General features: G+C 36.0%; 1 long non-coding RNA gene across 1 annotated transcript; it reads right to left on the reverse strand.

The window, feature by feature from the left end:
* Positions 1–29,974: 29,974 nt before the first annotated feature.
* Positions 29,975–60,137, reverse strand: LOC136359943 (uncharacterized). Its single transcript, XR_010743384.1, has 3 exons — positions 59,977–60,137; positions 39,492–39,544; positions 29,975–30,378 (listed from the first exon to the last, which is right to left on the reverse strand). It is a non-coding gene; the product is annotated as an uncharacterized lncRNA (long non-coding RNA).
* Positions 60,138–65,651: the final 5,514 nt, after the last annotated feature.

Below are 65,651 nucleotides of genomic sequence, written 5' to 3' on the forward strand. Positions count from 1 at the left end.
ATAGTTATCGATTTGAATGAATGATCAGTTTTTTCAGCAAGCTTCCAGTTTAGTCAGTATACAGGTCATTTAACATCACAGTCAGTTTTAAAACACAAAGTATGAAATTAATTCTTTGGACATAAAAGTACTCAAAGAATTTTCAGAACATGGGATTTCAGTGTGCTTCAGAAACACTGTCAGAAAAAAAATGCCCTTAGTTTCTCTTTCAACTGGCTTTTTGTTATGCAAAAACAGTTTTCACCTAATTAAATTGTTTTTTTAAAGTTTCTAATTCATTAAACTGCTAAGTCCTTGAGCCACAAGAATGTTCCACACCTCCTTTTTCAGGCACTGCCCTCCTATGTTACTTTTAAGTTATTTATAAATACAGCTCTCTCCTACAGCCTCTACCAGCAGGGCACCTTCACATGTTAGAATTTAATGAGGCTCAGGCACAAGTCATGAGTCCCTGAAGAAAAGTGTTACCTGATCTGCTTCATTTATTTCTACCAATAATCATACCATTACCTACAGCTTCTGTTTTTAATTAGTGGTATCTAATGATTAACACTGGCCAATTTGCATCCAATTATGTCCCCTGAAAAATTAGAAGTGGATGAAAAGGCTGAATGCAATTAATCATTCTGCAATGTGAATTTGCTTAAATATCAAGGATGAATGTGTTGTACTTTCCTAAATAAGTTTTTATTGAAAACATACACTGTCTGGTTATGAAGCAATAGCATGACACTTCCCATGACAGTATGAAATCTGTATTTTTAACTTTGCAGAATTACCAAATGCATTCAAATATATCCTTTTAATAACAACAAGAAAAAATATGATGTGGCCAATATCTAATTACTCTCTGGATTCAGGCATTACCAAAAGAATTACATGCAATAAGCAAGATAACATTTCATAACAAATAAAAAGATCTTAGCTTTGTCTAAGAGAAAGTTTGAGTTTAATATGCAATCCTTAGAATCTAATTACTACTTATTTTCTTCTATTTTTTAGAAGTTTGGCTCTAGAAAATACTCTATTCCAGCCTCAAGGCAAACATTCAGTACTACTTAGCTATGGAAAATTTTGAATCTCTGTAACATCTTTAAGAAATCTTAAAAATCACAGGAAAAAATTTATTTAAGAAAAAAAAAATCACAAAAAAAACCAAACTCCACGAAGAGCACCACCACAACACAGCACAAAACCAATTTATTAGCTTTCTCCTATTTTCAGACACCAAACTTGATCTGTCAATTTCCCAGATGATGACAACAAAGTGCTTTTTGTGAAGAGTGCTCCCTCTTCTATCTAAAAAACTCTGAAGCAGCTTCACATAAATAGAGAACTTTTTTTTCATCTATGATGGTGAAATTGTTTTGTCCCTAGGATACCTGTGAGATAAAATAACCTGACACTCCTTTCAAAGGTTAGTACTTGTGGAGCAACTTGCAAGTATATAACCCTCTAAGCGTAAACTTACAGAACAAGATTTATTACACTACACATCATCATCACAAATCTTTCATTTAAAGCACAATTCCTTCAAGATATTATTGAAATGTTTAAAATACAGTAAAGTTGATAGAAACCTTTTGGAAGAAGATAATCAGGAAAACCGAGTTTAAGACAAGTGAAGATCCTAAATGACATTCAATGTATCTTTTCTGACCTTCAACATATATAAAGCAAATTCCCTGGCCAACACCACTGTATTTTTGCCCAAGAAAAACCAAAATAGTAGGCATCCAAATAAAGTATCAATTTCAGTGGTACACAAACTAAAGTTTCTACATGCATTCCCCTCCTTTTTCATATCTCCTCTGTTGTTCTTCCTCTGCTTCAAACTTTTTTTCCAGTTCTTAGCTTCTTCTGGTCAGGCTTTTTATGTTGCTCCTCATATTACCTGAGGCATTACTTTCTTCCCTTTATTACTGTGCTCTTCTATCCCACTTTCTGTTTAGGACACAGGTCCACTTTTAATCTGCCAATATTTTGCACTTCAGGAAGATGAACAAAACTTACAGGGGAGAAAGATTATACTGCAGATTATAAATGTTTGTGGTTTGATTCAGGCTTGGAAGAACTGTTAGACTTCATTTTGCAAAAAATATTTTTATTTAAAATGTTAAGTTCTTTTTAACTAAGCTCTGGTATTCATTATGCCAGACATTCCACAAACAATTTGTTTTCAATGTATATGGTGTTTGTCATCTGTAACCCCAGCCAGCAACCAAGCCCCAAATAGTGACTCACTCACTCACAAACAGGATCAGGGAGACAACTGGAAGGGTAAAAGCCAGAGAACTCATAGACTGATATAAAAACAGTTAAATATGGAAATCAAAAGCTGAGCACCCAAGCAAAGCCAAACAAGGAATGAATTCCCTGCTTCCCATGGCAGGGAATGCTCAGCCATCTCCAGGAGAGCAGGGCCCCATCTCATCTAATGGTGACTTGGGAAGACAAACACCATCACCCTCCCTTTCTCCCTCTTCCTCCACTTTATATGCTGAGCATGATGTGACATGGTCTGGAATATCCCTCAGGTCGGGTTGGGTCACCTGTCCTGGCTGTGTCCCCTCCCATGCACCCCCGGCTCCTCCCCAGCCTGGCAGCAGGAGAAGCAGAAAAGCCCCGGCTCTGTGCAGCCCCTGCTCAGCAACAGCAGAAACATCTCCACATTATCAGCCCTGTGTTCAGCACAAATCCAAAACACAGCCCATGCCAGCCTCTGCAACAAAAATTAACTCCATTCCAGCCAAAACCGGTGCATATCTCTGCTTCCACTTCAGGCAAAATCATCAAAACCAGCTACAAGATGCTATTTTGAAAAGTATGGCTTACTGGAGCAAGTGCTTTAGTTTTGAACACCGGATTAATTCATAGAAGATGTACTGAAAAACATTGTAACAATACTTCAATTTTCACCATCTGCAAGGTGCCCAAAAGGTTAGAAACAAGATCTAAAAAATATACTGCACACATTTTTCCCCCTCAAGGATCATCAACTTCCAATTACAGTGGATTCATTATTGTAGAGTGTTGGGTTACACTTCATGAAGCAACCTGCAGGGACTACTAGCAGACCTACAGCTTCAGTCCTAAGAGACTATCAGGTTTTTTAGCAGGAAATTTTTTATTCTTTCTCTCTAAAGCTGTATAAACTCATAGTGTCCTAAATACTATAATACTAGCAGGAAAAGAATCTGCAAAAAAACCCTGTGCATTGAGATAATGATTTCTTGATGAAGTCAACGGCTGCATGCTTGTCTAACCCAACCAATGGACTGAAACTCATTGAGGTTCTTTTTGAGGTCCAGTCACCTAGCTAAAGTTGAACATGTTAACTCATTTAATTACCCTGATCACCACCAGTTAGGAAAATAAGTCAATTCACTCATTTTATGAAGAAAGGTAGTCAGTATTGCAGTACAATGGTAAAATCTGTGACAAATCAATGAAGTTTAAAGATGGCAAGCAAAATATGTACTACAAGGGAATAAGTACCCCCAACCTCAGAAAAAGAAATAATACTCTATGCCACAGGAATGAACTGTAATTTTGCATTAAACTTATTTCAGCAAGAATCAAGACAAAATATTGTCTTGATTTCTTCAAAACATCTCCTTCTTTGAACACCACTTCAGAGGTATGCCTGGTGGCTTTTGAGAGCAGTTTAAGTTTCTTGGGACTTGTGACCTAAGTGGGGAAAACAGCCTTAATATGTATATTTTATTATTAGCAGTATGGTTTACATGCTTCTGAGTGTACACTACCTGTGGTCTTTGATTTGCATGCATATTAGTCCAATAATTAGATTTGACCATGTTGGCATCGAAATGAGCACAAACTGTTCTCACTCCTGGACAGAAGTAAAAGACCCAAAGACTGAAAGAGTAACTTCAAACAGTATCACAAAGTATAGTCTAAGGCACCTGATACTTACCTTCCTGCATTCCTTTTAGGTGGCCACTTGAAGAACTACTTTTCCAATTCTCTTCTGCATTTCAGCTGTCTCACAAACACAGTCTTGTTGACACTGTCAATATAACCAGTCTGGTCTCATTTGAAATATTTATCTTTCCTCTCACACTCCTACTGTATATACTCCCTCATTTCTGGTAACTTCACTGACTTTCCTGCCTGCCATTTGAGTGCAAGGACCTTTGACATACCTGACCCACTCCCTCAGGCACCCAGAACATGGCCATAATTGGTATGTATCTAAGACTTACATTTTTACTGTCAAAATTTTCTATATAAAATTCTAACTCTCTTTCAACTTATCTCCACAGAATTCAAACTAATGGCAGTTTCCACAGTGCCTTTTCCTAGTCCCAGCTGTTTTAAGTACCATTTTACTTGCATTCACACCATTGCTCTCCTTTTCCAGGCATATAAATTTCAAAAGTTGTCTCTCGTTTTTAAATCTTTCTCCTAATTTTTTCTCTCCCCTAGTGCTCTGTCCACTGTGCCACTATGTTTAATGATTCCCATTCCTTACTTGCCCATTTGGCCCATAGCTCTTTTTCCATGCAGAATCAGCAGTTTCTTCTTTGCAACCCACCTTCATGCTTTTACCATGGTGATAACAAGTTAGCCTATAAGATGGTACAGCTGAATCAATTACAGCACAGCAAAGCAGTGTTTTAACTCTTTCCTGCCTTTTCTTTTTTCCCATTACCTTTTGTGGCTGATGAACAGAGTGAGGAAGGAATGACGTGACAATTAATTCACTTGAATGCATGGAAATATTCTTTACTCATCACTCACTGATTCTTTTGCCCTTTCTTGTCTTCCACCAATATGCCCACGCCTATTTTAGATAAGTTTATAATACAGCTTGCTTAAACTTCTCATATACTTATAACCTATAAAATATTCTGTGAGCAAACAAACCAGCTCCAAGAAGTTAAATTAAGATGCAATTTTACTGTGAAGTACTGACAGAGCAGAGCCACCTATATTCCTACAGTATCAGAAAAAAATACACATTCCTCTTGGCCTGTGACAGATTGCAGATGTGTCCATCCCCTCAACAATAACATTTGCAAAATAGTTATTGAAAATTAATTGGAACCTTTGGGAAGAATTTTCCCTCCTTTTCTAACTTTCCAAAATATAAATTTTTGTTTGTAATGAAATTATAGATAAAAACACATACTAAATGAAATATCTGGATTGTTCAGATTGCCTGCAAGAGAAGAGCATTTATGTATTTAAGCCTTATTTAATCAGTAAAATGAAGTCTCTAATCAGTCTTACTCTAAGGACTAAGTTCATGAATGGAGCCATATGTGCAAGCCATTTTTGCTGCAGATATTAATAGGCATTCTCAACAACAGATGAGTCCAGCAAATAAAACAAGTACTGTATGTCAGGTCCCTTCAAGTGCAGTGAGTTTCTGTATTAATAGAGATAGAACTTTATTTCATGTTGCCAGAGAGGATTTTCCATTGAGAGTATCTCTACATTTTTTTTTACTAGTCCTTTCACTCCTTAAAATTTTTATAAGGTCCTAAAACTAAAATGTTATCCTCAACCACATCTACGTCAATAATTGTGAATTAGGGAGTGAGTCATGTCCCTGTAACTTCTTCAGGAAACTTCTTAAAATGCACCTAACAGATTCATGTATATTCCAAAAATTACCAAATCATCTATAGAAAGTTTGGCCATTGATTTTTTCATGAGTATTTGATGTCTTAAAGAAATTGCCTAGAATAAAAATTAAGCATGAGTAGTCAGTGCACCCAGGACTATAAACCTATTTAAGTCACTTGATCACTATGACCTTGTCTACAGTAAGAAAATTGGTACTGTTAATCCAGTATCAGTGCAAGCATCAGGTCATAGACAAAGCCAAAGTGGGGGTGCTATTGAGAGGGCAAGCTTCTTCAAACTACTTTAAACAAACCCAGCTCTTTCTGCTCTTATTGTCTGTGTTCTTTTTATGATCAATTCTACTGTAAACTCTGAAATATAGCACTGCAGCTGTGCACAGCTGGTGTGCATAACCACTAATGAAATAGCCCAGGATCAGCAGGACATTGCATGCACTTCTTTGTTCTGTAAGGTAAGAATTGATGGGCATGGAACAGATATCACCACCACTGAAAGGAGTGAAATAGCTGAAAACAAAGCGATAGAAAGCAGCAATATATCACTGGTAGAAGGCAACACGGAGCTACTGGCATTCAGAATAGAAAGCAACTGGGAGAAGGATTGTATTGTGCAGGTGTGTTTTGAGGTCAGCACTTCCTGAGGCTATTTCTGAGTAGTGTTTCTCTTGCTTGGGGCAGTATTTAAAGTCAATATCTAGCCTGTAGGCAGCAAGGACTGGGTCTCCCTGCTTAACTGAACTTTTTGAAAAGCATATCAGGCTTTTTGTTATATTGTTTATTGATCTAAACGGGGCTGTGGACTGGGACTCCTTTGGAGATCAAATATCCAAAAGCAGGAGGCAGCAGCAGAGCAGAGAACAGACCCTTGGCAATTCAGTCTTTCCCCTATACTCTGCCCCAGACAGAGGCAAATGCTCCTCCTCCTCCATGCCCTCAAAGAGACAAATAGGCAGAGCCTAGAGATGTCAGTCAGGATGTCTTAGCCTGCAAGTCAAAGGATTTAACATGAAAGAACTCTTTAATGATTGTCTTTATTATTAATTAAAAGTAACACAGAAAATTACTGCATAGGAACACTCTAGAGACAGAGATCAGCTGAGCCCTGAGTATTCCCTTGGCACTGACAAAACAGATGTACAACTGAGCAGAGTCTGTATGTTGATGTTCACAAATGATATAAAACAGTTAATTAAGCTTTCTACTCTGATGTGAACAGAAGTCTATTCATTGACCTAAATGTTGTTTTCCTTTTTGTTCTTTCACTATCTTTAGATTTAGGACTTGTGATTTTACTGTCTTAGGAATTATGACTAATAACTTGATGACTTAACATCACCTCTTACTGAACTCCACCCCCAGTCAGTATTACCACAGATCCCCAAATGACATAAGGGCTTTCTCTGTAAGATGTGCTATTTGACAGTCTCTGACCTACACAGGAATATCCACAGCTGCTCTACAAAGCACACGTATGTGATGCAATTGTTTAGAAAACCATGCTTCAGTACCTAAAAAGCCAAAGAAGGTGCAATTTTGATGGTGTTGGAATCTAAAACTGCTGACAAGCATACCTTGATACAGATATTTCTACCCATCAGCATCCTCAAGTCACCCTGGTACTGTTTGTACCAGGCACAGGGCTCACAGAAATTCTAATCTTCAGTCAGATCTCCTTCATTTCCCTATGAGTGTGTTGGTCCTCAAGCATCTCATAACATTTTACTGGATGGGGATGTACCTGTCCCACTCAAGAGCCTGACCACAGCATCCCATGTGGCATCTGTAGATCAGACCAAACTTGGGCATACAGACCAAGCACCGCATGTGAGTGGGAAAGTGTTCCAGTGAGATAAAGTCACCCACTCACCACCAGTCTTATGACTTTAGCTAAAACACCAGTTATTGGGACAAATCTCTGATTTGTGTAACACAGTTCAAGACAGTGCTCCCATTCCAGACTCTTTCTACAAAAGGACTTAATGAGCTGAAGCTCTTAAGAATTACCTTCAGATCCACATATTACCCCAGTAGTCATTTTAGTTATTTTCCACAATCTCCCAGAAATCTGAACAGTATGTTTATCTCCAAGTTCAGGGCTGATTCACCTTTTGCTCAAATTCACTGCAGCCTTTAATTATACCAGGAATCATTTCCATCCTTTTCATATTTTCTGTCTTCCTTCCATTGTCCGTTCAGGCATTGCAAGGATATTTTTTCCCCTGGTGTGTCTTGGCCATAACTAAGCATTATTCACAAGGTAGATTGTGTAAATATGCAGGAGTGCTGCTCCTGTGTGTCCCCCTTCCTTCCATCAAACTTTGCTACATAAACAATGGCCAGGCCTGAAATTTTCAGAGAAACACACACCACAGTCTTACATATAAATAAACAGCATAATATAACTGGAAACTAGAAGTTCCCCCAGCCCACTTCAGGGGTCCTTCTCATGAAATTTTGCTAGAAAGATTTTGCTCATTTATTTCTTCTTCCTGGACTCAACCTGTTAGCAGTTATTTTGACTTTTCCATTATACGTGTCAGCATTTTTGATCTTACAAATTTCAAATGAAGCAGTTCAGCAGTGTACAAACACTCATACCCCAAAGTAAATGGCATGCTTTCTAAATATTTAGTCAGCCCCCCAAAAAATTGTATCAAAAATTGAAAATACTTATTTTTGGTGAAGCCATGGTGGCAATCTACATCCTTAAAAGATGACTTTATACTTCATAAACTGCATATGACAAAAAGGATTGCCCAAATTTTGCCTCTTTCTTACACTATTGAGCCAACCTAGAAGACCACAGAGGAATTACTTTATTACAGCATTATTTCATGACCTAGGTTGGAAGGAACCTTTTCAGATCATTTAATTCCAACCCCCTGCTGCAGGCAGGGACACCTTCCTCTAGACCAGGTTGCTCAGAGCCCCATCCAACTTGGCCTTGAACATTTCCAGGCTGCAGCAGCCACAGCTTCTCTGGGCAACATGTTCCAGTGCCTCATCATCCTCATAGTAAAGAACCTCTTCCTAACATCTAATCTAAATCTAATCTCTTTGGTTTGAAGCTGTTCCATGTTGTCCTATCACTACATGCCCTAAACAGTCTGCTCCTATTATTCTTTTAAGCTTCTTCAGATACTAGAAAGCCACAACTATGTCACCCCACAGCCTCCTCTTCTCCAGGTTCGGCACTCCTAATTCTCTTATCCTTTGATCTGAGGGCCTTTTTCTTCTATTCACTTTGAGAAAAATAAACCAAGAAACCGAGCAGCACGTGGAGGAGTGGGTATCAGCATAGAATTGAAAATGTCCAAAATCTAAAACTGTGACCAACTAGGCAAATTGACATTTAGCCAAGATCACGACAAACATGGATGCCAGATCTTTTATTTAAGCATGTAAGTAAATTGAAATGCAACTATTGAACTGTCCTGAAGTTTGAGAAGTCTACTATAAGAAAAGCTCATCAGGTAGAATTTAGAGGGGCTGGAAGAAGAAGAGAGGATGTTGGAAGGTAACTGTGGGAATGCATGTTAAATTTCAACAGAAAACGAAGGGTTTAAGGTTATGATTACTCAACTGCATATCCCCCAAGGTGCCTAGGAATTGAAATTCTTCAGGAAAAAGAGGAACTTCGACCCTCTGAATACACTGTTTGTCTTTGATACATAAGAAAAGAATGTTTTATAGACTTATGTGCTTCCCCCACCCTTTTTTCTTTGTTCCAATGTAAGTAAAAAAGGGAGGAAAAAACCACAACAAAGCAAAAAAATTACTTCAAACCAATTCAGAGAAACCTGGAAAGCTGTCAGGAATAAGAGTTTAGGGGCTTAGAGAAACACTGAAGTTGGGGGGGGAGGAGAGATACAAGCGCTAACTTTCCTTTAATTCCTGTGCTGTGGTGACCTTGTAAATGTTACAAAATCTTTTATGCACAGTCTCAAACAGACCTTTTTGTCTTGTGATCTTTTTTCACCTGAGCACCACTCACTTTTAGAAGGGAGGTGAGACTTGGGGTTTGATAAATGGAGATGTGAATTTAGTTTGCCATACACCAAAACCAATTAAATCAGACTGAGTTGCTCAAGAGACATTTTTAGTTTTCTGCTGAATAATCAGAAAATATTAATAGTACTTTGAAGGAAAAATATGGAAAAAGCGTGCTCAAGGGAAAGAGAAATTTCAAATTGATGGAAATTTAAATTAGGTGAGTGGTTTCAAGTAACTAGGGAAAAAAATAAATCACAATGTAGTAACTCTCTGATACTGCTACCCTGTGTATAAGGGACCTGTTTCCAAAACAGTGTTTTATAAATAATAAAACAAATACAAAGTTTAACAGAATTAGAAGCTAGAATAAGAATGCAGCTCTTGATGACAGATATAATGGGGATCCTAAAGGTTAAATTCTCTGAAGCAAAGACTTTATTCAACTCTGTGTGTATCAAAACAAGTCCTTAAATCCACCTGCTGGAACCATATTAATAATTAGTAATTGATAAATAAACAAATTATTCCATAAACCAATCTGCTTCTTTCAAAGCCAGATATACATACAAAGCCTGGAATACAAGTTTAGCCTTGTAATAGCCTGAAGAAAAACAAGGTTTTTCAGAGCACAGCATTAAAATACCTAGTGTACTACAAAAAAACACCAATGAAAACTGCTCTCAAATGCAGGGTGTGAGAGAATAAAGAGGGAACAAGGCGCTGGTATCACTGTTTCATCTAAGTTTAATTACACACTAAAGTGAGAGGAAAAAGAGATAAGAATAAAGTTTCAAAAAGCAGACAATGGAAAGGAAATACATAAATCTTCTATTAGTATTATGCAGGACACTGAAATATTTTTACCCCTTCAGCCGAGAGCTTTAAATCACAGCTGTGCATTTTATGACATTAGGCATGTTCCCCATGGTGTCATGTGCCACTTAACAAACAGATGGAAATTTACCAAAGCAAATCCAGAAGAAAGCTTTCCTCTGGCACTTCAGAGGAAAGCAATACTAGACAGTTCTAGGAGCACCTGTACTTCAGAGAAAATATTTTAAAAAGCTTTCATATGAGCTAGGGCTACTACAGGACAGATCATACCTCTAAAAAACAACAGGTCTGGGGAGTCTCTTAGGACTTGGTTATGCTCTGAGTTACAGGACTACTTTTCACCAACATAACCAAAAATCAATTGATACTTGCTGCCATTGTAGCCACGACAGCAGAAAGCTAATAAATGTGTTTCTATTTTTCAAGTCCATTTTGCAGCCTGCACTGTTGTCCACTGTACTTCATTTCAGGAGTACATCATTGCCCTGCAAGAGTTTGGACATGTAAGCATTGCTCATAAAGCTCCCTACAAGGAATTATATCCAGCCACTCCTGCTGCTCCTCCAGAGCATATACACAGCATATGGAGTTTTGTGCACTTGAGGTAGCAAAGCAAGAGACTTCTAAGTCAACTTGTAGAGAAAACTTGTTGAATAAGTCTGAAACTTGCAGTAAATTAGAATAAAGAAAAAAAACCAGCAATTGGAAAATGAGCCCACAAAAGAGGCTTTACCAAAAGAAAGCCAATAAAGACTAGAGTAAAAATAATGTATTAGAGTCTATGTGCTGTATTTCGCTGAAAGTTTAATTTTTAAAAGGGCCCAAAACTAGACAGAGTTGAAGTCAATACCACTTTATAGATTATTTATTAGTTTTGCCAGCACACAGGCAGAAAATGTTTTGTAATTGGTTATTAATTTCAATTGCAAAACTGCAACATTCATTTACACTTAAAACAGCTGCTTAAAAACGTGTTTGAAGTATCTGAATAATGTCTCTTTTTGTAACTTGACTTGCATTTTAAATTAACAGCAATCATTTATTCATTCTACTCCTTGCTTTTTATTATGCCTGTGTCATCTCCAGCTTTATCCATACAAGAGGTCAAACTAAGTATCTCCTGTCTTTGCTGGATAGCACTGTTGAAACATGATGATGTATTGAGGGTGCAAATATTTACAAGTTATGTCCAAATGAAGATTCAGGGAAAACACTTATTCCTCTCATGAATGACCTAATAATGCTTTAGATCTGCCATCTTTGAATAATGAATATTTTCTACTTAAGCACAAGCTCTCTTGTTCATTTAATGCCCTCCTATACATTCAAGCATTTTCAGTAGGATGATAATAAGGAAGCCTATTTGCAATTAAATCAAGAAATTCCATATATTCTTGATGCTTCCCCCCCACCCCCCCCCCAAAAAAAAAACAAAACAAAACAAAACAAAAAAAAAAAAAAGCACAAAAAACACAAACAAACACCACAACTCAATCAAACAAAAAAAAACCCCACCAAAACAAAACCACCACCACCAACCAGTTTTATAAACAATGCTGAGACCAAGAAAAAAGCTTTTCCCTCCATAACACAGAATTTTAGAAGTCTATTCCTAATTAGTTTAGCTATTCCATCAGTACCTTGGCCATGAACTTTTTCAAACTCGCTCTTTTCTGTATTTTAAATCCATGCAAGGGAGATAACTACTAACTGCAAGAGCTGTTTCATGCTACAGTTCTTTAGCAGAGCCTCAATAAAATCTTAATCTGGCTGTGGGCTCACTGCATAAGGGCAGCAGGAAAACCATGCTGCTTTCCCCCTCATGCATAATGGGATAAAAGATGGCTGGAACAGTCTCCAAACTCAATGCTTAATTATTCCAAATGCCAGCTCAGAGAAACAGTCTGATTCTGTCTCACAGGCTGCACAGATCCTCTTGCCATCAACTCCAGTCCCCTGCCTTGGGTTTTCCTGCCTGTGCTTTGCTGTATCTCATATTCCTTTCAGATCTTTTCCTTGCTCCCTATTCACGTGCTCCAGTGACACTCCACTAAAGCAGAGCAGTCTTAGCCTTCCTGGGGACATTTTGCGGAGAAAACAGGGAGCTCCCTACAGAAACCTTTTTTTTTTCTTGCCAGACTCCATCAACAAGGTAGTGGGTTCTTAAAATAAAAAAGGCCCCTTCTGATCTCACCATTATTTGGTCATTTCCTAAATCATCCCAGCCTATTTTTATTTTTATAGGACTCCTAACATGACACTGTTTCTACAGCCAAAAAGAGAAGATAAAACTTCTCATATGTTCCTTCTAGGGGTCCCTTTCATTATCTTCAGAAAGTAAAAGAAATAAAAAAGTGTCATGGGTCAGTATAATTCCTGTCAATGCTTTCTGCTATTTGAACTGTGTCTCTTTGCCTGACTGACCCAGCTTTTTTCTTCTTTCAGCCTCAGCATGATGGAGAGGACTTCTTAACATTCCCAGGAGCTGTTTAAACTGTTATGGCTAAGTGCTATTGCTGACCGACTGTGAAGTTCATTTCAGGAGTTGGGAGCATAATTATTGCTACTCCATTTAGACTGGATCGTCATTTCAACTGCTCTCCTAGGTGCTTTATGACTATACAACTTCACAATAGCCAGAAAAGGGAGTCCATTTTCAGATGACCTGTCTCCATATAGAAGCTGCAGTTATAATTGCACAGGACTGTGGCAGGACTTTTTTTTAATAGAAAAATTCAGAACAATCAGAATTATCTCAATTCTTAGTTTGAAAGAGTATTTCAGATTAGCTTGATTTTAGACATTAGGAGTCCTGTTGATAGTATCAGTGTTTTTTTTCCAAACTGAGTAAAGTATCTCTGTAGAGATACACATTTGGAGTCTTTGCTCACAGAAGAAACAGAAATACATCTTCACAAATATTTTATCTATGATAAAAGTTTTCATATCTGTCAACTATAGAGATAAACTCATTTTTCCATATCCTTAATCACAACTAAAGTTGTGCAATACAATGATGTAGAGACTAAATTTTTGCAACTTCTAATATACAACTTACACAATGATTAATTTTTTTAAAAAATGGATTCTTCAAGCAGAATATCAGGAAAATGCTACACAGGGGTGCATGGTCCCCTAATTCAGATTCTATAAAGACACACACAGTATAATTTATTATTGAGAACAAGAACAAAGAACACACTTTCTTCTCCCTTGGATAACATTATAAGAAATAGCATTGTGCTAAATTTGCCATTACATAAATAATTATCTGAGTTTAAAAAAGTATCTCCTTATTTACCAGGTAACAGTATTTTTTATTGCTTTATATATGTTTAAATTTTGTAACTGTAAAATACTCTACCATTTGCCTGCTTTCTAGCTGCTTTGACAGATAACATTTGCCAGAACTATATATGTACTTGGCAAATACCACATTAAGCATAATAATTTCCTTCTTGTATATAACACAGATTGATTATTCCCAAATACACATGACATTTAAAAATAAGAATTTACTGCGAATAGCAAAGAAACAAGAGGGAATACTCCAGACCTCACTTTAAATCCATGCTCAGGCATTCATTCAATGTGTGACCTCAGGCAACAGACTTAACCTCTTTCTAGTTCAGTCAATTCAGCTGGCTAAGAGCAGGAAATCATTGAAATCCAGATGCCGCATCTAAAAGCAGATCTTCCCCAGGTAAATAGATTACAAGAGAGCCATAGGGATGGAGAAATATAGTGTTTCTTATTCTAAGAGCCAGGAAAGCATATGGATGCAAATTGGAAATAAGCCAGAGGTCCTTTAGCCTCAAGCTTTACTTTGATATCTGAAAAATAGCATTTTTTTATACTGTACAGATACTAAGATTTTTGTGCTATAACTAGACTGCAAGATTAGATGATCTTTATTCAAATGTATTCGGATTATGGAATCAAGGATGGATTTTTTGTGTTTTGTCAACATTATTTTTCACAGACATCTGAAGTATTAACACCAATGCTGGATTGCATCTGCAATAATGTAAGAAAACAGCCAAGATTCAGATTTCTAAGGACTTTGGTAACTGCTGCAAATGAAGTCTGTGATAATTGTAGAAAGTCTGGGCCTCTTTTTCCTGTAAAGGGGGGAATGGTAACATCTTCCAAGCATTTCTTCTTCTTCCCATCTATCCAGCTCATATCAAACCACTTTGGACTATGGTTGTGGCTGCCAGAGTTATAAGAAAAAAGTTCACATTGGTTTCAAAACAGAAGCAACATATCAAACCTTGTCCCACCAACATAAAATGGAAAAAGAGTAAAGATGGAAAGGTTTGTATTTGGTTCACTTTTCTTACATCCAGTAGAGTGATTGCTATTGCTCGCCCAGATCGCTCACCTTTTAGGGCAAACAACTGACACAGCCACAAAATCAACTCTTGATCTGAACACAGGACAGACATAATTGAAAATATTCATGGAGATTACATACTCCTGCAGCTTGGTTAGATCACTCAAAAAGGAGCTAGAAAAAGTTAACTGTGGCTTTTAAAAAGTAATAAAACACACAGGAAAGCTTCACAGAATGTTCACAGTGGAGAAGGTTCTGTCTACAGTGACAATGCAGTAGGACATGGAAACTTCTCAACCCTCTTGACAGCTATTTACATCACATTTGTCACAAAGATCAAACTACCTTTGCCAAAACCTGAAAGAATTTATGTCTAAGAGCAGCTTGGATATCAAGAACTTAAAAGCTTGTTTATAGTTTTTAACTTTTACAGGAATGTAAGTAGCATATTGTTACATTCTAAGCATTATACATAATCCTAAAAATATTTATTGTGTTATTGGTTGGTTTCTCTGACATTAAACTGTTCTGAAAAAAAGTAATACATTAAAAGCTCACAGATAATAAATGTAGCATTTTTATAGATTTTTTTGGTATAAAAATACTTAATGAACAGATTTGTTTATTTATGTCTAGTTAACAAAATAACAATTTATAGCGGATCATTTATCTAAGAGAGCTGAGAGAACAGACTTTGAAGGTAAATGAATAGCACATGAAAAATTGTTACAAATCAACCAAAAATCATAATTTTTTGATTTTTAAAAACAGAAATTTAAGACTAAAAGCTAGACGCAATAGTTGTAACTGATGAACTCAGAAGTCATGCGTCTTCTGGTTCTCATCCTTTCCACAATTCAGAAAATGTTCTGTGCTACACAAACTGGCTGGGCTTTTGTATAGCTAAAATAACTAAGCAGACATGCAATTTTTCCACAGGCGCTATGAAATAGAGAGCGAGCCTAAGCAGTAAGGCTCTGTTACATCTGTTTTCTCCACATTAGTCTCACGTTCAAAATCTACATGCCTGTAGAAATTATTTTTTGCATTTATGATCCAATGTCTTGGTAATTGTAGTTCAAACGCAAACATGTCTGTGCACGTGTGTGTGTCTGTACACATGCAGGCATACACATGTCTATTAAGTAAAAGAAAAAACACTGCAATAAAGGTAGAGCTAGGTGCCATATTGATTCTGACTCAAACTTACTAAGCGAACGCCAAACAAATCCTCTGGTTTAGATTAATGCCTTCAAATAAAATTCTGCTAAGTGCTGTTATTCCACTGCCTGAATTATAAAATCTCTATCAAGTATTTTCTCTCTGTCACTGCATGTATTAAGGAAGAAACACCAAAGGATACAAACAGCTGATACAGGGTTTACCATAAAATAATTCTGATCAGTGTTGACCGGCAGAGAAAAGAAAATCAAAAAGTTCTGGAAAAAAGCAAATCACCTCTCAGCAGAAAAAAAATGGAGGAGAAGAAAACAGAGTTTGCTTCTTATCGTAAATAGCTATAAAATGATAGAACTGTTCCTGTAATTAAGACTGCAGATAATACAAACCATTGTCTTTCCATATTAGATAATTCAGTAATGCCATTAACTGTTTCGTTTTCCATTTAAATATCAGTCCTTGTAAGGAAGGTCAATACAAGCTTTTAACATAACACTAGAAATAAATGACAAATTAAATATAGGCTTGCAGCATCTCACTTTCTGGAAGCATTTGGTTTCCTGATCTCAATTAAGAAAAGGCAGTATGTCAGTGAAATGAGTGTTTTTACTAAAGAACACTTTGCAGCAAGATCCAGAAATCAATTAGAACCATGAAGATGAATTTTTGTAGCATTTCTATGTAAGCATTAAGCACTCTAAGAATCTCATGTCAGGCATTCAGGCTTCCTATAGAGTTTACAGAAACAGGGTTCCAAAAATAGAATCCAAATAGTCAGTAAGAAAAGCATTACCTAAAAGAAAAAAAAAATAAAAAGGTAATACCACCTTTATTCTCCTATTTATCCTGGTTTGGTGTTACCACCCAGTTCCTGCCTCCACTCAGAGTCCCCAGACTCTTACTTGCTTCCATCTCCTATACTTCATTCAGGTATTAAGCAAAGGGTTGTCATATGTCATTTTAGAAACAAGGGCAGCCCCTTTCTTTTTTGCACTGAGATGGAAACTTCATTTCTGTTAAAACCATACTACAATTCCCCAGCAGAGCACTCTTCTTGCTAGGTTGGGAGCTTTTCCAGAACTATGAAACCTCACTATATCTTTGATGTGAACAAGCCTGCATAAGCTTTATAGAGCTGAAATACATGAAAGGGGTATTGCTTCTGTTTGCTAAAAGGTAAAATGAGTTAATTCATTCTTCATGAACTAATTTTACTTGATTTTGCAGCTATATTGCCACAACTTCTGCCTGCTTCATGCATTTAGTAAACCTAAAAGCATAATCACAAGATAAGCAGCTAATAGTTAAAGGGAATCAAGAACAAGCAACTACAAGTTTATAAGGATTGTAAGTAATATATGCTTTGATTTGCATTGAAATTTTCCAGTCTTTTTGAGATATTCCAATAAAATAGCGCTGTGTGTTAGATGTGCTTTCTCCCAAATAAAAAAATACCAGAAATTATCAATGAAGTTCCTATTCAGATTTTGTGCTTTCAGGGTTAGTCAATATCCAAGTTTCAGGTTTCCAGGATTACACTTTTGGAGTTAGATACACACATTTCACCATTTTTCCCTAAATAATCCCTCTTTTTGTTAATTTAATAGCACTCAGGAAAAATAATTAGACAATTCCCTTTCTTTCTTTTTTCCCTGATGTGTTCAAATCAATCATGAGAGAACCTTATTCAAAGGAAAGTCACTGACTGAAGTCTCCCCTGGGTTGTACTGCCAGACACATTTGAAAAGATGTCAGTAAGAACTCTAATTTGCCACTGAAGAATAATGATTGCAGGTACTTTTAAGTCCTGCAAGGTCTTTGAAACAGCTTTGCAATTTAGTGAATGGCATAAGATATGCTGGCTTTCAATTACCAGAGAAAAAATAGAAGAACTTCCATAGCAAGATCCAAACCCTAACTATATCTGTAAAGAGAAAAAGAACCAAAACCAGCATTGTGGAAATAGAGTGTGACAGCAGGGTCCTGTAAGCATGCGTATAGCAGTGATGTGCAAGCCACAGTTTCAGGGCTGTGCAAAGAAAGCAACAGGCCAAAAATCACAATTAGTATTCTTTGAAAGCCAGCAGTACACAAGTCATAAAGGTCTATAGTCAAAATAGATTTTACAAAAGACAGCTGAATGGAAGCTGGGAAAAACTGTAAAAAACGGCAGAGGTCTAAAATGAAAGCAGTGTTGTTTTGCATTTCTAAGGAAAAAATTCAAAGCCTAATTAAACAAATTAATAGTAGCAATAACAGTCAAAAGTAACAACTGCAAGAACAATCACAGTGACTTAAGGACACTGTATGGTTTCAGAAAATTATATCAAATCATATTCAAGCAATGAGTTAAGACTAGACAATTACTGACCATTAAGAGTAATCTCCAAATTGTTTCAACTACTTCCTAATGTCAACAAAACACTAATTGAACTATGTGAAATGATATTGCCTTAGCATCCTTAACAGCAAGTTAACAGCTTGCATCATAAATTTAGCACTATCTTTGTACCAGGTAATTAGTAGCAATTGTAAGATCTGTATCAAGCTGCACATTAAGGTTGGCTTAAAATTATTTCTTATTAAGTAATGTAGGTCCATACATACAGCAGGTAATTTTGCAAGATAAGAAATGAGCACACTAAACACTTCTATTTAATAGAACAAGCAAACTGACTGACAAAATTAAGTACTCATCTACAAAAATAAAAAATATTATCCAGACTGTTCTGCACTTCTACAATGTGTCGCATTCTGGTTCTGAAGGAGATCCGGATACCATAGTTCCACAGTTTAGTGAATTTTAAGACTGGTGGTTGGAATAGCTTGGAAACAATTGATTTTCCCATAGAATAACAAGGAAAGTCCAAATTCCCAAGCATATGGAAAGTGGTACTTGTCCGTGAAATCCAGACAGGCAAATCTGCTCCCCAAAAATTATACTTCATGGCATTCACTGAAGAGCAAGGCTCTTAATCATTTCAAGTGTATTTCAGAATTGTGCAATAAACATTTACAAACAAGACAAAGTATCAAGCCTTGATAACTGACAGAAAACTGACAGTTTTGAATGTCAGAAATGGAAACATTTATTCCCATGCTGTCACACTCTGCAAAGTACTGCTGCAGCCAAAATACTGCTGAAGCCAAACATCTGTGAAAGCATGCAAATATAAGACATATGAACTTTGGAAGAATGAGTACCCTTCAATCCCTTCCTCAATGCAGGTACTTTTTAATTTAGTTATGGAAATAGTACATCTTCTTTCTTCTGCATAATAGAGGAAGAAATTAATTTTTTTTTCAACAATACCATCCTGGGAAGAGATCCAACCATCAATTAAAACATCAATAACTATTTTAACTAACTTTTCAATCAAACTAACTTTTCTGATTTACTACCTAATTTTCATGTTTTCATTTTTCATCCAGATCTAATAATCATGCTGACTTAACTGGGTTGAAGACTTAGATCATCTCTAATTCTGGGTCTTACAGCAGAAACTTCCTATCTGCACATCATTAATTCTCATACGTAAGAATAAAATTATAAGGCAAAAACACAATTCAGACCCTGACTAAACCCTTTTTGGTCACAGTTTCAACTGTCTTCAAAGTGTTACAGGTATCAACCATTTGACATTCACCATACCATCAACAGTTAGCAACTTACTCTTCTTAATGACATTGAATAGACCATTTATGACCAGTGGATTTAGGTCAGTTTTGGAGAACTGATGTTAAAAGTCTTACAGACAGACACATATGACAAAAGGAAGCCACTATTTTCTATTTCCAATATAAATGAGATCGTGCAGGCAACAGGAACAGACAAAATCATCCTCATGCACCAAGGCTTTCATACATCACAAAATGAACTCAGTTGTTACAAAATCAGGAGCCTGACTCCCAATATTTCTGTTAATGCCTCCTAATCTACTTATTCATGTTAAAGTTCCATGAGTTATAAAATTCAATTCGAATGTCCTCTCCACATCTTAGTAACAATTACAGAAATGCCAAGCTTGGAAGGGGTAGCTGGAGATCTACTCACATCTACTTTAACTCTGCCTGCTCAAACCAAGGTCAGCTGTAACAGGCTGCTCCGGACTGCATACAGTGCTGTTTTAAATATCTCCAAGGATGGAGACTACATCAGCTGGGCAACTTGCTCCAATGTTTGATCACCTCTTTAAAAAAAAAAAAAAAAAAAAAAAAAAAAAAAAAAAAAAAAAAAAAAAAAGCTTTTCTCATGAATCTCTGTCATTTCAGTTAGTGCCCATTGTCCTTTTTCCTCTCACTGGACAAATCTAAGGGAAGCCTTAAAGCCCTTTGTTTATTTATTCCCACCAGTTATTTATATACACTGTAGTGATATTCCCCTCTAAGCCATCTTCTTCCCAAGGAGAAAGATTGAGACATTTGTGGATCCCTGTTTCCTACAGTATGCAGGAATGAAGCAAATATTTTACAAATAAAGTCTGTATTTTAATTAGGAAGCTTATCTTCCTAAAATCTATAAGTACAAAAAACCTAGCAGATTGTTAATGAAATTTATGCAGTTCAAGTTAATTTTATTAATATGCAACTGTAAAATCAACATATTATGAAACTGAAACTGCACAGGTGTATTGATCAAAAGAGTGCAAAAGTTGATAGTGAAATGTCACAAACTCTGGCCAAGTCCAGGCCAATATCGGGAGTGGGGCCTGCTCCTGTTACAGAGGACACTTATTATGTCAATACCAAGGCTTAGAAAACAATGTGTCCATTTCAAGATCTTCCTGCAACATAAATATAAAACACTAAGCAGTGAAAATCCTGACATTTCAGTCTTTGGCTGGCATATAGACAGCATATGAAAAGCAATTTCACAAATAGCATGTTGTCCTCATAGTTTGGGGAAACAGCAACGGCCACAAGCAAAATACTCCCAAATACAGATCAAACCAATTTATTATTTTCTACTGGCATCCAAAATACCTGTTAGATCTATAGAAGACATTTAAGAGTGTGTGTGTGTGTATTTTCAGTCTAGGCCAAGAAACAGAAATTCCTCTGACATCTTGTAATAAAGTTGGTAAGAAGGTACAGAATTGGATCAAACCTGCATGCACCAGGATGCACATTGGGTAACTGACCTCTCCACAAGAAAGAATTTTTCCAAGGCAGCAGAGCATAATCCTTCTGAAGGCTTATTTTACTCCTTTCAGGGCATGGTCAGAACTAAAGAGGTCCAAGACCACCAGAAATCTATTTTTGTAATCTTCTTTCCTCTCAAAATGGTAGCTATAAAGCTACTTCAGTGCACTCTTTCAATAATTAGTTAATCTTTACTTCTGCAGGCTTACTTGGTAAAGACTATCATCATAAAGCACACAGCTCACAACTACAAGAGGATTCTCAAAAGACTGCAAGAAAATACAGCCTACTGCTGGAAACAGGTTTCAATTATTGTCTTGGAGAAACCATCTGTTAAAAAGCAGTTCTTGTTTGTGCTTTATGCTCATTCTAGTTAGGACTCCAGGTAAAGCAGCATTCTTGTTTCCAGTGAGCATGCTGAAGTCGTAAGAGGCATAAAAGGAATCCCTCTCATTTACTATGTATTAGTGCTAACACTTTTTTGAACATTAATCCTCTGAGCAAATGACACATTGATAGGCTGGGACACTAATGGGATACATTAATTGCAAGTAGTATAAGAAAAGAGGATTACTAAAATGCATGCTGGAAACAGAAAATGAGATTTAAAATGGCATTTTGGTTAAAGTTCTCCAGGCAATTAAAAAAATACAAGATGATTAGTCAAGGAGAAACTAGAAAGACCATAAATGAAAAATACTGAGGGTCAAGGAGAATCTGGGAGAAGGGATTTATTGCTAAAAGTGGAAGAGAGTAAAGATAGAAACTAAACCCAAACTTAATGAGAGAGGGGAAGGGAGAAAGGATGGTATTTCTAATAATACAAATCTTTATTCTTCAGAAGAGAGAAAAGCAAAGCTAATGCCCAGAAACTGCAGATGTTTAAGCACATGAATGACTGTGGTTATAGCTAAATATTTTCCTTAAAAATAAAGCCAAGCAGACCAGTTGTAAAGGAGACATCAATATCTTCATCAGACAATGAGAAAAAGACTTGATTCATCTTTGCACCACAAGAAGATTACTGCAGTCTCTGTGTGCACAACCAACGGAATCAAATCAGAGTGGTGAGGCAACACTGACAGTGTCATCAGTACCAGAATAACGTTGCTCAGTGTTAAAATTCATAAAAAACTATTCATAAGTGATCCAGGAGGAATGATTCTACTACCAGAAAAATAGACATTATGGAACATTAGGAAGAGATACTAGAAGAACAGTCAAAAAGCTAGCTAAAGAAAAAGTACATAAAAAGTGGAAGGAAATCTTGACAGTGAACTCTACAACACCATAGAAAAAAAGAATTACCATTAGACTGACTAATCCAGATAATTTTAGAGCAAAGACTTTGAGGATGGTTTCCTAAACAAACCATTGATTTTATGTCCTTGGCTATTCTGAAGTTAATATTGGACATTTTTGTAAGTAATATTACCAAGGACACACCAGGGAAAATGCAACTTCTGTGTATCCTGTTAGGCAGTCAGACTAATCATTCTTTTTCTATAACCTATTCAGGGAAAAATGGCCCTGGGTACATCAATACTCAAGGCGAAAAATGAGAAACCTGCATGACTCATTTTATTTTAGCAATTACAATCTGTGAACTGCCCCAAGAACTTCTCTCATTTGATAGTTCTTTTGTACTGTTGTAGTTGACAACACACCCCTCCCACCAAAAAATGTAGCCTTGAACATTTCTGTATGACAGCAGAGGTAAAAAAAACATACTATACATAGAATTGCAACTAGAAGCACAGGAAAGCTAAAAGAGAGCCCAGAAAACTCTTGTCTCACTGATATTCCACAGCTAACTACATACCATGATGAGAAACAGCAAAAGTAGAAAATGTTTGGAGATAAGGACATGCACACATGACTGTGATAACATGCACTCTGGTGCCATGGTATTGAAAATTCATGCCAGAATTCACTGATAAAAAGTGTGTATATAGATGTCTACACGTACACAACACAGCAACCTCAGAAGTGCTGTTAAGAAACTACCAAGTCTCTTCTGCCTTTTGACAGCTTTGTGAACCAGGGAAAACAGCAACACTGAGAGGAACATTTCCAGTGTGCAAACCAAAAAGATTGAACTTTGAGCCTTCAGAACAATTTCGTCTCAAAAAAGCATCATCCAAAATATAATTCTGCATGCCAGAGTTGCTTTGCAGACCACGTTACTTAGCTCTAAATGTGTTAGGAGGACATTTCATTTCTCATGACAATTTCCAATCACTCACAGTGTAATTTAGCTGTATCCAAAGGTACACTGTACCCTCCAGAGTAACACCCAGACTGTCCACCTATTTCAGTGTAGGACTGATTATCTGCCTCAAGATCAGATGTGCTTGCTCATTCTTACTTGTTAAATCATGGCTGTCAGAGGAAAATTATGCCAGGGAAAAATCCTGCATGCAATGAATAGCAGGATTAACAAAAAAAAATGCAAACATACATAACCCGGGCAGAGTAGACTTACCAAGCTGAAAACTTGGACAAATACCCATGCTTTCATCCTTCTAAAACACTTAGAAACCAGTCAAAATCCATTTTAAAATCAGAAGGAAAATTTTCCATATATGTTGTGGGACTTGAAGAAAATTGCCTACTGCAGTTTCTACTGGACTTCTGACAACAACATCTTACCAGCAAACAAGAAAGATAATTAAAGAAATTGATCATTTTTCACATGGTTGTAGTTAAGGTATTCATCTACTCCAAGAAAAATTCTTCTTCCAAATCTCCATGCTTGTCAGCCTGTATCTCCATTTCTATGGAAGTAGAATGGAGCTAAATTACTTAGGAACAAGTTTTTATTTATATTGGTGCAATTCTAGAAAGGGTTTTATTACCTTGTATTGAAGAACTTAGATGACTCTCCTTACAAAGGGGTTTGGATTTAATTCTATTGCAGAAAGTATAGAACCTGGGGGTTGGGGAGGAAGGGTTTGCAAAACAAGTATGTTGAGTTCATTTGAGTTTTTCAATACATTTCAATACCCGAGACAGAGGGTAGGAAATATGGGAGTTAGTGATGAAAGCCCTTTGGAAATCAGTGAAACACTTCGCTTTGTACCATCTGAAAGTCTAACTTCTTCTGTAGCTTTGTATAAGACAGATCAAGTCTGCCCTGCAATGAACCCAAACATTCTCAGCAGCTAAGTGGTATTTTAAATACTCAAAGTGAGATTTTGCTACCTGAAAAAAAAAAAAAAATCTGTAAGAGACTAAAATGAGTGCAACATTTTCCTAATCTGAACAGATGCAGCAAAAGACAAGCAAGACAATGTTTGTCGGGGAATCCCCTAAGCTACCTCAGGCATTATTCTAACTGAACTGCAAACATTCAGTTTCAGAAAACCTGCTCCAGATTGTATAATTTAAGAAATATGATATGTGAAGCAACAGAGACAAGGAGGGAATCACTAGGGAGAGGTTTTTATTCTCTTTATGGGTTTCAGTATTGTCGCACATTGCAGGCGAGAAGTCTACAAATCCTTGCTGCTTTATCCCAGTACATGAAAACATTTTGTCAAAGTTTACCTGTGGATCTATCAGTCCAACTAAAAACGGTATCTGTACAATCTGCCATAACATTTCCTGATGAATGATGGACATTTTTCACCTGGTCATCTTTGACATATTCTGCTACACACATCTGTACTTTTTTCTCTCATTAATTTACTTTTTATTAGAGAAGAAAAAACACCTGCACCATTTCCTTGTTCTAGCTCTTGGATCACCTGGAGACCTCACTGAAGAACACAAAAAAATACAATAGACAAAAGTGTTTTTCAGGAAATTAAAGCTTGTGTAGGATACAGAATATTCTAAATTACTTCATTATCTTTATTTACAGAACAAACCTAAGCAACTAGACAGAACCTGAAGTCAGTTATTCATCTCCACTTTTAAGCCAGAAAAAAATTTTTTGTTCAAGCATCATATCTGCTGTTTTTACCACAAGCTACAGCTACTTATAGCAGAACTGAAGTATTAGAATAGAGATTTGTGCAGTAATTAGGGTTAAAAAGGCAAATGTTTTGAGTACCACACACTAATTTAATAACTAGATATATTTGAAATCCCAGTGGGGTTGGGAAGCCAGAACAAGTATATAAAAAACACAGCATCCTTGGTCTTCAGTTCTATAAACTTCCTTGCTGTTTGATATCTGCATCCCACAGATTAATATGTAGCAGAAGCAGCTTATTGTATAATATGCTGTTAAGGGTTATGCTATAGAAAAGGTCTAATGGAATCAAAGGCATTGTAAATTCACCAACTGGTCTGACAATTCTGGTACCAATCTTAAAAACAAATGCTTTCAATGGTACATAAGATTTCAAATTTCACTGTTAAATATCACTGATCATCCAAAAAAAATTTCAGGTTTACTGAGAGTAATTGGAAAGCTAAACGTTATAAAGAGAAAGTACGTGGCAAAGCCTGGTCGGTCTTTCTGTCTCAGTGCAGAATTTCATCCCTGTTAGAAAAAGGATGCAGGCTTTTAAACTGAAAGTGGATTTTTTTTTCCCCAGAAAGCTAAAACAATTCTTTCAGGGAAAAAAAAAAAATCAGAAAACTCTAAGAAACTGAAATACTTTCACTTCCACTGAAACACTCATATCTAAGATGCATTGTGAAAGAAGACCCAGCTCAGGCTAGCTAAATATTAGCCAGAAGTTAAACTTTTCCATTTACTTTAAAGTTAAACCCTGGTGCACTAATACCCTCCGTGGCCTCTCTGAAAGGTTCAGAATGAACTCCTTGTGAGCATTATGTTACCAGGGTTTAAAGGATGTCATAGAAGAAGCTGTACATTTGCACATCCATCCATGACAAGCCTGGGACTATGCATGTTAGTTTTCAAAAACTGTAAGAGGATTCATGGAATTATGATTCTATCTATTGAATTCAACATGCAAAGCAATTCCAACTACTGTTCGTAGAATCACAGGTGAACATTCAGGCAAAAATTACAGTTCAAGTGACACAGTAACTCAAGCCTCTCCAAAAACAAGCAGGTTTATTTCCCCCATTAAGTAGAATTATCAGGACTGCTTGCAAAATTTTCTCACACTTTTTATCCCCATGAACTCTTCTAACTTCCATCATGTTAAAGGAAAAGCAGCATAACTTGATACCCATGTAATTATTCTCTCTCCCTCAGGTGGTCTTCACTTGCTTGCCTGCCTGCGCTCACTCAGACTTTTATGTGAAGATAAGGATCCTCTTTGATCTCCAGCTACCTCCTTGGGGGACTAAGACATTCTTTTCTCTATGGAACCACCTTGGTAATTTTGTTCCCATTGATGGTACAACTACAGTTTCCTCAAGAAACTTTATCTATGTTATTTTTCTCTTACTCAAAATTTGCACTTTTTATTTTAATTATTTTAATTTTATTATTTCAAGGTTACAGCAAATAAATTCATAATATGGTTAGTAGAATCAAAAGTGATGTATTTGTGTACAGCAGTATTTTTCAGACATTGGTGTCTTATTGGTGTACATTTTCACAGAGGCAAAAGGGACAGGGTACACCGTGTGAGAATGTGTGCCTATGTTTTGGTTCTCAGATACTTGCATACTCAGAGTCTTACAGGGTTTCCTAAAAGAAGCAATATGGAACTATAGTATTTATATCTTCAGATTTATAATTTTTTTCCAAATGTTTTACTTTGGGTTTTTTTGGGGGTTTTTTTGGTGGGGGGGTGGGCGGAAATAACATTTAGGAAAATATTTTCACTGTGAATCCTTTGCTCAGTTCTAGTCCCGAGAAACATTCCACTTAGTACATATCTAATTATTTTCAAATAATTTGGTGCATTTCAAGTTATTTCCTTCACTCTAAGTCTATACATCTAATCATTAGTGTTCTATCACCAGCTGAAAGATAACTCTAAACTAAGATAAAAGTAGCCTGACACCTGCAAAAAGATGTAATTAGGAACCTCTCTCTTTGCTTTAAACCATGCAATCGATGCAGAAATGTACAAATCAGATGTTATCTTCATAATATCCTCACAACCCTTTCAAAGTCAATTACCTTCACATTTACTTCAGTTCATTCACTCCCTTAAAAAAAAAAAAGAAATCTATTTTCGGGGCCACAGTTCAGTTTAAAAATTCATTAGCAGATCCTTGGAACTGATGCCTGGCAAGATTTTTGCAACTGTGGGGTGTTTTTAGTTCTTGTAAATAACTGCTGTTTCTATACAACTCAAACTCTACATTCTAACTTTCAGTCATCTCCAAATGATTAACCTTATCAAGAACTTGACAACTGTATACCTGTTGATTTTAAAATGCTATACTTATAATTATCTTTTTGTACATCTTTTCTACCCTTCTCTAAACAGCTGCTTGCACTAAGGAGCTGCCTTTAAAAGCCTGGTCAATGACAAACGTACAGGGACTAACTTAGCATTTGTCTTCTGATGTGTTCCTGATAAATACAAAGGAACTCTACAAAGCACAGCAGAAATTATTCAGGTCATATTGGTAAGAAATAGGATTCCCCTATGGCCCTAAGAAAACATTTTGGAGAACTAGAGAAAAGTTCCTGGAAATAAAAGACAACCTCCAAAGAATGGTCTAGAATTGCAAAAAGCCTACTTAGCTGTATAAAAAGAAAACACCAGACTTAAAGCTATTTAAAAGGTGATCTAGCCTCATTAGGCTCAAGGAACTCTTGGTCTTTGCACAAATATTCATATTTTCTAATCCTAATGATGTTTCTTTACCCTGATACTGCACAAAACTCTCAAAGGAAAGCTCACCATTTTCAACCAAAATGATGCAATCACAAACCACACCATCCCATCGTGCTCTCTCCTGTCTTTTCCCATTCAGTATAGTTAGGCTCTATCCTGCCTTGTTTTACACCAGTATCACCCTGCTTTTGTCACTTCTAGAACTGCAGGATACCATAGCATAAGTGACATTGGATAGATCATATTTTTACATGAATTAAAGTAAGAAGAGAAAATCCTGTAATAGTTTTTTTCTGAATACTCACTCCTCCTCCTGTAATCCCACAAATTTTTGGTTGGGAGAGAGGAAAGTCAGTCAACAGGGAGACTCTTTAAGATGATAGATTTATCTTTTAGACACTAAATCCGAAACAGTTTTAGAAAGAACTTACAACTGCTAATGATAAAAGGTTTTGACATGATTGTCCCACTGTTCCTGTACGACAAAAAACACTTTGAATAGTACATCAAGATCCTCTATTACTTGAACCTACTTCAGAAAATAGGAGATTATGACTTTAAAGGGAGATTTTGTCAAGGAACACAGAAATATGGCAAGAATTAATTATGCCCTCACAATATTTTAAATGTATTAAGTGGGCTATATAGCTGGATCCAAAGATTACAGTATTCTATGAAAAGATTCCTATTGACATGAAAGGTTCTATGAAGCAATTACTCACGTACTTGAATTTCTTTTTCTATTTGCAAAGCCATTCAACAGGCCTGTCACTTGCAAACTGTCAGCCCACTGTGCAAGAAGCAGGAATTAATATATTTTTATAAAATATATAGTCACACAGGAAACTTGTTTTCTGCCATGAAAGACATCCACAAAAGAGTTTTGATAACTTTGCAAGCCATTTGTCATGAATGTACCATGAAAGTGTGGCAGCAGGAAAAACAGACATTAATTAAGAAACCACCATGTTATAAAACCCAAGAGAAACCAAGCAGGCATACATTCAATAGCCACAGTCAAAATTTTCAAATAAGAAATCTGCAAGTATGAGCAGTCTAGAGCTTTTTCTACTTTTTGAAAGAAAAAAACCCCAAGAATCAAAATACTGCATTATCAAATATAGGAGTGTGCCAGCAGACATTTTCATCTATATAACCTTAGAGTAACATTTTACTGAATTTGCAAGATAGAATTGTCAAAATATCCGTCTCTACTGTCTAACTGCACTTTAACCAAATTCCTTATTTCTCTCAATGCACCCTATTGCATTATAGCAATGATTTCTTGATTTTCCAATGTGCAGTATGCTTGATGTAGCCAGAAAGTTTTTGTAAATTTGAAAGTATTCAACAACAGAGAAACTGATAATTATATTTCATGAAGACAACCTAATAAGGTCTTTTGGTGAGCTCAAATTTTTCTCCCAGTGTCAGATAGTCTGACTATAACAATCAGCTGCAATACATTTTGACTGAAGTAAAAGCCTTATTTAATGTGCTATGAATGGAGAATTACTCCTTCTCGTACAAATTACTACATTTCACATTATTTTTGGAAATTTAAGTAAAAGAAAACAGAAGTACAAAGAGAATTTTCTCATACTGTATCAACCAATAGAGGATGGATACATAAACACCAGGTCTGTAGAACTGTCCAGCAGATGCCATTCATGCCCCAGAACTGGATCTAATTGTCAAGCATGGCACCTTGAGACTTCCTCCTTGCCTAAGAGGGAGTGAGGACTTAAAGACCACAGTTTCCTGACTCCTGCCGTGTAAAGAAGCAAGCGCTTGTCTGCAACCACTGAAGAGTGGGCTTCCCCAAATATGTCTCCAAAAGATATCTGCAACTGATACTATTATCCAAGAGTTACCTGAGGCCTATGAGGAGATACAAAAATATGAATAAAAGAAAAATTTGCACACAGCTCACCATATGAAGTTCCTTTCAGCAGTTAAAAAATATTATCAAAAGCATCCTGATGTACTAGGCATATAAACATACACCTTTAAAGCATTTACAGCTTTAATAATGCCAAACTTCAGGCAAATGAGGTTCCAAAAATCTCACTGGGAACATTTGAATCATTGCATCATATGACATTTTTAGACAATTTAATTTCAGACTTTATTCAGTTTTCCCCTAGTGATTGGTCTTAAACATTTATTTGAGAAAAATTACTCTGATTTAAGCATAAGAACTATCAAGAAAGATACAAAATATTTTATAGGGAAAATGTGTATTATAAAATTAAACTCAATTTCTTTTCAGCTATCAAATAGTCCCACTGATGTCAGTAAGATTATTCATCTGCTTAAATTTAAACAGATTTCTTGTGCCCTACAGAAGCATTGTATTAGTCACTGTCTCTTTTCACCCAAGAATGAAGGAAACAGAAAATGTGTTGTATTGTAGTACAAAGTCAAAACAGGAGCAGATGTCATCTTTGACATAGCTTGACTATGTTTTTAAGTTGAATACATTTTAGTTTGACTCTATGCTTCTAATGCTGAGTTTGTCTCAATCATTGAATTTGAAAGTACAAATTTCACACTGTTAAGAAAACTAGGAGAGCAATATTTCAATATTATGCTTGTAGAATATTCACTGTAATTTTCAAATAATTATTGCAAGTTGCAATTGCAATAATATAAGTTCTCCTGTTACCAGTTACTCCCAACCAGGAGCTCCCACTAAAGAGCAAATTGCTACATTGTTGAAATCTCTTCTGTGTGGTTTCACTTAATAACTGAAATTTTTTCCAGTGCTCCTTTAACCAAATCTCTAGAAGTTTTCTCATATCCATATATACAGAGTACAATTACCACATTGAGAAGATCATAGAAAATAATGAAGTAATAAGGACACTGAGTTGAAGTCTTGAGCTGCTCTCAAAATATTTTCAGCTGTGATTTTAGAAGCCTACCAGATCATTCTCATTAATACAGATAATGATGTGGAGAACTTTGTTTACTCTTTAAAAATATAAAATATCTCAAATCATACCACATTCAAATGAGGGGAAAAGCTTTTATAGAAGTTATATAACATGCACAAAAGAGAACCAGTTTCATATCAGTTGCCAAGTTGGATTGCTAAATGTTAGGCAAATAAAGATTTCTCCAAGATAACAGAACTATGGGGTAATAAGTGATAATTTTTAACGCCTCTCAGAAAAGCCTTTTTGAACTCTGGTCCTTTTTCACTGTCCAAGAGAAGGCTGTAAACTGGTTATCACTTGACATAGAATTATGTGAAGAAAAAGATCTGTTACTGAGGGTATATGAAGTATTCAGCATTTGCTGACAAGGATACAAAAACTAGTAATTACAAGTTGGAGTTTACTGAGTTAAACTGCATGAAGCACACACTTTCCAAATGAAATGTGAAAAGTTATTAAACACTTAAACAGCTTACCTCATATGGTGCATTTACCATTTTTAAAGAAAAATTTAGTTTTTTTCTTCCACTTAAAGTTATGCTTGGACCCAGCTTTCCTGGGGTAGCCTTTGGCCTGCTGCTTGGGCAAGGAATCTCAATTCCAATCTCTACCCCAATTCTATCGTGTCATTTTGGAAAATCGGCTGCTCATTTTACACAAAATGGTCATGACCTTATAAGTTGTTGAGGCAATTATAATAAATATTTTATGAAGTCTCTACCAAGGAATGAGGTTAATTTCTGATCTCTCTCCTCTCCCAAAAATAACTTCTACTAAAGCACTGCTGTGAGCATAACCTTTTCCCCACAACCATAAGCAACTGACTACAGCTTGAACAAGGATACTGAAGCAATTGGCTGTCTGGAATAGTGCATAGAGGTTTCCTTCCTGCTCATATATTAATAGGCAAGTGATAAGGAGGTCATCTATTCTGTCTTATACTATTACAGTGTAGCAGTATATAGAGAAGAGAATCCTTTGGCATTCCTTGGGCTCTCTCAAATACCAGATCTCCATAACATTAGCATCCCTACCAACATCCCATCATCTCATTATGGATTGCAGTACTTCTACATCCAAACAGACCCGTTTTATTGGCCTACCAGAGCCAGGGCTGGCATGAAATTAACAGTTTTTGTCTGTTAGCTTTTTTCAAACACGAAATTAATCCTCCAACCAAACTAAGGTAAAGACATGTACATTGCTAAAGCTCAGCAGAGAATCAGTTACAGCACTCAAATGGGCTTGATAAATACCCTCAGAGACATAGTCAGAAACTCCACTAACCAAGTCACATTACACATTTTCATTCTTGATAATTTAAGCACTTAATTTTTGATACTAGATCTTGGAATAGTTCTCGCCTTCCCCTCATCATCCTCCCAGATCAGCTGCAATTGGCTTGTTTTGAAAACCATTCCTACAACTACTAAATATCAGACGAGCTTCTTTTTGATAGCCTTGCAACAGAATAGAGCAACATTTGAAAGCCAGTGTCAAAGCATTTATCAAGACAAAGGCCTTCTGCCCTGCTAGGCTGTCATGGGAACAAAATTCTTTTAAGGGTAGATGTGAATCAATAATTTTGTCACGTGAGAACACACATTCTCAGCTAAAAAGCATCATGCTGATTTATATCACTGAGGAAGTAGATTCTCAGTGTGAAACTATAAATAACTTATTTATTAAAACTTCTGACATAATTAGCAGGAATTTGATTTTTTTATTGTCAGCATCACAATAAGAAAATATCACTGCTAAATAAGGAATCCCATTTGCAGCAGATGTTTTAGAGAAGTCAGTTCACGTGCCACACTACAAACATGCAAGTCTTTGTTTGTTCCTAGAAATGTGCACTAAGGTTACAATGAAAATCAAAATGCTAAGATCAGGAAAGCAAAAGCATGTTAGTGCCACTAGCAATGAATACTGATGAATCACCAATGATCTTCTGCTGCTAGCTCTCACCATTTCTTAAAAAACAGGCTGCAGCAGAAAAATTTAAACACTATTCCTGACTCTATTCAGATTTTTCCTGTTTTCTTTTTCTGTAATTTAAGTTTCTTCTACGCCAGAATTTGTAAAGAGCCATTATACTCCCAGATCTGAAAGAATACTTTGGCTATTACTCTGGTTTCCTATAGCAAAACAGCAGGTGTTGAATGGACTCAACAGGCTGACATGGTCTTTTAGAAATATCTTAGTACTGCTACAGACCAGTGGAAGACAAGCCCATAATACTGATTTACTAGAATACAGATATAAATTTGAGCATCTAAAGCTACAAGTTTTCTCAACAATTTAGACTTTTGTTAATCATAAAAGTTAAAGGAAGACAGCACATCACTCCCATATGTTCAGATTTTAAAAAAATCCTTTAAAACATTTTTCTAGTTTTTCTTTGCTTTGCTTTTTGATTACAACAGATCTCCCTGACAGAGGCAAGAAGCAAAGAAAGATTAGTCACATGCCACAGCCACAAGAATTAAACTTGTTTAGAGAAAAATTTCAAAGGTATAAACACATCAGATATCTAACATATTTTACAATTTCTGATTGTGCGAAATACCCAACACCACTTCTAGTTCCAAAGATATGCAAACAGTTATTAAATGCTTCCTCTTAAAATCTAATTTAAATTTAAAATCACTGTATACCACAAGCCACTAAGGACACATCAGAAACATCTGAACATACAAGAATTTCATAAAAGTTTAAAATACTTTCATTTTATAAAAAACTGTGAAATGGTTAAAAAAAAAAAGTCCATCAGATACTATGTTCCATCAGTTTAGCTCATAGGGAAATTTACTCCTTTTCCTTAGTATAATAGAGTAGAACTTGATTCTTACAAGTCAGGATGCAATAAACAAAGTATCTAGAACTGCATTTGAGTGTTTGGCATAGCATAATTCCTATGAGGTAGATTTCTGCCTACAAATAGTTTTTCCTATGATTTTGCACCTTTACCATGAGAAGTTTAGTGCCATGAGATTAAGTCCGAAGATTCAGCTGTGCTGAGCCTGTTAGCCAAACTGTTAACACTCGGCCTGTTATATCAGTGTATTCACATCAGTCCACAAGACGTCAGGATGAATAGTAAAACTTACTCAGCCTACACTGCCAGGCTTACCTGGAGGCAGCTTGTCAGACAGCATAACAAAGTCAGCTGAGCTCTATCAGCTCCACCTGCTACACTGAGGACAGATTCAGGTTGTACTTCGTGCTTGCAGCATTATTTTTATTTTCTGAACAGAAATTCCTATGGATTTAAAATAGCAGGATTATTTCAAAGCATGCATTTAAAAGCTTTGCTCAATGCAGGTTAGAATTGGTATAATATTTAAGGTTCCTTCTGTCATTACTGGACTGAACAAAGGCTATAGCATCATCCTACTCCCAAGTTCAAATGTATCACTATCATTTCATATAGCTATTTCACTTTATAAAGTTCATACACAGCTGAACTGTTCTGTTCTTCTCATCTTAAGCAGGTAGGCAGAAATGTGCCATTGTGTGATGATGTTAATGACATACAGTTTTCTATTTAAATATTACCTATAGAACAAAACCACTATATACTTCTCTTTAGAATTTACAGTACAGTAAAAGCAGCAACACTAACTTTGGGAGAGTTTTCTGGGGGATTTTTGCTGCTACGTAATCATATATTGTGATTTATAAAAATAAAAACAAGTCATAGACTTTACTTGGCTGAACCTGCATTGTTGTACAGAAAGGAGTATGCCTAGGATCATCTTAGTTACAGGAAGACATCATGCTTTTCATGACCACTTTCCTGCTTGTTTACCCACCAACTAAAAACAAAACGGCATTGTCTATCACTTGAAAATGTGCAATTGTAATTTTTCATACAATTTTATTTTTTGCTTTTCTATTCCTTCTTTCACTTCCCCCTAAACACTACATACTCTCAAACTCTCTTCTTTCTGCTTTGGAATCCCCAGCGTTGAATTCTGCCAAGCTGAGTGTCTGTGGTGTTGAGTTCCTGTTTTCCCAACTGCTGACACTAAATCTAAAGCTGGCATTTCAGAATTCAGCTAAGAAGGATTCTGGAAATGCAACCCAAATTTGAAAGCAGCATGCCACAGTTCAAGTAAAGGGTGTCATTAAAGAGGAATCCCTCTCTGCCTCATTAAATCCTTGATAAAACATTGGGGGGGGAAAGAGAGGAAGACAGAAGCGGTCTCAGCAAGGGAAACTTCTCATCACTTTGAATCCTGTTAACTGTATGAGAAAAGGTATGGCAAGACAAGATTCACTACAATCACATTACTAAGATCAGTTGTTTTAAGTCAGTTTCTTGAAATGTGTGTTCCCTAAATCCCCATGCTCCCACCCCATTTTAGGCATTAAAAATCTCACTTCCTAAGCAAATAAAATTTCAGAGGACTTATATGGCTTTGTATTTCCAAGGTAAATACTTCATTCCAGTGTCAATTTAAGATTATAGGTACATAAAAAACAGTAATGCTAGAGGTAATGAGGATGATGGTGAGTGACAGGGCTACAGAAAAGGATATTCAAAACCATTCAGGTAAGTCCTAGTCCAGAATTATCTACTTCCTTGCAATTTTGATTAAGCAAGAGAATGCTGCTAAGAAATGGTTTTCTCAGAACCACATAATGGCAATGAAGGTTAATTAGATTACAGCTTTAATTATCACACAATAATGTGAAGGTAATCAGTTTTCCCTCACTCACTGTCCCTTGCTTAAGGAATCCTGTCAATCATAGTCACATCTCAGGCTCCAACTGAGATCACATGGCCACAACATAAAAGAGAAAATAAAAATTAAAAAAAAGAAATCACATCTGAACAAGAACATTACATTCAAAATCTCATAAAATCACATGCAAGAAAGTGCACGTCAGAAAGACTTTTGAAGAAACACACACTTCTTTCCATGCCGTATCTAGAGTGAACGTTTGATGAACCTCACTTAAGACAAATCCAGTAATATTCAACATGGTTATGAAATCAATCTTATTTCTCTAGAGCATAAACTGTGTTTGACTTCCCTGGTTTCTCTTTACTACTTTTTCTCAAAAAATTACTAGTTTGAAAAGGATGGCAGTATATTATTTGACAGCCTCTGTTCAGCCCCACAAAGACTGAGACGCAAAGTTTTCTCTCTGCCACAAGCACTGCCTTAGCCTTACTTAATAAACTTTATAGACACTGCCCAAACATAGCCATGCTGTTACTGCAGCCTTCACTTCCTTCAACTGGCCTTCCTACAGTCCCAACATTAGAGAAGCCTCAAACATCGCTAAATGAAAAATTTCTCCAGATAACTCCACTGTGAAGAAATTTTACATCTGTGAGATTGTTGTTGGATAGCTTGTACATGACTCAACAATTGTTAGGGAAAGGTTTAGTACAAAGTCTAAGGATCCCAGGGTCACACCAGTGAACACGCAGACTTACTTTGAGCAAGCTATTGGTGCTGGCTGCTACACATCTCTCCCTGCTCAGAACAGCCCCTTCCCCAATTCTGACTGCCTGACATCCCATGTCCCCAGACTGACTTGTAAAAATCATCACCAGGGCATTATAACAGACAGCTTTATTTTAATGCGAAAATAAAGCTGTAGTGGAGGGGCAGCAACTTGCATAACACCCACTCAGTCAGTTCTAATGGCAAGAACTCCAAAGTCAAGTGCTCAAATATTCATCATAGCATAATGCTTGTTTACCATATTCTAACATCATTAAAAGTGGATTGTAACTCAGACTGCTGCTGAGCACTGAACAGCAAGCACAAAGTTTGAAAGTAACTAGCACGCAGAATTAACTATAAATATTTTACGGTGTTAAAGTCGGTTACTCCCCTTATTTCTAGAGTCATATGCTACACTAGTTTTAACAGCTTTATCTTCCACTGACATCAATAGCTCCCAGAAGATTAAAAGAGGGGAGAAAAAAGGACTACACAAAATTGAAGTTTTTAAAACTGCAAGAGAAGTTCAATCAGATGGAAAGGCAAATGTGTCCCACAATTGTTCTTCACCACATCACTAAAGATAATATTTATTGCAATAGACTGTCACTGTCAATTTTTCTGTATACAAAAGAACTTAAAACATCTGGGATACAATTGTATAGATGCAGATCTATCTCATTTCTAGAATCAAGATAAGTAAGGAAAAGCTAAAGTGCTATTGTCATAATTTTCTGCTTCAAGACAAACTTAAAAAAATAATTAATGTATTCTAATCAAGCAATTTTTCCATTTCATTTCCCTGAAATCACACTGTAGATCTCTACAATGATGATGAATGCCTTCTGGGTAGTAGGGTAAGTATTCCCAAAGACTATGTGCAGGCAAAAGTCTGCCTGTGTAACTAGTTTAGTGTGTGCAACTGTGTGCGCTCAGTAAAGAGGTCTTATTTCTGGAAATCGGGCCATTTAGTTGCATTTTGTCTTTTTGTGAGAATCACTAACCAAGTCTGTGAGTACTTGTTTGTTCATGTACACTGCAATTATCCGGTCTTCACCTACACTGGGGTTTTTTGCATTTTCACTTGCCATTTCTAATTTCTCCAGGCTCTGATTGAGTAGAATGTGTCTCAAGAGGGAATTCCCTCAGAACCTGATTTTGCTTTAAGACACCTGCACTTGATAAGAAGAGGCAGCTGCAGAATTATTGACTGTAAAACACAAGTAGAATGGTGACATGAGAAAAATTTTAGTTTAAATTTATTTTAGCATTTTAATGCCATCTTCAGTAACTGTCTCCTAGCAAATGGAAGTATATATGGAATATAAGCAGTTAGAAATTTTGATCTATTCAGAACCATAATGAAATTCTAATTTTTTGCACAAATAAGTCACATTTGACACTTCAGTGAGACAGCAGCTTGTTCAGTTCTAAATGTGATTTCCCTGCTCTTGGAGTTACATTATCTATGTTTTCTAAAAGGAATAGTTTGGACCATTATTGTGATAGCATGGATATTTAACTAGCCTTTGTAAAAGTAAGGTGTAAGCAGACGTTACATCCATTTTGTGTCTATTACCCTAAAAACCAAATGAAGAAGTAGAGCCCAAGAGAAGTTAGATCTGATACAAATTGTCAGAAGTAAGAAAACTGTAACACAGTTGGCATTCATTCTTCAGCTCAGTCATAAGTCTATGGATATTGTAGCCCACACAACATTTTATCAAGTTCTCCATACCTTGTAAAACTCAGGCACAATAGACTGCTTTCAGACATGTTTGCTAAAGAATGACTGAATTTTCTTATTATTTCTCCAGAATAAGGCTTCTTAGCCAGCCTTCTATTGTTCACCTTAACAATCCACTTATTTTGTGGTGCCATAAAGCAATAAGCTGACATGGCCTTTCCACTTTAAGATCTGATTCTAGTTTTTGACGAACATCCATGCAGGCCTTTGTTATAAGTATTGGATAATTAATTCGTGCTATTATAAAGTGTTGAATCATTTTAATTCCACCAAATAAAAAGTAATTGTGAAATTGCAAGCCTTTGCTGGGAACAGGGGAAGCAATGCATTTGCAACAGGAAGAAGGGTGTCTCCACCAGGTGATGGGTCCTCTCTGAAGATAAGATTGCCAACGACCCAGTGATCAACACCTGATCAGAATCTTATCTACATCGGCCCGGGTGTGCGTGCCAGTACCAGGTTCCCATAAATGCAATCAGACGTCCAGCCCTGCCTGGAAAACCATTCATCAGACCAGCAGACAGAAAGAAAAGAAATATGAATATGAAACAACTGAGTAGACAAAACAATGAAGCAACCTTCTTTCTGGCCAAAAAACTGTACAAAATCAGCCCTGCAAAAGCAGACTTTGTGAACCGGGGAAGATAAGGCACGCTTACAGTTCTTAGGTTCACCCAGCACTAATCCCGGGCTCAATGCTGTCCATTGCTTGTGGCGTTTTCACATTTCTATTTTGCAATATTTCTTAATAAAAGGGCATATTAATGAAATTAGGCTGATTACTTATTACAGCTTGTTCCTTCATCTTACAGTAAAAAACTAGCAACCTCATTGATACAGCTCACCTCTATGGAGTGGTAGCAAAACTTCCACACGTAGAGAGTCTACAGCCAATATGGTAAGATGGTAACAGAACATTCCCTCCAGTGAGTCCTAAAACTTACTGTAATAGCTTGAGTTATCTCCCTTTCCATTTTCCTCTTTGAGTGTAATATGAGAAATTAGCCAGACACCAAGTCTATGGATGACATTGTTACTATAATTCTTTTATCTAACAACTGGCATTCATTTTCCTAGAGGCTTCTTCCTTCAATTTTTTGGGCTCCTATTCTCTTAACGATGATTCATCCAGCAGATACTGTTAAAATCATCTACTTTACTCATGCAAAGCTTATCTAAGGAACACCAGCTGCCCCTAGCTGCATGGAGTAGCAACACAATATTGCATCAATTGCATATGATGAATTACATATTAAATTTCCAGCACTCTATAATATATAAACCAACATAGAATTACATTTTCACAACAGCAGACCTTTCTTAGTGGAATTCTATAAAGCATATTTCTTTTTGACCAAGAGATTGTAATAGGGCTTTGGAGTCCCTGAAAACTATCAGGTAAGTCACAATCTATTATTTCTGTTTATGGGGAAAAATTACCCTGGAAGACTTTGGTTTTTTATTTTGTTTAGGGCCTATTGCCACAGCAAAGTGTGTCGTGCTGTGTACTCACTGGAGCCCACAGCTTCAAACTTTCCCCTGGGTCTCCAAACAGCTACATTACTCCTACAGAAACAAAAAACAAAAAAACAAACAAAAAAAAAAAAAAAAAAAAAAAAAAAAAAAAAAAAAAAACCAAACAAAAAAAAAAAAACAACACTTGTTTATTCTAAATATGATTTAGAATAGAATGGGACACCTAGTTAGGAACCCAGGCCACTTTCACCTTTCCAGTGCACTTGTGTACACCCCTGGCATACATAAAAATGCCAGAGTTTGTGAGTGTGAAAATTGCCCCACAAGACTTCACAAATTCTTAAAAACACTGGGGTATTAGTTTGGGGTTTTTAAGTTGCTCTTTCTTTTTGTCCCTTACTCTTGTGTAGCAAACTTGTGTCAAGTGATTTTACACACCATAAAGACTGATATAAAGGTTTTTTTCTTCTAGATCTTCCAGCCACTAAGTAAATGATGATTATAAGAGACATCAAATAAGACCCATGCAATGGTTAAGAAAAAACAACCAAAAAACCAGCAAATAGATTCTGAAAAGTAACACGTATGAAATCTTTGACACTCAATCATGTCACACGGACCATGTCTCTGCTCAGTCAGATACACAACTATCAGGGTGACACTGACCTGCACTGACACCACCCTTAACCTGCAAGATCACTGGGTTCTTTCCTGCACTTAAAAGAAAGGGCACATGAAAAGTGCTGAGTAAGGGTAACAAACAGAACACAGCACACATACCTTTCAAGATGTAAATCTAGGGATAAATTCAATAATTTAAAATGTATCAAATTTCTTATTTATGGAGATCAAATAGTTGTTTTCATCCCAAGAAAGATAACCAATGCGATCAAAATACAATATCTGAGGCCTAAAGTAGAGCACTGCACATGTCAGACTTACCAAAAAAGCTGTGCCTATAGCTGTAATGGCCATCTTTAGGATCAGGAGAGTTGAAGAAAATTGATGGAGAGAGTATTTGCTTGTTCCTTTGCTTTTCCTGGTTGCTGTAAGTATAGGTGAACATGCCATGACATACAGCCATATGTTTGTTCAGACTTAGAGCAGCTCCGTTCACCAGCCGAATTTCCCACAGGCGCCATCCTCGCACAAATTTACTCTGATAAACATTTAAGCAACTTTCAGTATTATTTTCCCCCCTTGAATTTTATATAATGCCTTGAAATTTTTTCTTCAGGTCGTTCTATGCAGTAGTACATGCTGCATGATAAGCCTATAAAGGCTTTACTTCACCACTCAGCTGCCTTCAAAAATAGCAGGCACAAGTTTTAGTTAAATCTTCTTATATAAAGAGATGAAATAAGAGCAGTACAATTTCAGTAGGAGATATTAATCTCATTTTTTATCTTCACCAATAAAAAAGAAAAAAGAAAATAAAATTTTGTAGTTCTTTAGACTAATGATATTCCTACCACAATATTCATTTATGAAACTGTCATCTTGTAGTTCTTAAATAGCTCCTCTTTTGGCTCACAAATCGTGTCATTCCTGAATTCTACGTTCTTTTGTCTTCCATGTTTTCCTTATATGTATAGAGAGACAAAGATTTACATTGTAAAAATCCTCAAAATGAGAGACTTAATTCAATACTTCATGAAACCATGAAAATTCAGTGAAACCACAGAACTATTTAATGATGAGTTTTAGGTTGCATCCCCAAGTTAATCTGCATGTATACAGCCAGGACTTCCAAAGGTAAGAGGAATTCCCTACTCCACATCTGGTATTTATACCTATAAGAAATGGTATAGCTAAATCGTAATTTTCCAGGTTTGTTTCACATTCTCTTTTTGTAGCATAGAAACATTCACTTTTGGAAGAAACCAGAAAATTTAGTGGAATGGTTTCTATGGACATGGTTCCAATTCTTGAAAAAGCTGCTGGTTAGGAAATTTGCTATCTACCTTACTCTAAAAGCAAGTCAGGCCACAAAAATGGTAATTTTGTTACAGATTTCCAAGGATAAACAGAGAAAAAAATAAAAAGGGCACAAGAGATATTGCTCAGAGAACTCTGGCTCCATTCTTCTCCAGTCTTGCAAAGTGCTCATTTGCTATTGTTTGAGAAAGATGGAAAAATAAGATGAGAATAGGAAACTTTTACTTAATAAAATAAAGCATCATTCTAGAAATTGTTCAAGATTTAGAAAAAGCAAAGTTTATGCTCAGAAATTATTCTTGAACTGAGAAACAGTTCAAAACACTTTAGAATTTAGGTGAAAAATACCTTTTAGAAGTGTTAAAAAGTTTGGTTCAGATTCATAGCTTCTGAAAACAACAAAAAGCCTCCCAGAACTGAATTTTGAGATTGTTCCAAGTGAAAAGTTGTTAACTGGTATTACACTTCTTTCCAGTTAGCAGACCTGATGAATACTAATCAGTGAAAAATACAAAGCACATGCAGGTAACATGAATCACACACTGTATGATCTCCAGGCAAAGCCAAAGAGCTTTGGACCTGAGCAAATCCCCCTGAAAACACAGAAATGAGTTTTGCCTCAAGAAGAAAAACCTCATTGAGCTGAGCTCTTCTCAGGTTAAGATTTTCACATAACTTTTAGTATTAAGACATTACATTTCACCATGCCACCTAGGAGATATGTAAAGAGTTTGTCAGTCTAAGCACTTTATACACACTGTAAGGAGAAGAGATGGTAAAAGGGGTAGGCATTTCTACTTTTTATTTTTCCAGACAAACTGACTGCTAAATCTGGTTTTCTGAGCAGCTCTTCACACCAATATGAGTGGAGAAAGGTTGCAAAGAGATGTAGAAACAACATATGACAAAGGCCTGCATTGATGAAGGATAAAAGACAGAAGAAATAACATACAATCCAGCTTCTGTGCCGTAAGGAGAGGAGATGTTGCCCTGGAGAGCACTTGAACATAAGCTCAAGGTTCAAATGACTGGGCAGGAGGTGTAGTTTAATCCCAGCTGGCAACTAAGCATCACATACATAACCACTTGCTCACTCCCACACCAGCAGAATCAGAGAGAAAATCTGAAGAGTAAAAGAGAAAATTCATGGGTTGAGTTTGGAATGTCGCTTTGGTCAGTGCGAGTCGGTTGTCCTGTGTGTCCCTTCCCAGCTTCTTGTGCACCCTCAGCTTCCTCATGGGTAGGGTAAGGACCAGAAAAGACCATAAATCTTGTGTTCAATAATAACTAAAACATCCCTGCATTATCAAAACTGTTCCCAGGACAAATGCAAAACACAGCCCTGTATCTGCTACTATGGAGAAAACCAACTCTACCTCAGCAAAAACTTGCACATCAGATAAAAAAATTAAAATGCCATTTCAATGAAAGGGTGTCAATGCTAAAAAGTTAATTTTGTTCTATGTGAGGATAAAACAGGCATTTTCCAGCATGCTTAACATAAATTTAAGGAGAGACTGCTGCAAGAGCAGCAATAAGTACTTGGTCATTCACCTGGATATCCAGATTTCCCATACCTTAACAACATTTACTTCTTGACCAGAAGCAAAAATACAGATGAGGGTCACCAAGGTCCTTGGTGGATACTGACACTTTTAAGCCTTTTGTGATGAAAAAGCTTCTACCAAAAATTCTCTGTTTTTTCTAATTTTAATTGACTTGTTGATAGCTTTCACAACATCCTGGTACCATCACATTACATCTTAGACATATTTGGTTTCACCTATGTTAGCAAAAATAAGACATCTTTTGAAAGGACCAGCAGTCTGCCTTGTACACATCACGAGAAGAGGAAATCAGTTTGTAGCTTAAAAGAAGATACAATAAAGACATGAAATATACTTCTTTGTTAAAGATAAAATAAAAGGACTAAAGGCAACACACTGCTCCTGTTTCCCATACTTCTGCCCCATGATATGAGAGTAAAAGGCTGCATGAGAAAAGCTGACCCTTTTCAGCTATTCCGCAATCAACAGTTACATACATTACTAGCACTGAACATGTCACAGATTAAAGATATCAAGGTAGTCATATCTTCCTTTCATATAAAATTCCTCAATCTGTTTTGGGCTTAACTGAACTTTTTTTTTGGCTTTAGTACTACAGGTTTTCTGAATAGTTAAAGAGAAGCTTCCATAAGTGTAAAGTACAGCAAACTTGGTTTAAAAATTACATTCTACACAAATTTCCTTTTTAACAATAAGATCTGGTTTTCCATTTATCTGCTAAGTATTATTCATATCCTGAAGTTATGAAGAATACAACATTAGTGTTCAGTCACTGATTACTGCAGTCAATCCTACGCAATAAAACCTGGTGGACTTTGTCAGATACGGCCAATGTCAATGGAGTTTCACCAAGATAAATCTGATTAAGCATCTTTATTCTACAAATATTATTCCAATGAGGATATCAAAATGTGTCTGTATAAAACCAGAGTTAGTTTACTGTCTAAAAAAAGACCCAAGTAGACAAATATTTTTGTTAATGGACTAACATTAATTGAGAAATAAATTAGTCATGATACATTTGCAATCCACCTGCATGCATAAAATATTAGGAATATTTTGAGCAATCAAAACAACCAAGTCTGTTTAATAGCTGACTTGTTCCAATTATAAAAATCTACCACAAAAAAGGAGGAGCAAGAAAATCCTGTTCTTGTGTACTCTAATATTTAGTGCTGTGAAAGGAATCCCATTTTTTGTAGACATACATAGGCAAAAAATATCTTGAAATATCTGCAGCCATTTATTTTGTTTCATACATAATATTCCTGAAGCAAATGCAAGAAAAAGCCAGGGTTTTATTGTCCTTAAAAAAAAATCCAGTAAATTATTATTATAAACTGGTCTTAAAACTACAGCCTACCAATCATAATCAGGTAAAAGAAGAAATGCTGTCATTTCAGACCCCTTTTTTACTCCTTAAGTAATTTCTGAGTGTTTGAGAGCATTTCTAACAGTGACCACATAAATGGTGCCACCATTAACCAGTATTAGGAATAAGATGTACACAAGACACCCACCGAGGGAGATGGCTCTCAAATTTACCACCAGTTGTGTTACATTAAAGAATATTAGTCTGCATTTTTAATATCTATTCTCACAGTTTCAGACTTATTTTCAGTAAAAAGGGCACCACTAACTTCTTTAAATGTTCCCTCCCTTTCTGAAGATGGTAATACCATGGCTTTAAGGCATCAGCGTTCAGCTGAGTTGGCTTAAGACTTCTCGGGAGTGCCTCTGTGTGCTGTAATTACAACTTCCCTCTGCAATGCAGCCTCTGATATGAAATAAGCAATACGAACATGGTGCTTCCACACCTCGCCTCTAGCTTTTCTCTCCCCAGGAAGTATTTGGATTTAGTGTTATTCTAACAGCAACTCAAAATCACTCTTTCTGCAATTTTTGCACAAAGGTTGAAGATAATTAAACTTTACACCTGCTGCAGGCAGTCCTGTGTGTTCAACAGTTAGTTTGTTCAGTAATCCAGAAATATTTCAGCCTTATTCAACCTTAGCTAGACCTCAGCCCCCTTTGCTGTACCAGAGACATGTGTTTTGGTTACATGAGCTGTCCCAGAACACACAGTGGCATTTCAAAATCTGAAGATGTGGGGCAAACAGCATGCAGTATATGAGTTTCCTCAGAAACTCGTGTTCAACATGGGAATACACTTTAAAAATTAATTAATGCCAAATTGGAAAGAAAAGAGTAGAAAGAAAACAGTTGCTCTGTTGACCTCAACCCACTCATAACAAAGCCAAAAGCCATCACCACAAACACTTTTGTGGAATTCTTCACATAAAAACATCGTGGTACACATTATGAAGGCAGGCATGTCTGAGGAGAAATGTGTCATTTCCCTACTTGTCATAATCTTAATTCCATCCCCATTATAACACAATTCTGGATGCTTTGGACATCCAAACTACATACACTTTCAAATATGAATGTATACATTAAATATACATATTATATATAACATGTACGTATTAAAATGTACATATTAAATACATCTATGCCATATACTGGGTTATGTACACTTTCACAAAAACTTCACACACACAAAGGCAAAGTTTTCCAGGTACATTTCTCCAGCTTGTTTTCATCTCAGAAGGGAATTTTATAGCTGACAGTTAACCTGTTTGTAAGAAGAAATTTTCTTCAGCAAGTGTCACCAATTATTCCTACAAGGCTTTGATTACCAGTCTTAGTAATACAAAGAAAAATGCAAATTTTCTGACTGCCACACCTCTATTTTCAGACTGAATGAGAAATGGATTCTTCCAGTTAATAAATGAACAAGCAGTTGGCAGTAGATTTCAAGACTAATTCTTCTGGCAGTTCTACAGGAGCAGACACAGAATGTCTCTCCTCTCACTTTGTTCTAACCACAGAAGAACATGCTGCAAGAAAAAGTTTTCTCAGATTGCATTTACAAATTCAATAGCTTTGTGCAGCTTTTGTCATTACACTCTGTAAACACTAACAATTAACTAAACCAAAGAAATAAGACTATCTAGTTCCAAGCAATTAAATTGGTCTATGCTGTACCCGTAACAGATTCAAAATATGATTTCATTGCTCTTTTATCTTTTTTCCTTTCTTCCTTTTTCTGCCACTTACTCAAGGTATTCACCATTTTCCAGGATTAATAAAGATACCTTTCCATGATACCAATCCTCTGAGACAGGAGAGGTGCATAAGCACTGTCTGACTAAAGGAATTTCTCTCTATAGAAAACCCAAAAATTCACCACAGACAACACCCAGAGGACAGTGCTCTTGATGGTTCTTGGCAGTAAACTCAGTCATCTTCAATCCCTACATCACAAGCCTTGTTTCCTCCAATTCCTTACATAACCAAATATTGGCAATAAAAAATTCTTGGAAAACACATGGTGATATTTGAAGAACTTTTTAAGGTGTAATGGCAAGAATTAATTTCCTGACAGGATTAACACAAGCTGCATACTTTTAAGGATAAACTACATACCAGGGCTAAAGAAGAAAAAAAAAAAGCATGGTTGGTTCTCAGCTTTTCTGTATCTTTTTTCCTATCAAAATTTCTTCTTTGACGAATCCTTGGTTAAATAATTTTATTGGATAAACACAGAAAAATGGATCAACAAGAAGTGATTATGGGGGACATTGACCTGACTAACGTTTTATTAACCTACAAATTTATTAGTCTGATTTGGGGGCTTATCAGGGAACACTCAGGGCTTCCTCAGGTAGCGGCAGTCCAGGACTACCTGACTCCTGGTTTTCTTTCTAAACCAATGCTGCCCCCATCTGGGAGTACATCCAGGAATGTACTGCTCACAGCACTTGCTTTATCCACAAAAAAAATGTATAAATCATATGGATAAATTCGCTAAAATATATATTCCAGTGTAACATACTGAAGAAATTCCTCATGGCTCAAAAGATTTCAATTCAAAATGTATAGACAAGCACTTAAACCCAGTGATCTGAAATTCAAGATTTTTTTTTTCTGCATACATGCACACTGATTAAATGTAAGGCGAGCATACTTTGGAGCATGTTACATAATGCTAAATATTTTTTATTCCAAATTTATTAAAAGCAGATTCTTCTATACTACAATATCAGAACCAAGTTTTAAAAGCACAGAATGCAGTACCATTTCATACTATATAATTGTGGTATGCAATCAATATAAAACCATATTTGTTGGTATTTAGTGATCTGTATTAGTATAATACACCAGATTCAATCAATGTAACAATTAAGTCACAATGGTCTACAGAGTTGAGCATTATTTCCTGTTTTTAATTTCAGTGTATGAGCATGACTTGTTAGTAGCTGGCATGAATGTTAACCAAAGATTTCCTCAAGCATGACTTTATCAATTTATAACATACTTCAACATACAGATCGTAATGTTTCATATGAACTTCATGCTGGTTCTTATTTATGCCTTTTTTTTAATTCCCCTTATCTCAGCTCAAGAGCCACATAAGTTATCCACAGAGCTACAATGAGTACTTGCAGAACATGGTAGAAGAAACTCAGATTGGAGTTTTTAACAGTCTTCATACCAAAATCACATTGAAATCTGTTACAATTCGAAATTTTACCAGCCAGACAGATAATATTTCAAGGGAACATAGGATGGGAGAAAAACTTTGTGGCTGACATATATGAACAGAATAAGCGATTTGACCAGGGTCTATGTCTTTCCCGTGGCTATACCTGTTCAAATTAGGATAATCCCTCTGTGCATGAGCTTGCAAGAAGAGCTCACCTACATGTTGTTTAAAATAAGGGGGTTTTTTTTGCGCTGAATAAACATTTAACTCCCTATGTTGAGCACAGTATGTACTGCATAAAGGACAGTAAAGAAAATAAGGAAAAGACACTAACTCCAGCTGCCTCTTGCAAAGTGAATACAGAGTGAAAGATCATGTTTATTACTGCCATGGTCCAGACTATCCCAAATAACTGCAGATTAACAAAATATTTTTTGTTACTCTTGACACTTTACACTAACATAGGCAGATATACAGATCGAGATCTAGATGTTTCCTAAAACCACTGTCTACCTTTGATGTATGTTAGATAACTCCCTTCTGATACAGCAAGCTCAGAGAGCTTAGCCTGAGAATGGTGTATCCTAACGTGTGACGATAGCCATAAATAAAAGTAAATTTTTTTATATATAAAACTAGACAGCAGAACACAACTTGAATATTTATACTGTGACTAAACCATTGTCAGAACATATTTCTTTTGAGTCTCGTGAAAACCTAGGCTTTCATTACAGTACAAGTTCATTTACTGATATATTCTAAAATCTACATAAAGTTTATGGCTTTTTTAGTAAAACTATGATAAATATTTGGTACCACATTATCACAAACAAATTATAATTTTACCTTCTGTTCTGTGCTGCTATAATTACTTCCCTTAGGAGTTCAACCTAGCCTTTGTCACTTTGATAGCACTGTTATTCTCAGACAGAGACAGCAGAGCAGCTAAATGAGATGGATGCATATGTAAAAAACTTTTAATTACAGGCATGAACATACATAACGCATCAGTGTGATTCTTCTTCCAAATACGGTCTCTGTGGCTTCAAATCAGACATTTTTAAATCTTAAAAATACACAATGAGAAAATCTGAGTTCTGGCTTTGTTTTAGACCCCTTCCAAAAAAACCCAAAAACAAAAACAAACAAACAAACAAAACACCCACAAACAAACAGAAAAGAAAAAAAAAAAAAAAAACAAAGAAATAAAGCACCACCATCAACAACCCAAACCCTCTAATATACTAGAATTGCAAGCATCAAAGAACCAGCACTGATGCAGTAACAGATGAGAAAAGCAGTCTTCCATTTCATATAGAGTATATTTACCCCTTACCACTACCATTGTGAGGTCAAAATTACTGTAAATATGGATAAAAAAAATCAATGTTCCTTTCACTTCTTGCCCGGCCTCTGTTCAACATTCCAATACAATTTACTTTAATATGAGCATTAGTGCCAATCTCTACTACTTAACTCATCTTGGAAGGGGGTTTTGAGGAGAGGGGACATACTTCAGTAGTATTAGATGTCTCTTGATGGAGGTTTGGTACCATAAAATTACTCTTCGTTAGCAAAGTAATTATTCCCACCTTTAGTCTCACCTCCCTTTAAGATACTGGAGATCATGGAAAAGTGAGGGGCTGCTGGAGTCCAGAGAAACCCATCAATACAAATCCATTTTCCATGATAATCTTCATATTTTAATTACAATAACTTTATTTAATCATAGGTTCATTTTATAAACAAGATGTAAAAAACTAAAAAGCATCCATATAAGTGATTTGGGAAATAAAAAATATCTATTTGCAGGAAGTTTATAAAAGACATTTCTATAGATAAGGCACATTTTTCTCCATAAGAAAGATCTGCCTTCTTACTTTTTTTGTATTCTATACATCACATAGATTTTTGCATGTAACCATGAATTTGTGAAATATAAAAAGAACAAAAGCTTGGGAAAAAAGATCTAATCAATAAATTAGACAGCTAAACATCATATGGCATGACCAGAGACTGTACATATTAGTCTAATTAGGAACTGTTATATTATGTACCCACAAGACTAAGATCTACCATTTCTTAGCTTCTGAATCTTTAACTGAGCAACCTAACATTATTTTAAAGTCAGCCATGCTGTTAACATATCAGTAAGCAAAGATCTGGCTTAATAAGTATTTCATCTTTTCACTGAAAACTTGGCTCATTGACTTCTTGTTTTAATTCAATATAATTACTTCTTACTGGAGGGTCTAGTAGATTTTTAGAGATCAATTTGTTTCAAGTCCATGCCAATACTGCCACTCATCTCTGTGGACAGAATTTTATCTTGGGTATGACAAGTATTTTCAACAATTGTTAATAAATCAAAAGACTCTGAACAAGAAACCAAGTACTGTAATTAAATACAATTAAATCAACTAAATTAATTTCAATCAATAAATTAAATATAATTAAATGAACTAATCTTCATGAACACCAAAAATACCAGCACTTGGGATCTCAGAATACTGATGTTTTATAACCTTTTGAGAGATAGTCTTTGGCATTCTGGTTTCTACTCTAGTTCAGCTTCCCAGAAGACAAGCATTTATAGGTAATTACCAACCCCAATCATATTTGCATATCATTTTCCTTAAAACATCCTTTCAAACACTCCTTTCAAGATGAAATTCACGTTTTATTTTCAGCCTAAGCATAACTGTAACGAGCACTCAGAAAATACACATTTTTATGGGAATGATTTGGTCATTTCTGATTTTACATGTCTCTGAAAAAGAATTGTGATGAAAAGATCTGAGTAGACCATTGCAAGTAAGGCCATTCTCCACTGTCTGACCTGTCCACTATCTCAAATATGTGAATCAGCATCTTATATTCCTTTTCCTGGAGAGAGCCATTCTGTTATGTCTGTTGTTTCACAACAAGACCACACATATCCAGGGAATCAAAATTAAAGCAGTCCTCGAGCTTTCTCCTTTTTAAATTCAGCTTCTGACAGTTTCCCTGCACAACAGAATATTCCATTGACGTTACTTCATAGGATCTCTCACTGAACCTTCAGAACAACAAAACTTGTAAACATTTTTTTTCCAACTGCCTCGACTGTAGTAATATGTACTTAAAGTATGGCTTTCGATGTGTAAAAACATGCTATGCAATCTAGCAACCTTAAGATGCTTCCTATAAAAAAATCAATTTAATATTGTTCGGATTCTGCAAGAAAATGTGTTTTTCCTGCTCTTCCACCACAATAAAATGGCAAGTGACAGATTAGGATTCTGTTTGGAAAAAAAATTTAAAAGCTAGAAGAGATAATGGTAAAGATAGGAAAAGTTCTAGATGCTAGTATCTATGCAGATTTTTTATGTGTCTAAATGGAGATCATTTTGGGGGGAAACAGGTGATCATGATGTGTTCCTCATCAAAATCTGGAAATCTGGCACAGAAAAGCCATCAAATAGAAGGTGAAACTTCTGCTAAGTTATGTGAGTCTGAAATTGTGGGATTCTGCATTCATGTATACTATCACTGTACAAAAAGCATTTTGTGAGCCAGACCAGGGGTATATTGACAAATTATCATATCAGAGGATCAAGGAAACAGTGATATAGAATTCAGAATCCCTTGACTTTTCCTCATGGGCCAGGAGAAATCTTATCCTCAAGTGGAAACTTTGAAATGTTTAAGCATCCCAAACTACACAGTTTCAAACTTCTCTCAAGAATTGGCTTGATATTTGCTCTCTGAGTCGGGCCACTCACACGCCAGATTAATCTGAGGCAAATTGAACTGCTGTAAGAATTAACAATAATGAAGAGAGGTGAATAGATTTCACAGCTGTCTTCTATAACTTTTTTTTATAGGAGCAGAAGCAGCCACTTTAGAACTAGAGGATGAAGCAATATTTATTGCTTTTTATAACAGAAAAAAAAAAGTATGGAAGAAAACTTGATTTAATATTATTTTGATATAATTGATTAAATTTTCAAAGCACTTCATTGATATTTAAGATGAAATACAGATGAGAAAAGAACACATCCAATTAGCACTTTAATATTAGATACCAACCTTACAGAGTACATCTGCAGTATTTTAGGTGAAAGCAATCAAGCAAAACACTTGGAATAATCTTGTGACTATGATTTTTTATATATATTTTTATTGGGCACATAAACCAAAATCACTTTTGAAAGAGAAACATGAGAAGCAGGGAAGGAACGCCATCTGTCAGGCTCTAACAAGCTCTAATCATTCCCTGCTTTGAAAGAAAGGAGTCTTGATAAAACAACATGTAAATCAAAGTCATCGTACAGTTGATGACAGTACCATCCATATTAAAAGATGTACCCCTGCAGATTTAATCTCTGATGTTTTGCTCAGCCCTTCACACTCCTGTCATGTGATTCCCCATCAATAATGCCCTCTTGGGTAACTGAAGTTCCACATACTTCTCTTCCAGTGGTGAAAAGTCACCAGGTGTTCTCAGGTTCAGCCAAGCAGGTCACATCAACCCTTATTGTAGCACAGGATCTGATCAAGGTTTCTCCTGTTGTAACAGGAGTGACCTCACAACCAAGAACCTGATGGTGTCTTGCATGAAGCAGCATTTCAGCTGACAGCACCACACACTAGAACAGCCCCTGGGTGCCCTGCATTTTGGTAGGGCAAGTCATGAGGATCAAAGAGATCTATTATGGGCAGTTAGCATCTTCAGTATTCAGCACAGAATCTGTGGCTCAAACAACAGGTTAAGGTGCATGTTATTTCTAAAATGTGGAAATAACCATATAAAAGACCACAGAGTAATTATTAGATGTCAAAATGCTTCAGTTTTAGACCAAGTCATTCACCTTTCTTTAAACATGGTAACATGCAATAATTCTTTCTTACATTGATCCATGCTAAATATTAGTCTTACCCTTTGTTTAATGGCTTAATTTATGTCCTTTCTGAAAATCTGACTGGTCCTAGGGTATTTCCTATATTTTCACTTGGTTTGGCCTTTTTCTCCCCTTTACCTACAGCAATTAATGTTATTCTAAGATAGCATATCTTTTTAAAATAATTTTTGAATTGTCATCAGCCTCAAAATACATGGTTTTGTCTCCTGAGGGAATCCCATTTAGCTCACAAACACATTTAGTAAGCATGTTCCCCCACTGCACAATTTAAGACACAAACTCCACCCTGGATCCAATGTGACTGAGTCACACATCATTTATCATAACTTTCATTACAGAGTATTGGTTTCTGCATGACTGGGCAGAGTTAGAAGCCTCTAAGTTTCATTTGTGTTCAAGGTGATAGTTTGCTAACTAGATAAAAAGGTCCATGGAAAACTTCTCACAGTCACTGTTCATTGCTGCACAAAATATATTTTGCTCCTCCTCAGGTACTATTCTTACTTTCAGGCTTCGGTACGCCTCTCTCACTTCTCACAGTTATCTTTCCAAAGCCTAGACACAGACTAAGATAGGCCGTTCTTTCATGATTTGTGAAATTTATGTATTATTTCTTACAAGCTTCTTCCAAATAAATTATAAGGTTCTTCCTAGGTTCAAAGATATCATTGTTCTATTTTCCTTCCCAGTTTACAGACTGATGTACTCTGCAGCATGCAAATTCTCACAGCTTTTTCCACATCCTGCCAGGATGTTCTTAGCAGTGTTTTCTTACCATGGTGGTCTATTGTAACACAGTTTCAATTAGGAGTTCAACAAACTTTAAAAACTTTAAGCAAGTCTCAAATCTTGCAAAATATTTTCAAAGTCTATCCAACTTATTTCTATTTGAAATCCTTCTCAGCAAATGATTTCAACAAAACACACCATCATTACCATTTCTTCACTACAGTTTAATAAATGGATTGTGTATCATTCTACTATTAAACAAATCAGTTTCCATAACTTCACTGGCTTGAGATTATTTTTATTCTTGATCCCTCTCCAATTGTCTCCAATGATTCTTGATTGAGATACTCAAAAGCTTGTTTTTCCATGCTCTTTCCCACCTACTGCTATTTCTACTTCCAACTCTGATAATGGCTAAAGAAAACTCAGTCAGAGCTGATACCAAAAATAGTATAACTCTACCTACAGGGAAGCTAACAGTCAAAAAAACTCAGAGAAGGAATTCATGTCTCTAGCCCCACAGCTGCTAGTGTTGCCATCCAGAACGTTTCTTGCCAGTCAATACATGCATAAATGCCACTTTCTAATAAGCTGTCTTCAAAGAAAAGTGAGCCAGCCAAGTTTAAAAATCTGGTACATCTTTCAGGCCTTGTTCCAATGCTACTTATCAGCACTGCTTATGCAGCATGAAGGATGGAATATGTCTCTCATTTGCCTTCAAACAGATCTTAATCAGGAAAGGGCTTCTGCTGGTATAAACCCCACCATCCCATTTAGCTGGGGCCTGCAAAACCAACACCACAACTTCTGCAATTATACTCTTCCATGATCTTACAGAAGTTCAACAACCAGTCCTGAACAATATACAAGGCAGATGTCCCGTGTTTCTTTTAATGATTACCTCCAAGTTGTGCACAGGAAAAAGCAGAAATGGCTTTTTTTTTTTTTTTTCCCTGACTTTTCACTCTAAGAGGGCCTGCTGAGCAGTAAGCTCATTTTAAATGATGCTTTTCAACAGACAGTGTCAGCTTTTCAGGAGAGAGCTGCACTTCAAATGTAGGTCGACAGAAGGTAAGACTGCATAGGAGGATCACCACTAAGCAATGAAAGCAGACAAGATTTTATTCATTGGGAATTCTAGGTAAATCTAAATATGATGTGAAATTATAGAAAATAATGAAAGGAGCATTAGAAGTTTGTAGACCTCAAGCAATAGAATTGCTTATATAGAAATGTTTCACCAGCAAAATATCTATTCTATTAAAATGTGTAGCTAGCTACTTTTGTTAATCCTTTTTAATAGTCTGTGTCATTCCAACATCTTTTTTCCTGATGTCAGAGAGCTTAGTTCATCTTATTGAAGAGCAGCATAGAAAAGAGGCTGGCTGCTCTAGGAAACACAAAAAATATTGTCACTTTCCCTAGGAAAAATTGCAAAATGAGAAGGATTTTCATCACCTCCCACCTACAAACAAGTGATAGACATGAACCTGCATATTCTACTTCAATTATTTAAGGAATCAAGTAACTTGAGGAATCAAGTAATAAAACACATGATCACTAAAAACAATGTTAAAAGCTAGCTACTTAAAGGGACAGCATGTCCTATAACACTACAACAGCAGGACAACTGTGACATGTATCTGAACACCCACATATTTTTTCACTACACTGGAGACAGGCAGGTAAATATATCTTCCTTGTGGTCAATGACTTAATGATACTGGTTCACATCTGGTCTACAGCCTCACTGATTAACTCCAAATATCATTTTGCATCACATTTTTTATGTATTACAAGGAAGCAATAGTACTTTTTCTATTGTTTTCCTTTTTCAATTCAATTCTATAACCTGAGAAAACGCAACCCCACAATGTGCATCTACAATAGTAAATAGCTAAAAAACACACAGGTGTCCTACTCTCTGAACAACACACAGAAATACATTGTAGTGGTTGAAGTACATTCTATTAAGCTCAAGTTCTCTTCCTTGTTGTATTGAACTTATCCATACTGATGTGCTCACCACAAGAGCCAGAGCCACCAGGAAATAATCTTGGCAGTGCTTTAAACAGGGCATCTAATCCATATCCTTGTCCAAAACCAGAGGAAAAAATACCTGAACCCTTCTGAGTTGCAAGTCTAAACTCTTACATCTCCCTGCAGGCCCAGAGCTTCCTCCGACAGTCCATCCCTTTGAATCACAGCTTACAACCAGAAACTCACTCTGCTGATTAACTTGTGCTCTCCCCACTGCAATGTAAGACAAGGAGGAAAAAGAGTAGGATGTAGAATGGCAGCCACATTGGATGAACTTTAAACATGAGTGCTTAGCTGAGATGTCATTTAGGCAATCTTAGGTTCACAGCATTCAATTCATTCGCTCACCATACTCCATTTACTACAGATTTGAAGGCTTCTCGTATACTTGCCAGCCTGCACTTGCCTCAAAAAATAAAAAAATAAAAATAAAAAAAATTAAGATAATTCATTCCTGAGAATCTACCAAAGAAGTAATTAGAATTGCTCAATAGTGAAACAGCACTGTAAGCTTATGGTCCAGACAGACCTTCCTCTCATCTCACTATGAACTTCAATGCATTGTTCAAACCGAAAACAGGTCACAAAAGAGATTCTTCACTTATAAATTTTTACTGCAACAGCTCAGAATCAAACGAATCTGCTTAGACTCCAAATGTTGCTGAACAGATGCTGGGAGAGAATCCTGCACCCGTGTTTCTGTAAAGTACACTGTTTACAACTAGCATGTTTTTCCATGTGAGAACAAACAAACAATCAAATCCAAAAAGTGCTTATTGCTTTGCTTTGTGAAGAAATAATTTAAATCATCTTGGACAAACTGGCAGCCCAAAAAGAATTAAAAAATTTAGCCAAAAAAGAACAACAGAAGAAGTTGATATGCAGTCAGAACTTGGATTTTGCCTGGGGAAAAAAAAATGTAGCTAACACTGATTCTGAAAGTTTTATTAAGTGTTTTATACTAAAATCAGTGAAATTCTTGTAGGAACAAGACACTTGTGTACACAGTTCTTGTATAATTGCTGGCAGCATTTTATGTTGTTTTAAAAGCAGACTCAGATTTACCACTATTCCCAGCTCAGTTCTAATACAAGCTGTATGGCAACTGAGCTTTCAGAGAGGAAACATAAAACCACCAACAGCTTTGTATGTAGCAGCTTTAATCCACACAAAGCCAAAAATCAATTTTTAATTAGGGAAATATCTTAAGAAATCATGTTCTTATACTATGTTTGTGATCTTGTGGAAGTTAAGAGCAAAAATACCATTGACTTTAAAGTAAATAAGGTTGAACTTGGAATCTTCAAGCTCTTTCCCAACTAACTTATTTAAGGCTAGGTCTCAATGAGGCAAAAACTCAATGTACTTTTATAGTCATGCTCTCAGTTGAATGGATATGGAATAACTGAAAAACACTGTTTAGGAGCAGGCTAGAAAACCTAAAGCCCCATTAGCTGACCAAACTAATAAGAAGACTATTTAATCATATTCAATTCATTCAATTTTGCTCACAAAATAGAAAGAAAGACTCCTACCTGCTTCTGAAGACATACCCCAACTGTTTAGCAGTGGCACATCATGTTAATTCACTGGAAAAGAGTGACAAAGACAGCATAGAAAGCTATTACTTATATATTCCATCCAGAAAGATATTCTAGCCTCTTATAAAGCCATAGATTTTTTTCTTTCCATCAGCATTTCACAGTGCACAGCAAAAGGCAGGCTGTGATGAATAAAGGAGTCTATGGGTTATTCATTATCTTGGTTAAACACTGAATTTCCTGCACCTCTAAAACTATAAATGTTACTTCACTCAGTGTTAGTGGACTACCTTTATATCTCCATTTTGGATAAGCAATTTAAAGACTAGCAATATGCCAGAAAGTAATATTTTAAGATACAAATTAGAAGAAATGTAGTAAAATAAGTTGCAGCAATACTCCTCAGCAGGCAACCAAGATTCAATCTTCTTCTATTTACAGTTTAACAGCCAGCAATTTTTGCAGGAAAAGCTTTAGATTTAGAGGAGAAACCACATGTAAGGAAAAAATAAATCTTTTCTGGAAGATGTATTTTAAGTGAATCAGACAAAAAAAAAAAAAAAAAAAAAAAAAAAAAAAGGCAAACAAAGCATATATTGGCTCCTATTGTTTGTCTGGATCTGTATGTGTCCTCTACCAGCTGTACTCACCTAGAATATTCTTTTGTAAAAGACAGAAATACTTATCTTCAACTTTCTCTAGTCCACTAAGAAGTACAGAAATCAGAAAGCAAAAGGTCTAAAAAAGTAAATGCTTCAGTAACTAAGACACTGTAAGGAAAGGATCAGCACTGGTCCTAAAAGCCTGAGCATCTAAAACATTTCATTTCTCCACTGATGCAAGAGGCAGGTTACGCCAAGGAAAAGAGGCAAGGATCAAAACTGAGTTCATGCTGGAACATACATAAACCACAGTAACAAGCTCACATACATATGGATGCTAAATGCACCGTGTGTAGTGAGAACTTTGTTCTTCACCCATCTTTACCCATCCACGTGGAGGCCTGGATATCATGCAAATAAACCTTTACGGAGAGTAAGGAGGGTGGAGAGAAAAAAAAAAAAAAAAAAAAAAAAAAAAAAAGCCTAACATTCAAGACTACCAAATAACTTTGTTAATAGAAAACCAAAACTACTTTAAGATACATTGAAGATAAGGTTCCAGTTAAAGGTTCTTTGAAAAAGACAAGGCTCACATAAAACCAGAGAAAACAGTTTCTCCTATATTTCTGAAATCTAAGGGCATGCCTTTGGAATGCATGGAGGAGAAAAAAACTGTGGAAAAACTGCAAGATCACAAAGAGGAGAAGTTATAGTCCTACTGAAAAACAGTCATCGTGGGGGTGTTCTTTTGCTTTTGGTAGAGTTTGGATTTTATTTGGTTTTGGGTGTTTGTTGGTTTGCTAGGCTTTTTTAGAAAAAAAAACCTTCTGCAGTTTTTAGCATTCATTACTAGCAGAGATATGAAATTAGGAGCACTGAAGGACTATGGATGTAACAATGCATCCTGCTCCAGTCCTTCCCCTCCTTTTCCAATATCTTCCAGAGAAAAGTGAGAACAAGTCCATAAAGGATTAATGTTAGATTTAGGATTATTTTCTCTATTTATAAATATCAGCTAAAAATAAGATTTTTAAAAGCAGGGGGAGGGGTTCAAGAGAATAAGTATTTCCTTCTTTCCATCTCCCTTTCCAATCTCAAAGAGGAGAAATTGTAACAAAACTTAAAATCCTTAGAGAAGACAAACTGCCTCTTAAAGTGAAAGGACAAAATCCTTTCCCCTAGAGTCAACAAAGACTGTGGTCAAGGCACACTGAGTTGAGCTGCCTAAGGCTTCATCCCCAGCTTTGCTACAGACATTTGTGGATGGATGCCAGGGCAATTATTTCATCTATCAATTCCTATTTATAATTCAGGCTATTCAATAGAGTCTGCTATTGGAAAGATTCAAGTCCTATGCTACAACAATGAACTTGCAGCAGTTGAGGAGTTGGTGTGAGACAGATAAAGGGCTTGAGTCTAGAAGGCTGTTAAAAAAATGAAACAAGGAAAATTTTAACTCTAAGGAAACAAAAATTATTTTACTGCAGTCAAAACAGGGAACAGCAGCATTACTTAAATTACAACTACATTTTAAAAAAAGGCATTTGCTCATTCTGTCTTGGTTCCAAGTAATACAAATCCAAAAGAAAATTTTTATATGAGCTTCTGGACAAGGATGCTTTTATTTTTTTCAGAATAAAAAGGGAACACTGCCTTGTACTCTGGTTACACCAATGTCTAACAGAGTCAGTTTATTATGTTAAGTACTCTAATACTGAATCACATCATGCCATGAGATGACACCTCTCTGTTGTTACACATCTAAACAATAAATGTGGCAACTCATACAATCAGTACAGTGGTATCACTTTGTGATAAACCCATGAAGTTTTGCAGCACACAAATATTTTTGGTCCATCACAACCCAGGGCAAGGGAATGTCTTCCAGATATTCATGGTTCCTCACAATCCATTGGTCACAATTCCCGCTACTTCAGAGAAACAGAGAAACTCTACTTCACAAAGCATAATTTAGAGATTGCTATTACATCATACTGATAAAGAACTTCTTATTTTAATCTTTAAAAGATGAGAATAAAACACAGAAAGTGGGATCAGAGAGAAACTGATTCTTGTGCCAGAAGAGAAAATGGGCAATTCAGAAGACAGTGGTGTGTAATACACACTAGAGACTAGTTTTCCTCAGAGCTTTCACAAAACACAGACTTACAAGTCCAACATTGTTCAGGAATATGTGCATTATCACACTACTCGACATTATTTAGCATGACAAATTAGGACAGCAGAGGAGATGCAAAACTATGCAAAAATGTCCCATCATCTGTGAGAGTAATTACATTATTTCAGGTTTTAAAGAGACTTGTATTATAGCACTCTTTAAACAATTGCTAATAAAATTTTATGTTTCAGTCTATCCTGCAGTCTATCCTAATATTTCGTAAAGTATACAGTACTCTTCAAGTAACAGTCCTTAAGCTCTAAGCTGCAGTTTCTAAGTTATGTGCTAACCAGTTCCATTCCTCTTTGGGATCTATGTCACTCTAATAATTGTAAAAAAAAGAAAACATTTCTTTCCTCCTTTATGAACTTTCAAAGTTAAATATATTTGAACTAAAGTAATTAAGAGTATGTTACAGAGTCTCTACACCACACAATTCATCAGCAAAAAAGCTCTTCTGTGTCCATACCTTTAAAGACTTCCAACTCCATCATCTCTTTTTTGGTTGCTGATTAAACAACCTCCAATACTGCATCTGCAAAAGACAGAGAAGTACTGTATTACACAAGAAAAATTTAAGATGCTCCCTTCAAAATTAGCTGAAGACACATGAAGTAAACAATAATTTTTAAAAAAATATCTATAAATAGACATCAGGCTAATAGTTATTACATCCAATAATTTAGCATGATGTGCATGACAGCTTCGACCTCCAAAATAATTTAGCGCCTTGAGCTGAGATTAAATGCAGAACATTAATTTTTCCCTCTGGTTGTCAAGCCAACCAAGAGCCCCGTCAAATCTATTTAAATTAAGCCTGCATCATGTAATGATATTAAAGGGGATAAAATATTAATATGGGTTTGTGATAGAACATTGGACAAAATAGCTGCAGTAAGGCAGCTTTAATTTACTACACCAACAATCTGTCTTTATGCTGAAAGCAGGATTTAACAGTCCAAAGGAATACGTATTTGAGTTTATATGATATGCTAATTTATAAAATGTTACTGATTTGAATTGCTGAGAATATTCAGCAGTATTATGTAGAATAAAAAAAGTTATGATTCTCAATGTAATCCTACTGATGTAGGGGGAAAAAAGTGTTGGATTAAAGTCACGATGTCTGTGTGTGTCCCTCAAGCAGAGGTTTTCAGCAATAGCAGTATGGCTGTATCCATTTATTTCAAGCACTGAATTTTCTTCCTTCAGCTAAAGGATGATAAATTTCATTCAAAACTTCAATATTTCATAACATAAAAATGGATTGAAAAGGTAGGTAGACCCCCAGACCAAAGAAAGAAAACAGTAAGGCTTCTGCTGTCATTAGAGAACTACTCAAGAGAAAGAATAGTAAAAAAGAGAACAAAATAAAACTAGTGTGTGCAGCTTCCAATAAAAAAAGAAGGAAATTCAATCTCTGCAGATTTAGACATTTCATTTGAATGATAAATGGGATTAGCCATGTTTACAAACAATACCACAAATATCCAGAATATATTCGATATCACATTCTTCCACTCCATCACAGTAACTTTTTTTTAAATTTCCAGATAATTTACTTTTCTAACATTTAAGATCCCAACAAGAATGCAGGCTTTGTCACCAAAATTCAGAAACAATCCTGCACACTGCTAGTCTGCAAAGATATTTTTGATAAGTGTCAAAAACTGGACAAGTTCACTTTATCAGAAGTAAGCATTTTTTTATTACTGTTTGTTCATATGATGGTGTGCCTCTTGTGCAAAATCTTGTTTCCTAGAAGAACTGAAAAACTTAAGAGTGAAGGCCTGATCTCAGTGCGCTTAATTGCTAATCAATGGAAAAACTGAAACAAAAAAAAAGGGGGCAAATATAAAAAGGATGTCATGAGTGCTTCATATAAAACATGGCAGGTAAGGAAAAGGTTGAGATTTACCAAGGCAGAGAGGGCACAAGAGGATGTTTGAGTAGGGTTTGAAGGTATCAGTGGCATGACTCCAAGTTATCTCCCAAATATGAAGTTTCTTTCACAAAGCCTGCCCATTAAGCCCAGGCAAAGTTGCTAATTGCATTTAACTGAAAGTCAGAAACTCTAACAGACTAAAACACTGGGCTGTGTGGTATTCCTTAAACACATATTCAAATGTAAGCTCATTCAGCCTTTGCACATTGCAGACTCAGAACAGATAGATGAGAATACTCAGGGTAGGCTGAATATCTAATAAATTGTCTGCCTAAATGGTTGCTGTAGAATGAGTTCAATGAGCATTTCACTAGATATGCCATAGTCTGTGACAGTTCTCATACCAGCTTTTTTTCTTCCATTTTTGGTGCTCATCCATACTGCACAGAACACTTGGCATTCATTTGCCATAGCCATGCCACAAACCCCCCAACAAATCCTTTCCCACACACAGGAAGGACATAAGCTAAGTGGTTACGAACAAGAAATTTATTTATATAGCTTTAATTCAAACTATAATTTCTACCAAATGAGGTATAGACTATACTAACCCTCACGCTGCAAGACCGAAGCAGTTACAACTTTGACTCCCATGTTCCTCTAATGAAGGAAAGGCTTGACACTACTACATTTTGGAAACTATTGATTTGCTAGAAAACCAGGCACTTCCACTGTTTGATGAGACATAGAGGACATAGGTCATAATTTACTAAGGATCCTCCTTAAGTTGCAAAATAGCATTTTAGCAGAAGACAAGTTGTTATTTAGAGAGTAGAGTGAAACTTAATAATCTGAACCCATTTTTCAAAGCAATTGTTTCCATTTAAAGTCTGGGGACACTGATAAATATTGACTGACATGTGAAAATACAGAAAATCTATAAAAGTAAGATGTGTTGGGACTTGTGATTTTTTTTCTGATAACATTTGCTTAGGAATTTTTTGTAAGCTGGCTGCCCTGCCTTGTTGCCCACCTATCCACCTATATTTCACATCTTGGTCCTTTTGTAGCATTTAGCATCTTTCACAAATAAACATTAAGTCAGCTGTGGAACATAAAAGGTGCTATGAGCATGTAATGTCAGATATGTATAAATAAATAAAGGTAAAGCAAAAGGGAAGGAATGCATATGATACCTAGGAAAAACTATCCAAATAGAACTAACACACCAGAAAAAGTCCAGAAAGAAAAAAAAAATTAAAAAAACAAAATACAACTATAAAAGAAAAGGACCAATCTTCCAAGAAAGATTTCTAAGCTTTCAGATACTAAGTTTAGGGCAGAAGAAATACCACAGAATTACCTCAACCTTCTCCAAATATTTACTTCACCCTCAAGCTCTGAGGCAGAAACTGTTCCATAGATATTTTTAACAGTATAAAAGCCTACACTTCATATTTTAATTCCCATGTAAAGACCACAACACCTAAAGAGGAAACAAAAAATAGAGAACTATTTGCTTGTCAATTTGACTTCATTACTAACCAGTGAGTGGGAAGGATACTTTCGATTTTCTTGGTAAGTTCTGTTTAGCAATTTTTATACTGTGAGAATATTTAACAACTCTGCTTTCAGTGAGCTTACATTTAAATATCAGCACTTGATCTCTGTGAGGGTTCTCCCTCCCCAGTGCCATGCAGGAGGAGCACGAAGCTGCACTGTGTTTCAGAGCCCATCTCAGTTTGCATCCAGAGATAGTACCAAGATGTGTGCCCAAAAGCCACCAATATACAACTGCAAGAACTGAACCACAAGTTGCAACACAGCCCACTTTGGCTGCAGAGAGCAGGGAATCAGCAAATTGCAGAAAATTATCTGATGAAAGATTGTTGGTTTAGTTTCAAAGTTTAGCAAATTCTGGAGATTACATTTTTATAACTAACTGCTGGAGTGCTCAGTCTTGCAGCATTTAGAGAAAACGCTGAATTTTTATCTGCACCTTTTTTTTACTCTAGATGATTTCTGGGCATTTTAGTTTGTCTATTCAGGTATGAAACAAGATTTATCCCTAGGGACCACACAGATTATGAGCATTGTTAACATCTGGCTATTGGTTTTTTAGGAGACAAGAGCACGGACTTAGAATTTTAGACATTGACACCAGAAAAATTACTTTAAAAAGAAGTGAGTTTTGTACCAGGATCTTAGAGGTAGTAGATCTGTAGTTGTCCACAATCACATCAGCAATAAAGCCCATCAGCTGTCCTCTTTTGAGATTTGATGTTTTTGTCATGATCTATTGCAGAATTTTATGTCAGTTGGATACCATATCAAAGCAGTGCCTCCTTGGACACATTGCTCCTAGACACTTTGAAGAGAAGAATCAGAACACTGAATATGACCCCATGTCAGAGGGGTACCTGGGACAATATCTTCAGGCAAAGAGCTCAAATCATTATAAGGCACCAAAGGAAACAACTGCTGCAATTCAAACAGCCAAAAGTTTTCTGAGCATACCTGAAAGCAACAGCCATCCTAAAGCATAACAGATTATCATTACTCTTTGTTCTATTCTTCCTTTCAGTATGAAATTAAATATCAAGAGACCAGGAGCTGGCAGAAAGCCAAGAGCAACTTCAATGGTGGTAGCTACAAGCTACATCACTTGGATTCGTACAGTGCCAGCATGGATAATCTGTCCTGCACATCCCTGTGGAGAGGGTGAGCAAAAAATCAGAAGACTTCCCTATTCCAAAAGCAGAATGAAAGGCAGAAAGAAATATCTTTGTCTGTAACTTGAATTAGCATCACCAAATGTAAATATTCTTTATCCTTTAATTTACCCCATACACACAATTCTAAGGTAAGGAAACAACAAAACAAGTAAGCACAGTAAAACAATTGTGTCTAACAATGTAAATGAAACACCCATATCAGTTTTATAAAATTTTACTATTTAACTTTCCTAAAATATTAAGTTTTATTAAATACTATTCAAGTTACTGGAACAAAGTCTCTGCATTGGAGAAGTACAAGGATCTGAGACAGAGGCACAGAAGAATAAGAACAGCAATAACAGAGGGCAGTAGATATAAACAGTGTAAACAAACCAGAACAGCACCCTACATGTGGAGATGTGTCTTGCTTCTAGCTAATCCTCTGTTTTTCTGACAACAAATCATGATCTAAAACAATTTCCAAACTGAACTTCTTGAGGCTGATGCACACTTACATCAGTTTCTAATTTTTTTTGCCTTAGGTCGTGATTCACCAAGCAATTTCAAATCCTACATGGTATTAATCAAGGAATTATTCCAATAGCATTCTAATACTAAGTATCTTTGGAAAAGGTCAGCAATGGATATCAAGTTATTCTAGCTGTCACAATTTCATAATGTCACCACTAAATAACTGGAGTCAGTTGTTTATGATTCTCAAATGTGTGATTTCCCCAGATGTACTATCAAAAGAATTACAGCATATATGACAATAAAGCTTAAGAAAGGACGGTTAACCATGCCTTGTCCCTAAACTAGGGAACATTTATTGAGTACAGGGATTTTAAACCACCTTTTAATGTCTATTTTAGTGCAGCAGAAATGCCCTACCTACTCCCTACTTTAGAAAAACCCAGAGTCTACTGTTGCCCACACCAGTTTGCACATACATAGATAATGTTTACACTATTTCTACAGTATTGGTAATTTATAAAAATTTTAAGTGCTGAGAACATACATTCACTTTGAAGACCACAAATTTACGTATTTTGTTTCAGTTCTGCCTTGAGGTTTCCAGTAAGACATCTGTTGGATCAAATACACTTTCCTAAAATACTCTGATGTTGCATGTTCTTACAGTCCAAGCAATTATGCTGTTATAAACCAAGGAGTCTTGGGTAGGACAGAGATGATGCTTCATGTCAATTTATAAATGGATTAGAATACTCTGAAGCATTAGGACTTTGGATCTCATTCCCAAATGGAAAAAAACTGCTCTACTTCCATTTCTGTACAGGCTGTAGTAGAAAATAGAAATAGTTCACTTTGAAACTTCCCCTATATATAGCACTTCACTCAGAGATACATCACAAAGGTTTTGTAGAGAACATACTTCTTTTTTCCCACTTTAGGTATATATTTCTTAATTTAAGCATTACTGAGCCAAGAAATTTTTTCCTCAAAATTACCTTAAATACAACAGACAGAGTATCACATGTGTGGATAATTTCATTCATAAGGTGTTTTCCCATGGCTCACTAC

Source organism: Sylvia atricapilla, chromosome 4 (assembly GCF_009819655.1).
Source record: "Sylvia atricapilla isolate bSylAtr1 chromosome 4, bSylAtr1.pri, whole genome shotgun sequence".
Lineage (NCBI taxonomy): Eukaryota > Metazoa > Chordata > Aves > Passeriformes > Sylviidae > Sylvia > Sylvia atricapilla.